We start from the raw sequence: 72,089 nt of genomic DNA on the forward strand, positions 1-72,089 counted from the left end.
TTCTACATGTTACTTGTACAATCCATTTAATCAAATCAAAATATAAGATGTTTTTATTCACCACTTAAAAATTCATCTTTTCAATTGGCATATATTTCCAAACCTAGAAATTTTTTTTTTTTTCTGAGACAGAGTCTTACCACGTCACCCTGGGTAGAGTGCTGTGGCATCACAGCTCACAGCAACCTCAAACTCTTGGGCTTACGTGACCCTCCTGCCTCAGCCTCGCTAGTAGCTGGGACTACAGGTGCCTGCCACAATGCCTGACTATTTTTTGGTTGTAGTTGTCATTGTCTTTTGGCAGGCCCAGGCTGGATTTGAACCCGCCAGCTCCAGTGTATTGGGCTGGTGCCCTAGCCGCTGAGCTATGGGCGCCGAGCCCAAACCTAGAGATTGTTTTGAACCTTGACTCCATCATCCCACATTATGGCTACCCCATCTCATTTCGTATCTTTTGCAAATGTGATAAGCCACATTTCTTAGGCAATGTTTAATAGAGAGACACAGAAATAGTATTGATATTGTGCAATGGGGAACCACTTTTCAGCTCTAATTCTAACATAAAGTAATTACTTCTGCCAAATATATTTTAGAATCACCTCTTCTACTACCACATCGAGACTGCTGATAGGGGCAGAGACCATGCAGAGGACAGCAAGGACATGAATCCTGCACTCAGGTTAGACAGACATGCTGCCTCACGCTGGCAGGGACTCCATTATCGGGTAAAGCCAGCAGGCAGGGTTTTGTAGAGCATATTGTAGATAAGAAAGCCTTTGACAGAAATCCTCTGATAAAGATGCAGTTTTAAGGGATGAGAAGCATATTTGTAAAGTCTCAAAACCAGGAAGTCACGGTTCTCAAATGAAGAGGTGACATCCCAGGGAGATAACTGGGAGGGCATGTCTTTTGAAACACACAGATGAGGCTCACCAGCAGGTCAGCTACTGGGGGGGGGGGCCTTGGCTTGGTCAGAAAGAGGTGGGGACAGCAGGCGAGTCTAGGATCCACTCTGTAGAGCTTTGATTTGGTTGTCTGGCAAGATATATACAGTTTCCATGAACATGATTTTCACAAATTTATCTATCTGTCTATCTATCTATCTATCTATCTATCTATCTATCTATCTATCTATCTATCTATCTATCTATCTATCTATCTATCTATCTTTTTGTTAGTAGCACTAACTGGCTATTACAACCGATATTCTGGTCCTCAGATGGGGAAGGAGCCTACAAGCAGCATATTCACAGAATGACTTTTTACTAAGGTGTGTTTCTGGTTTAGAGTATTCTGTGTTTCAGTCCGACTGAAGTCTTAATATTTATTAAGTATTATAAATTGGTCTGTCCTGGCTCAGAGTAATCCCTCTCTCTGTCCTAAGTGATCCCAAAACATCTGATTAACCGTTTGTTCTAATATTTAAGATTTCTTTAATTTTGATGATTAACATCAGGATGCCATTCTTCTCCCCTTTTCAACTTCAAGGAATATTTTCCAATCATTATACTCTGGTACCTCTTCTGTTCTGCTTTTGTTTTCCACATTTTTGGCAACAGTTTTGTAATTCCATTTGAGTTTTTGTAGTTCATTGGTGTGCTGTTCTTTTAAACACTTGAGTTCATTTAAAACAAATAGTTTATTTCTTATAGCCTCTTTACATAGCCACTTTGGTTTTTAGTTCTATTCCTAAACATTCTGTACATGTCTTTCAGAACGTCTTTCCATTTTCTTTCTTCCTTCCTTTCTTTTTCTCTTTCTTCCGTCTTTCTCTCTCTTTCATCCTTTCAATCTTTGTATTTCTTTTTCTCTTTCTCTTTCTTTCATTGTCTAGTGTTCACCACCGTAATTAATAAGTAAAAAATGCTCCATAACTACTTAATAGCGTGTCTTGTCACTCACAACACTACAAAAGCCACTGTCTTGGAGATGCTGGAGAAATGTCAGATATCTTTGGCTTGTCATCCCACCATCTGTTCTTCCCTTTAGATTCTTTTTGGAAACTTTGCCCAAGCACATAGATGATTCACTTTCTTTTCCAGAGTGTTGATGACATTTCCCCAAGTGTTAAACCTCATGCTTGTGGTTAATCAATTCGTGGATCATGTCCTCATTCCAGCCTGATGATTCTTGCTATAGAATCCATGTGCCCTTTGTGGGGGCTACAGTCTGAGGTCTTCAGAGTATTTCAAAAACTTCTGACATTGGCTCACTCATGGCCAGGGATTCAAATTGGCCAGTTTTTCTGTTAAAGGAAGAGGGCCTTCTGCATCAGAGCATTTGACTTTTATCTTTCATTGAGCTAACTGACTGTTGTCAGGACCACTTTAATAGTTAACTCCTTTTCAGGGATTTATGAGACGTTAGAGAAAAGTAGGCTAATGTTATGCTGAACACTCAGAAGGCCAAAATTCCCAACAAGCTTTCATCAACAAGTCATTCATTCTGAAAATTCTGATGAATGGAAAAACGCTAGGGAAAATTCAACACCGTCTGAATGAAATAATTAAATGCTGAAGTTGGAAGGGATTTTAGAAATAATTTAGCACATACCCTTTAGTTTACTTGTAGAAAAAAAATGAGACCCAGAAAAACTAAACGATATGCTCAAAGGAGTTCAAGTGACAATTAGAAGCCAGCACTTCTGACAACAATCCTCGGGGAGAGCTCCTGGGGTGGATTCTATCATCGTCCAGGCTTTCCTTGACAGAACAGTTTGCACGACTTGGAGAAATGGCAGGATAAAGTAGCATAGAACTAATTAGTGGGTTTTGGGTGCAATCTGGACTTTCATAAATGAAAAACCTTATGGGTTCCACAAACGAATTTTTGCGTGTTTCTTGTAAATGGTGAAGCTGGAGATTTTGTGGGGTTTGCCAGAGATGATCATTGATGTGGTTGAATGTGATTAGAGTAGAAAGTGTGGAAAATGGTGAAGCCAGTGAAGGAAGAATGTGGCAGAGTTCTAAGTGATTAGGGTAGAGATTAGCAAATTTACTTCCCCAGCAATAAGAGAGTGTTCCTTCATCTTCTACTTCTGATGAATTTATAGCCAAGGGGTAGAAAAGAATTTGTTGCTTCAAAGAACACCTTCTGTGGACATATCTGTATTTCTCAACAGAAGACTAATTGTAGACAGCATCTCTTGGTCATAGATTTTATCAAATATGGTTTCCTGAATTGGTGCTTCCCATTTTTTTATGTTCCTGTTGGCAGGTGTATGTGAGGGAAATGGTTCTTTGTGTGGCAGTGTAATTACATGCAGAATACGTCTACTTTTTTTTTTTTATCCATGCTCATTTGGCTCCATTCCTCAAAACTCATCTTGTAAAGAAGTGAGGGGTCTGATATTGAATTGTGTAATATTGAATCATTTCAGATTGGCTTTGTTTTCGTGCAGATTTGCTAGATTGCACACCCTTTTCAATCTATGTCGGTTGTCACACCTGCTTCTATTTTATTATTCTCCAGCAACCAAGACATGTGCCCTTCCGTTTTGTACACCTTACACTGCACAGACGCCAGGCCCCTGCGAGAGCAGCATGCGGCGACTTTCAGAAGTTTAATTCTTCCTTGAACATGCATAACAAGTCAGCAGCTTTCAAAGACTGTGCTTTGAAAAAAAAAAAAAAAGATTACTTTTAATGAAAAGAACTACACGTTTACCATCTATTACAAAAATTCAGGCACACAGAGCTTGGAGCAAAAAGACAGGACAGAATAAACCAGCATTGTGTTGAATCACAGAAATGTTAGGAGTACAAAAGACACAAAAGAGGCTATATTGAAGAAGGATATAAGGTCACAGAGGAGGGAAAAAAGTGAACTCCAGTGATAAGAGGAGGTGCAATGCAATTGTCTGTGTACCTGAGAGTAGGCTCCACAGAGGCCTAACACTCGGAATTGTTAACAATTGTCTCTTGAAGAGGAACACGAACACTTCAGAGTCTCTAACACTGGAAGACAGAAAATCAGAGAAATGTAAAGGAAGTCAATTTGTGCCACTGAATATCTTCTGAATAATTGTATGGATTGTGTTATAAAAAGAACCATTTCTTTTTTTTGTGGTTTTTGGCCAGGGCTGGGTTTGAACCCGCCACCTCCGGCATATGGGACCGGCGCCCTACTCCTTGAGCCACAGGCGTCGCCCAAAAAAAGAACCATTTCTTAACCTGGAAAATATATGGTTCAGAAGAAAATGAGCAAATCGGGTAGAGAATACGTTTTAAAAGATTGTTGCAAAGGGCTTAAGAAAAATAATTATTATCTCTGCATTCTGAGGTTTACAGCTGGCTTTTCCCTGTACCGTTTACACAGCAAGGACTAGTTTGTGTCCTTTTTGGAGCTGATCCATTCATGATAAGTACTCTATTTGTTGAATTATTTATGAATTCTCTGGGAACCATTTTATAACGATGCTGCTAAATATTAATAGTTAGATGAAGGCAACCTAATACAGGGAGTAAGGTTTTAACTTTGCACCCCAGATATTTAACGAATCCATCTGTAGATAGTTGAGGGTTGCCATAACCTACAGCTGTCTGGGTAAGCTGGGCGCCGTGTCGCCGAGCCCTGATCGGCCATGGAGGTTGCAGGTCAGTGAGGAAAACAGAAGAGGAGGAGTAAATAGCTAAGAGAAGGATGACATCTGGGGTAAGTTTCTGGGGGGTGATGTTTGACAGAGTCCCATACTCTGGTGGTGTTTGCCCATTCTGAAAGATTACACTCTAAGAACTCCCCTCCCAGCCAAAAGTTAACTGTGCATTTACCTCCGTGCTTCACAGAAACTCTTGTGCTGGGCGATGCATTCAAGCTTTCTCTCTCTGCTTTCCTAGGTATCTGCGAGGTGACATTTGTAGCCCTTTTTTAAAAAGATAAAACCCAGCAAAACGGCAGTTGCAGAACTTACCCTGGGGCTGCTGAGTTGGTGGTCAATTCCTATATGAATTTAATGTGAAGAAAATCTGTGGCCCCAGTTAGGCAAGTTGCCTGCTTCCTATTGTGGAGAAAGAAGCATGTAACCAGATACATTTTATTTTCTACTTCTCTTGACAAAAATCATGGTGCTTCATGTCTTACCTGTGTTACAATCTGCTCAGTTCCATTGCCTGAAAAACACCCATCCCTTCTGCCTTCTTCAGATGGTATCTGCTCTGGTTTATCCTTAAATGAGTGTTCATCAGGAAGTGGGGACAATTCCATAATTCAACGGAGTCCAGTTTCAATGGGATTCTAGTTGGCCCTGCTGGTGTGTGGGGACTGCGTAAACATCTTGCGTTTATCAGGGTTTGCTATCTAATTATTCATCTTTCCAGCATCATTTGTTTCTTTCTGATGAACTTTTGCATCAGCAGACATTTATGCTAACGTCTGCTGTATTTAAAGAAAAAACCCACAAAACCCGAACTAACCTTCACTTCTCCCCTTCCTCTCCTTCTTATCCTGTCTTTTCATAGAAAAACTCCCAGTTCACCCAGCACCATTTGTTAAATAGGGAATCTTTTCCCCACTGAATGTTTTTAATTGGCTTGTCAAAAATCAAATAGTGGTAAGTAGCTGGATTCATCTCTTGGTTCTCTATTCTGTTCCAGATATCTACTTCTCTGTTTTTGTGCCAATACCATGCTGTTTTGATCACTATCGATTTGTAGTAAAGTTTTTGATCTTTCTAAGTGTTATTTTAATGATACAGATCTAATCACGCATATGAATCTTTGTTGTATTGTAAACAGAAAGATACTAATGTGAATTGAATTTCATGCATTATACGTTTTATGTAAAAGAAGAAAATTGTACATTACAGATAAAAAAATTTTTATAATCACAATTCTCTACTGTAAATATGATCAGATAGTATAGATACAGATTGTAAAATTAGTCAATTATTTTCTATTATGATGCTTGTATTCTATTTAAAATCAACATTCATGGTACCAATATTCATATTAAAGTTTTTGAATAAAAAAAAAAAAAAAAGAAAAACTCCCAACTTCACACTGTCCTCCCAGCCTGAGCCAGCAGGGGGCGTCCTTCCTCACTTCCCAAAGTAGACTCCTCAGGGGTCAGGCCACTCCTCTGGTGCCAAATCCCCTGGTCACTCTTCTCCTTGTACCTGTCTTTGATGAAGCCCTTTTATCTCAAAATCTTTCTTTGCTTAACTGTCATAATACCACATTAAAATTTTTTTTTCTTCTGGCTTTATACAGGTATAATTGACAAATACAAACGTGCACATTTAAGGGCTATAATGTGATATTTTGTTACACGTATACATTTAGAAATGAGTAACATAAGCTGTAACATCCATCCCTTCATGTAGGTACCATTTTATTTTGGGGGTGAGACCTCTCAAGATCTACTTCCTTAGGAAATTTTAAGCCTCCAATATAGTATTATTAATCATGGTTACTGAGCTTTACGTTAGTTCTCCAGACTTTATTCATCCTGCGTAATTAAAGCTTTGTACCCTTTGACCGACAATTACATTCTTTTATGACTGGATTCTTTGGAACCCTGACATTGTGGGAGATCATCTGATTTAATCCCTTCCTGACTTTGTAGGTGAGAAAATGGATTCATCTACACTCCCTCGGGGGTAAAGGACTTACTAAAAAATATTCTGAACACACAAACCTTGCCTCCTCTTCAAAGCCTTCTCTAATTTAAACAGCATAGATGTTTATAAATAAAAATTACACCAAAATGGCAGTGTTAATTTTAAACTAAGAGCCGGAATTAGAAGCTTGCCAGAAATGGAGATTCAGTCTGGTTTGGTGGCAGATGCTCCAAATTAGAGGTCACCATTGGGCTCTGACCCGATCTGCACCTCAAGGGTCTGAGCTGCTCTGACTGTTGTCTAGAGCAGGGTTTCCATGCCTAGAAGCAGGTCTGAACCACCTGGGGAGCTTATAATATCATTTCCAGACTCTCTAGAGATTCTGATTTAGTAATTGTGAAATCTGAATTGTTTTCAAACTCATGGAGTAGATGGAGGTACTATTGATTGGGGAAACAGACCGTGAGCTCCAGGACGTAACCACCCCAGTTTGTAGGATTTCTTTTTATCCCATGGCAATTTCTTATTTTTAATGTGAGCCTTATGGAGGGATGATTCACATACATAGATTCATCCCTTGTAGGTATATAGTTTGGTCTTCTGGACAAACACATAATGCTCTGCATCCTTTGACAAAAATCAACCTGGGGAATATTTTCATTGGCCTAAAAGGGTCCCTCAGGCACCTTTGTAGTCAGCCCCACCACATCCTCCCCAACCTCTGCCAACCACTGATCTGGTGTTTTCTCTATAGATCTGCCTTTTCCAGAGCATCTCGTCAGTGGGTTGTGCCAGTGGATGTAGCCTCTTGTGTCTGAGTTTTTCCATTCAGTATAAGGCATTTGAGAACAGTTTTGGTCATACATACCAGGAGTTCATTACTACTTACTGCTGAAGGGGAAAAAAGTCTGTTGTGTGGACCGGCCATGATTTGTTTATCCACTCACCCACCAGCAGATGGACATTTGGTGGTAGCCAGTTTTGGTGATTATGAATAAATTCATCACATTTATATAGAGGTGTTTCATGAGGGCATATTTTTTTCATTTTTCTTGCATGGATACTGAAGATGATCTTCTGAACAACAGAAGTTTCAAATTGTATTAATTTCCGCTTCCCAGTTTTGTGCTTGTTGACATTCTATTAAGAAATCTTTGCCAGGTTCAAGGTCACAAAGATTCCCTCATATTTTTTTCTTATGTTTTAGAGTTGGTCTATGATCTGTGTCTGACTGATCTTTGCATTCAGTGTGAAATAAAGGTTGTGATTCATTTTTTCTTTTCTTCCCTCCTTCATCTCTTTCTTCCCTTTCTTCTCACTCTTTCTGTCACTGGTGCCTCGATCCCTGCTGTTGTGAACACATGCTCCTCATCACTGTTCTCTTTCCTCTGCCTCTGCTTTCTTCCCTTGTATCTTCTTTAGAGACCTTTCCCTGGAAGACACTGGAAGTAACATCCATTTACACGTTCACCTGTCTCAAGGGGTTAATTCCCATATCTGAAACCTCCATGTTGGTCTCATACCCACTGTTCTTTTCTTGGTTCTTTTCTCATCTCCTTTGTTTATTTCTAACATACCAACTCTGCATATATTTTGCTAGATTCATCCTTAAATATTTTAAATTTCATTGGTCTTATAAATGAAATGGTACCTTTTCAATTTCATTTAAAATTTTTTCCTTGCCAGTTAATAAACAGAAATGCAATTATTTGTGTTGACCTGGATTCTTACAACATTGCTAAACTGATATATTAAATCTAGTAACCTCTTGGTTTGGTACTTTCCCCCCCAAGCTTAAGGGAAAAGTATTGAGTATTTCATCATTTGTGATGACTCAACCAAAGGCCATTCCTAGGTTTCTTTCGACAGGCAAGGAACTTTACTTCTATTCCGATAGTACAGAAATTAACAAAAAATCTTAAGGAAATGTTCACTATTTTAAGAAAGATTTTTCTACATTTGTCGAAATAATCACATGGTTTTTCTCTCCTAATTGCTCATGATATATCGTACTCTGTATATGTTACTAAAATATATTTGCTTTTTAAAAATTTTTAGCTTTAATATTATGGATCCATAATGGTTGTATGTCTTTATAGGGTACAAGTGAGGTTTTGATACAGGCATTCAGTGGAAATTAAGCAAATAATGATAACTGGTGTATCCGTCACCTCAGGCATTTGTTATTTCTTTGTGTTAGGAGAATTCCAATTTCATTGTTTTAGTTACTTTAAAATATACCCTTATTGTTGATTAGAGTTACTTTGTTGTGGTATCAGACATTGTTTATTCTAGTTAGCTATTTAACTATATTTTTGTACTATTAACCATCCCCCACTTTGTTCTTTCTCCCCATTACTCTCCCCAGCTTCTGGTAACCATCATTCCATGCTCTGTACCATGAGATCAATTGTTGTTAATGTTTAGCTCCCGCACATAAGTGAGAACACATAAGACTTGTCTTTCCATCCTTCGCTTATTTTGCTAGAATACGTTTATTAATAATATTCTGTTTAGGATTTTTATTTTTTTATTAATTTATTTATTTTTATTGTTAAATCATAGCTGTGTACATTAGTGCAATCAAGGGGTACAATGTGCTGGTGGTTTCATATACAATCTGAAATATTCTCATCAAACTGTTCAACGTAGCCTTCAATGGCATTTTATGGGTGCCAGAAACTGAATACCCAGTTTAAGAGCTCTTGCTGGAAGTAAAATTGATCATTCCCAGAAAATGTACGAATTGCAGGGAAAATGGAAGTGTGTGGCCTGTCTAGGTACATTTGAGCAGTAACAGTGCCTTCAATTCAACTTTGAAATGTACCACATGGATAACATCTCCTAAAATGTGCATGGATTTTTTTGGCACCCTCTGTACGTTTTTGAGAATAAAAGTAAGATAAATAAGTTATAGAGCTCTTATTATCAGAGTGGAAAAAGCTTGTGTGCTCCTTAAGTGACACTTAGCTTTTCCTCATAATGAATTATGTCAAGAAAGAAATTTCTCCCTGTGAATTTTAGAGAACAGTAAGTTTTGCAGTAGACGATGTCCTCAACAACAACTTTACAGAAAATGTAATAATGGATTTCATACGACTATTCCTGTATCACAAATAGAAAGAATATAATACATAAACAAAAAACACGCACACCAGTTAATTAATGTCTGAATGGGACTACAATGATGTAGTTTAGTTCTAACCCCCAGGTCTGTGTATTGCATACACGTGAAATAATTGTGTGATTTAATAATTGAGCAGCATCCAGGAAGCCATGTGTGTTTTGCATTCCAGACAACTCCAATGACTTCTGCTCCCATGGAAGTATTTAATTTCTCAGTTTGCCTTCTGCTGTTTCTAACATTAGATTCCCTTTTCCTTTCAGCCCTCCTCTGTTATATCCCTTTTTTACAGTAGAGCCATTCACCCGTAATTATCTGGGATTAAGGAATTCCTCAGAAGGAGCAACATGGAGATTCCCTTGGAGGATGGACTCGGTCTGTCTAGGCTCTTCAACTCTGTGTCCTTTTGCTCCTCCAAGTTCCTTTCTCTTCTAATTGCTTTAGCTCTAGCCCGGCCACTTTATTGTACTTTAGGATTTCCGACCATTCATACATTGCTCTAATTTGCTCAGTAACCATTGCTGTTCCTGTTGTTTATGGCACCCTGTAAAATCCTGTGGTGCTTGATCTGCTTTAATCCAACTCCAGTTAACTGACCCACATTTTAGCCTTCTGTGGTTTGATTTTCCATAACTCATAGGATTTAGGGTTTCTTGAAGAAGTGGACAAGAGATGGCGTATGGAAGTATAATAAATACAATAAATTTTTCTAAACTGCAATTCTGTTGGCCCTTGATAGGAGCTGGACTGAATTGACTAAAACAATTTGAGAAAATTGGGAAAATGCAATCAGATGGTCAGAAGGAAGAAAGCATCTAACAACAGAGAGCTGCGTGATGCAGCGATCAGAGCAAGAATGGGAACTTGGGAGGTTTGGTAAAGTTGTGAGTTTCTAAATAGATGTTAGATTATAATTTGCTAATAGGAAAAATGTTAAACTGTACCTCAATCTGCTCTTGGGCTTCATTCTCCATATTGATGATTCTTCTTAATGCAAAAAGAAAGGTATTTAGCTAATTTAGCAATTACTTATGAAGTTGGTTTAGACTAGGCCAAATGTTTTTCTCCCAAGAAGGGCTCACTGGTTTCTGCTACAGTCTTGCTGAAAAACTGTTTCATGAGCCATTTTGTTGATCCAGATTACAAGCAGAATCTATTTCCTGGGATCATCATGGCTAGGGGAACCCTTTGCAAGCCAATCTTTTTCCTAAGTGCTCCAAATTACCAGTTAATTGCTCTAACCTGATGCAACTGGCTTATGCATCTTCCAGATACCAAGTCAGAAGGAAATAGTGCAGATAACTGCAAATTATCCCGTAGGTTTTGAGCCATTATATAGCTAATCATATATTGCACATCTTTAGCATTCACCCAAATATACTTGAATTGACAAAACTCACACCCTCCGAACAGCATTTTTTACTCATTAAGCAGAATCTATAGTGATGAATAAATCTAAATTACGAAGTCAATGTTGTAATTACTAAAGTACTTGGATATGTCTAATAAAATTTGGGTTTATTCAATTTATTTTGCACCATAATATATTTCATGAGGAGAACACACCTGTGTCATCAATCATAAAGAGAAATATTCACGTAGAACAATGGAGACAACTGGCGGTGACTTACTCATGGCCAAATGATTAGTTCAGTTTTAAAAAGACTATCCCATAAAAATAATATTTTAGTTTAATCAGTTAGGTCATATTCAAAATGCCTTTAGGTGCTTATTCAGACTTGAAAATGAATGCAAAACTGCCTTATTAAATAACAATATAACTATATAGCTCTAATGAAATTTTTTTAAAAAAATAAAGACTTTTGAATTATAATAGTCCACTCATGCAGAATAATTCATGCACAATACTGGAGTCCAATTGGGAACTGATTTAATAGTGATGTTAATGAAGTGCCAAGAAAAGAGTGAGTAATAGGGTAAAATTCCTTTGTAGCAATTTCCAGGAGAGGGATTTTTCTTTTCTTTTCTTCTTCTATTTTTTTTTTTTTTTTTGTAATAGAACTTAGAAATATCAATGGAGGCAATTTCTTTTGGGTGGGAAGGTTTAATTGAAAAGAGAGAGAAAAGGATGAAGAGAAATAAGGGTGAGTAATGGGGGGGAATCTCATTTTCTTTCTTCATGAATTAAAAATTTGCTCAGATAGTATAAAATGAAATGAGTAAATGTGAAAACAAAATGAACCCACTTTGTACATTTTCTAAGTTCAACAAAAGGCAAATAGAAACAATGAAAAGATTAAAGGTATTTTGTAAATTTGCCCAGTTTTAATGATCTTGGTTCCTTTGATGTTCCTTAAATTACATTTCTCAAGGTAACAACTTTGACACATCATACGATTTAAATCATCAGTAAAATAGAAATGCATTTTATTATTTCAGTTAAAAATATCATTTGCTAAAAGAATTATAATAAGAAAACATCATTCTAAGTGATTGAACTCACTCTGTGGAAGTAGTTGTTCTAATTCCATCCCTGTCTTTATTTTGGAATGCAGTTTGTACAGTGAGAGACATGGTGCTTCACCTGTTCTGGAGACAACACCGACCTACTTGACGCCTAGTTCCATCTGTACACTAGTTCCCCAATTTGTTAACTAAAGAACGTTTACAGAACCGAAGTCCCCAAACAAGAAGCAGGATGGTTTAACAAAGTGTACCGCTCACATATCTCAGACAATGTTAAGCTTGCTACTAACATTGTGTGGCTGCTGAGAGACTTGAAAAATGGTGTCGGGATTATTTTCACCCTGTATTCCAATTTAGAAATCGAGTCTGGAACACATTTCTCCTCTTCTGTGATTTGTTTAGGATGTTTCTTTTTGTGTCTGTCTGAGGATATTCAGTTGTAAACTTTTCCCATGACTATGAAGCATAGAACATTTTTTTAAAATAAAAATTCTTCTTTTATTTCTATAAAATTTGATCAGGGCTTGCCCCATTTAGGCATCCTTTTGTTTCTGCCATATCAATATGTATAAATTATCACTTCACTAACACGCCTTCTTTGGTACAAAGTCTTCAAGGGCCCTAAATTGCTTATTGAATGAAGTTTAGATACATAAGTTGGGTAAATTACATCCTCCAAAATTTATTCCTTTGCCCCTATTTGCAACTAATTTTCTACCTAGAAAAGCTACTCTGGGCAGACTCATTTGTTCCTCATGTTTAAAAAACAGAACAAAACAAAACAAAACAAACAAACAAAAAAAGTTACTTCTTTCCATGTCTTGCCTTACTCCCGTTGCTCTTCACTCCCTTCAGACCTTCTGTGGAATTTCTGCAGGTACTCGAGGTCTGGATCAAAGGCGACTTCCGTGAAGCCTTTCCTACTTCCCGCTAAGAAGCAATAACTGTCTTCTCTGAACTTCCATGACAATGTTTGCGTCTCTCAAAATTGTAGAAATCGGTACAACGTACATTGCATTTTTCTCTAAACTTGTCATAGTCACGTGTTGACCTGAATTATTGTGTAGAAAAGAAAAAGGACTCAGGAGCCAGGGTTCCTGGGTTCAAATATCAACTCTGCCAAGTTTTAGCTGTTTGAAGTGACTTGAACGCTTTGAGTTTCAGTTTCCTTATCTGTTTGAACTTGAAAGAGTTGATACAGCCAAAGAACATAGAACACTACCTTGCCCACAGCTCAAGGTTATATAAGTGCTCACTGTTCTATTATGTTATGGTTTTCCTATTATTGTGTTCTCAGAGGCAAGGACAATAAATTATTCTCGTGTGTAAACAATACGATCTCAAATAACATTTGCTGACTAATTGTGAAAGTCCTAAATTCTGAAAAGATTGTTTGGGTTTGTATTTTCTGTGTTGAGTTTTATTTTCCACGAAGCTGCCAATAGTTAAAATTATTTGATTGACTTATGCTTATTTGGTCATCCATAAAATATTTACTTAGCACTTGTTATGTGCAAATTATGGAACCCAGGGAAGGCAAAATACACACCCTTTGGTTCAGAATAATTTTGGTTGATAATAAGTTATGCAAGGAAAGTCAAAAGTGTAGCATTGTGCAAAGAACATGTAATTTTGACAAAGAAAGTTCCAAATGTCAGTCTTTGTTCTGTAACTTCTAAACTGTAATGTAAATTTGGGTAATACAGTTTCCTCAAGTAAAAACAAACAAACCTAATAATATCCGATCACGGTTTCTAACGCTGATAAACCTGACATGATGTTTCAAAAGAAACGTCTTGGTGGTGCCTGTGGCTCAAAGGAGTAGGACACCAGCCCCATATGCTGGAGGTGGTAGGCTCGAACAGAGCCCCGGCCAAAAACTGCAAAAAAAAAAAAAAAAAAAAAAGAAAAGAAAAGCCTCGCACAGTATTTGACACACAATAGCCACTCAGTAAACACTAGTTGTCTCCTCCACCAAAAAACAAGAAGAGTTTTTAAAAATAATAATTTCAGATAAAGGTTAAAAATGTTAACTGGATATTAAGATAAATTGTCAAGGCATACGTGAAGCCCCCATGAGTTCATTTGTTCATTCATTCAAAACACATCATTTATTTCTACTAAGTGCAAAAGATACTATACTAAGTGCTGTGGAGAAATGTAGAAATAAATAGGATAGGCTCCCACCTCTGCATGTCTTAGGATGTAATGGGTAAGTTCAGAAGTACTTAGAGATAATTATGGTGAATACTGGAAGTGTGTATTTAAGGAAATTCAGATAGCATGCTTTAGTTCTGAGGAGTGAGAGCACATTTCTGCCTTGAAGATTTTGAAGGTTTTATGGAGCATGGTGCAGGCTGAGCTTAAAAGGAAAATGAGGTTTGGATAGGTCGGGTTGCAAATGGTGTATTTCAGTATAGAAAAGAATAGCAAAAATATGGAAAAATGTATCACTTGTTCAGAGGATAATGAGAAAGCAAGTTTTATTGCAATAGAGAGTACACTTAGGAAACAGATGACCCATCTAGAATGGACGTTGGGGTGAGTTTCTAGGCTGGGGTAGAGAGGTGGTCAAGAGATTTGCATTGAATTTCGTAGATAAAAGGGAACTAAAGCTATTTGAGCAGGGAAGTAATGTAAGTGACATAACCAGAGCTGAACTTTCAAGGGCTTAAGCTGATGGTTTGGAATTTAAAACAGAAGTGTCTAGTGATGTGAACATCAGCTTTAGATAGACATAACAGAAATAAGATATTCTAAGTGTTATTCAGGGAAATGATCACGGGAATAAGAAAAAAAAGAACAACTGGAAAATATTGGTTACTCTCAATATTGTCCCCAGAACAAATAAAGGTATACAAAACGAAAGAAATTGACAATGGAACTAACCTTTTCTTCCAGCACATATATATCAGGCTTGGATATTATGAGGCAGTTGACATATTAATCTTTACTCTTTATAATATAGGTCAATATAGGTTATAGTTTCAGGTGGATAAGTAATTAACCTAAAGCTTATATAGTTCATCAGTAGAAGAATTAGAATTTGAGGCTAAGTATATTTGACTTGAATGCTGCAAACTTTTTCTGCCATGCCAACTAGGTCATACAGTGAAAGGCCTATTCATTGCTAGTTCCAGTCTGAAAATGGTAGCGTGCCTGTTTATATTTTCTTTTACAATTGAATACATGTTGAATCATAAAAATGTAGACTCTAGTTCTTTAAATAATAAATAAAAAATCAGTATTTGGATTATTATACATTAAAGTGAGGTTTTTGTTTCAAAGCAAAATATCCTTCAATGTATTCATGTTACAATGACCAGTAACTTCATGGCAAAGAAACAGATATGTGTAAATACACAACAGAAAAGAGAATGACAAAGAAGTATCAACACATTTTTGGAGGATGGAAAGCTGATAGTGAATTCAGACAGATAAAGCAGGAAAAGAAGCCACAGCCCATTTCGAGGCTCTACAGCTGAGGAATGAGCCTATATTCTCTAAAAATGTGTCAGAATGCAGTCTTGAAATTTGGAAAGTCTACTTATACTAAAATGCTGATTATGGCACTGGACTTAAAACAGAATTTATTGTAAATTTCTAAGCAAAACAAGCAGTTCCATACCCTTCTTGAATTATGTACTTATTGATAGTGCATCTATGAGGGTAAACTTTTTCATACTGGCAAGATTCCGAAAGTTGACTGCCCAGAAATCTTTTCTTAAGAGGTTACTTGAGGATGTGCCTCAATAAAATGAGGGCATAAACAAAAAGCCTGTAAAATTCAGGAAAAAGAGAGTCTAGCTGCCTGAAAGACTGTCTTTAGTCTAAATTACAGCAGGAAGTTGGAGAACTTGGCAGGGTCTGGGACTTAGAAGGATTTCAATATTGTAAATGATATGAGGAGAACTTTTTTAAAAAAAAGTTACAATAACAACAGATACAGTTCAATGGTGTTATATACAGAAAAACAAAAAATAAGAAGGAACCAACAGTGTAATAGTATCACTAATACAGATGAAGATAGATAATTATTGTAGAAGCTGGGTTATTGGGTGGAGTTGGTCAGATTGGGAATAGAGAAATGAAAATTTATGAATGAAATTTAATGTGCTTGATTCAGAAGTCATAAAACTATCAAAGAGCAAAGCCACAATGTTTACATTAAGAAATCTTTTTTTTTTTTTTTTTTAGATGAAATCTTACTCTGCTGCCCTGAATATGGTGCTGTGGAGTCCTCATATTTCACAGCAACCTCAAATTCTTGGGTTCAAGAGATCCTCTTGCCTCTACCTCTGGAGCAGCTGGGACCACAGGCACCGGCCACAACACCTGGCTAGTGTTTCCATATTTGGTAGAGATGGGGTTTTACTCTTACTCAGGCTGGTCTCGAACTCCTGAGCTCAGGCCAGCTATCAGCCTCGGCCTCCCAGAGTGCTGGGATTACAGGTGTGACAAAGTTTGTTTTCTCTCAGCTTCGACTCCCCATCTCTGGTGATAAGGATGTCTCCCTTCCTTCTGATACAGGGAAGATACTTTTCACAGGAGGTACTATATCTCCTGGTTTTAGGGGAAAAAGGAAGGTCACACTGCTTGTCTTGAATCGTTTGCTGTTTTTCAAGAATCTTTAAAAATAATCAATATGCCAAAGCGTATTCGGAATGTTGACACAATCAACTTTTTAAGGCAAATAAACTAACCCAATCCATATAAGTACACAGCCACCGCCCTTTTTATGCCAAAGGTGACCAGTAGTAATTCATTCCATATAATATACAACATACAATATGGATTTCCTTCATGTCGGAATTAAAGATACTTCACAGAGGAATTCCTTTCCCCCCCTCCCTTCCTTCCTTTTCTTTCTTTCTTGATAGAGTTGTACTCTGTTACTTTGGCTAGAGTGCCATGGCATCAGCCTAACTCATAGCAACTTCAAACTCTTGGATTCAAGCAGTCCTTCTGCCTCAACTGTCTGAGTAGCTGAGACTACAGGTGCCCACTGCCACACCAGGCTAGTTTTTCTATTTTTAGTAGGGATGGGGTTTTGTTCTTGCTCAGGCTGGCCTTGAAATCCTGAGCTCAAGGGATCCTCTTGCACCGGCGTCCCAGAGTGCTAGGATTCAGGTGTGGGCCACTATACCTGGGTGGGATTTTCTTTCATCTGGGAGCTCTGCTGCCTCACCTTAGGGCTTTCCCAGCCTGGCTGCTCATGTGACAGCTGCTGCACAACTGTTACTACCTGACTTGTAGAATTTGGCTTTGTAAGCCCTGCAGTATTGTCTGAAATTAGGGATTGAGAGCACTTCTAAAATTATCAAACCCTTACTTAATGCAACAGAAGGGTTAAAGATATTATTTCACTACCTGTATTTTTAACTTTAACCAAGCATATCCTCAGGATTAGAAGAAGTTTTGTAACGAATACTCAAGGAAGGTTTTAGGAAACACAAATGAATTTTTCCAGGTGCGTGAAATAGTCACTATTTTATTTGGAGGTATCAGAGTTATGCTGATGACTGGAGTGGTTTTGTGAATTTAGATTTTTGTATTTATTGGGGATAAAAAAAATCCTAGATGATGGAAAGCTGCATGGATAGAGAGAAGGGAGTATTTTTGAAGTATTTTTACTGAGTCAATACGTATTCTTCATGGCTGATGGACTATAGCTGTCTTCCTCTCCCAGCATTACCACTTCTCCTCCACTTATGCCAAAGAAACCTACACAGCCCCTGATCTTTGTTTGATCTGGTGTGTACATAACAGATATGGCACCAACACACCAAGGGGCAGGAATTTTGCATATGGGTGAAAACAATGATTGTATTTATACTTACAGTCTTCCTAAGGACTAGTTTGATTCAAACTAAGGGATTAGTATACATTAGTGGTTTTGTGGTGCAGAACTTCCCAAGATGTTTCTCAGTGACGCCCACCTCTGGGTATTCTTGCCTTTGTTTAACTCCCCTCCTTGAATGTGGCCTGGGACTAGAGACTTGTTTTTAATGAATAGATCACAGCAAAAGTCATGCTATGACACTTCTATGATTATGCTACAAAAATTTAGGATATATATTTCTGGCTTCTTTTTATTGTTTTCTTGGAATGCATTCTTTTATAAAGCAAGCTACCATGCTGGAAAGGCCTGCGCAGCAAGGAGCTGATGGTAGCCTTTGACCAATAGGCAGGGGGATAGCCGAGCTTTGCATCCAACAACCCAGGGGGGACCGAATCCTGCCAAGAACCTTGTGAGTAAGCTGGCAGGTGCTTCCTTCTCCACTTCAGATGAGACCATGATCCTACAGTCATGTGTGAGACCCTGAAACAGAGGATCCCTATAAGTCATGCCCATATTTTGACCCTTAGAAACAATGAATCAGTAAGTTTAAGTATGTAATTATTAAGCTACTGAATTGGAGGCAACATGTTACAAGATAACAGATGACTAATAAAGGATGTTTAATTCACATTTTAAATTTATAAAAAAGATTAGTCTTATGTCTATACTGTTTTCAATAACAGTTCAAACTTACAGGCTTGTTCCTCTTTGTACCCAAAGCCCTTTAATATATATATATATTTGCTGATTCTTTTGAAAATGTCTCCAGTCATTCTTTCCAAACCTTTAGCTTCCCCTTTCTTTAGGCTTACGATAGCCAAAGATATGTATGTATTAGATTTTTTTTTTTTGCTTTCAAATTCAAGAAGCAACTTCAAGTCATTTGGCATTTGTTAATATATTATTTCTTTAAATAAAGGGCTTTATAGTTAAATATAATTGAATATCATGGTATAAGTGAGGAGCTGAGTTAAAACTATAGCACAAAAATCCCCCAAAACATCAGTACAGTCACCATCCAACAAGCAAATCAGAGCCACATGCTGTTGTGTCCTGTAATGTCTGTGTGTGAGGTTCCATTCATTTATTTAGTTTTCTCTGTTACCTACGCCTGAGGATTAGAAAGCAGAGGCTGGGATGGAGAAGGGAATCTGCATTGTTGACAGCAGGGCTGAGACAGATTCCACTTCCTTTACAAAGAAAAAGTAATTGGAAAGTGAGGATTCAATTCTCAAAATTCTTGCACTGCCTCTTATTTTCTAAGGCACAGTTTTGTAGTTTGTATACAACAGCTACTCTTTTAAGAACGTGTAAAAAAAACAGTCTTTGTTTAGAATTTCACTCTAGTGCAATGCAGCTTCATAATTTCCCCCGATACTAAACAAAGGCTTCTGAGACTTTATAGGGCCCTTTCCATTTTCAACCTTACAGACTTTATGATGTTGGCATGTCTTCCAGAAATGCCGAGAATGTTCTGCACCAGAAACGCTGTATTCCCTTAGGAAGCACCATGTTGGACTGTGTTCTTTAAGTTTGAAAACGTTTGGTCTACATGATCCATACAAACACTGGTGTCTAAGAGCAAGAAAAGTACGTGTTTAGGGGCTAAGATGTCTTCTCTTCTTCACATTGAAATTTCAAAGTTTCTTTCAAGAGGTGTTTTGGTTTTCTGTTCTTCAAAATTTCATGTGCCTCTATATTTTAATTTTTTTCTTTATACCCATGTATCCCCAACATTAAAGAAAAAGAGGGATTATAAATGTGTAATTTGTAGTTTTGGGCATAGTGGGGTATAGTTCTTTTTCTGGAAAGCACTACTTTGAAATTGCTGGAAAAGAAACCATGGATCTCTGTAAATCTGTGCATGTGAACAAATAAGAGCAGAATGAAAACTGGGAATGAGGTTCACTCCTTTTCTCTCTCTAGTACCTTGGGACCTCATCAGTTCTCTAACCAACAGGAACCTGGTTACTAAAGAGAAAATAGACTTACTATCACTTAGAATCTTAGAATGAAGGCCTCTCTGTGATAGGATGAATATGCAAATCTGATTCTACAGGAAGATATTCATGTTTAATCAATGACACTTAATTACAGAGGACATAGTTCTCAATAAATATAGATGGTAATAGACATATCTTTGTTGTTCAACCTCAATAAATATGCTTTAGTAGTCAATTGGCACCTAATTAACAAATAATTAGAGCCTCAACGAACATAAATTTACATTTAGTTGCATTAGTTAATTCACTGTCTTCAATGTTTTCCTTTTAGTAGTCTTTTATATAGGAATTTTACTACAGTGATTCCTCTTGCCAAATGAAATGCCAGGAAGCTAAGAGTTATTAGAGCATCCTAATTGAAATTTGAAAACTAATTATAATAGAATGTGTGTTCCTATTTGGGAGCCGCTGAACTAAAAAATTCGAACAAAAATAAATCATTATATTTATACTGTAACTGTCATATATTCTTAAAATTAAATCCAAACATGAGACTTTTGATTTACAACATAACCAAAAATATATGCTGAAGCACTTTAAACTTCTTCAAAAAGTTGTGAAGATATTTTTGAAACTAAATAGAAATAAAATCTGCTTTTCCTGGGATAAACTAACAAGTAAAATAGCAAGTAGTAGAATTTTAACAACATTATATGGAAAATATGGCAACACTGGCCAATATCAGCAGTTTCATTCACAGGAATTTCGTGGGATTAAACTTTTGCAAAGAAAAATTTGGCAGGCAAGGTTGTCAAACTCTTTCCAGAAATCAACTGACAGAACACACACACACAGGCACAGTCAAGAAAATCCTGGTACCAGTGGTATGTCCCTAAACCTCAAGTTACAAATGTCCATTAACCAGAAGACACCACTGGAGAATCTGTGACTATCTGAGTATATGCTAAAAAATAAATATAGTTTTTAAAAAACAATACCTATGTTTATTTGACAGTGTAGGGAGGTACCCCCTGGGGTTTGCTCATTTTGAAGATGCTCAACATTAGGGTAAAATAGGGTGGGAAATGAGGGATCATTGCACTCTTTGCATTGAATGCCAAATGAGGGATCATTGCACTCTTTTTACACATAATGTCCAAAGTCACATGGCCAAAGACCCACACCTCAAGCCTCTGCCTCTGAGAACAGCCATTCCCGATTTACCCAGAAATCCACAGTATGCCCCTGTCCTTTTCTCTGCCCATGCTGCAGGAAGCATTCATTCAATCCAGTCAACAGATATTTATGGCATACGATCCCTGTTACAGGAACTATTCAGTGAATAGAACCCACAGAAATCCCTGACCTCCTGGAGGCCACATTCTTCTGGGGGTGGTGGAGGAGCGATGTGTGTAAAGGAGAACCCTGCCCACGTTAATCCTGCTCTAACACTGCATCTCATTTATTTAATCATCCGTTCACCCAGCAAATGCCAGACATCAGGGTTATGGTGGGACTCTTCGGTTGGAGAGATAGACAAGAAACTTTTGAAATGGATATAAGCAATGAAATGAGGTCCCTCCCTTACTCTGAAAATGGCATAATCTCAGAGATTTTGGATCCCTACCTCCATGTGTTGATAAGTTTGTGACTTCCACAAACTTTCCAAAACTTATCAGGCAGGTAAAATGATCTAAAGTCAGTCTTTGCAGCTAATGATATTCTAATTTGTCTCTGAAGATTTTTCAGTTCAAAATGAAATGCTGTTTAAATTCAGGAGTGTAGGCTTGGTGCTCGTAGCTCAGTGGTTAGGACACTGGCCACATACACCTGGGCTCGCGGGTTTCACCTGGGCCTGCTAAAAACAACAATGACAATGACAACAACAAAAAAATAGCCAGGCTTTGTGGTGAGCACTTGTAGTCCCAGCTACTTGGGAGGCTGAGGCAAGAGAATTGCTTAAGCCCGAGAGTTTGAGGTTGCTGTGAGCTGTGACCCCAGGGCACTCTTCCAAGGGCGACATAGTGAGACTCTGTCTCAAAAAAAAAGAAAGAAAGAAAGAAAAGAAAAAGAAATAAAAATAGTAAATAAATACATTCAGGACTGTAGAGCTGTAGTGAGACCAGTTGCTTGAGATATCAGCTGGTAAGAGAGATGAAAGACACAGCTTTATGTGGTAGCCTGGACTCTTAGCTTCTGCCGGGGCTGTGCGTGTATAGCCTGTGGGCAAGAGAGTGAGCAGTCTCAGCAGAGAAGCCAGAGGTGTTGCACCAGGCCTAGAGAGTGAGGCAGAGGAGGGAGAACAATCTCAACCCAGAGAATTAAGTCAGCAGACCTCAGGGATGGGAACAACTGGCAAATGGTCAAGACTTACTGCTGCCTCTGCCCCACAACTGCCATGTCAGAAGTGGCTGGTGACACTGTGTCCTCCCTCTCCCTACAGTCCAACCCCAGTGGAACTGCCTGAGAGGAGAGAGGAGGGACAGGTGCAGGGTAAGACAAGAGGGAATTAATCCATGTTTTCTCCTCTGAGCACTGACCTTATATCTGCAGGCTTCCTGCAGGATATAAGGATAGAGGTGTGTGTGTGTAAGCTTCAAGCTTAAACCAGGTTCAAAGTTTTTGCTATTATAAGGTACTAGATGTTTAAACCACTAACCAAAGAACCTTGATTTTTTTTTTTTCTTTTGAGACAGATTCTCACTTTGTCACCCTTGATAGAGTGCCCTGAGGTCCTAGTTCTTGGCAACCTCAAACCCTCGGGTTCAAGCGATCCTGTTGCCTCAGCCTCCCAAGCACATGGGACTAGAGGCTCCTGATACAATGCCTGGCTATTTTTAGAGACAAGGTCTTGCTGTTGCTCAGGCTGGTCCTGAACTCCTGAGCTCAAACAATCCACCCGCCCCAACCTCCCCGAGTTTTATAATGTGTCTTTCCCTGGCTGGGTACCCACTTCTAGCAGACAAGGGATAATCTGACTCCATTCCCAACACAAAGTTGCAGTTAGCTGATCTCAGTACACAGGTTTCTCCTAGAAAAAAAGTGGCTGCATTTAGCCAAATGACACCCCAGGGGCCTGGAATGGTGACTGCACTTTCTGAAATATCCACTATCTACACTGGCGGTGTCTGGTTGATGCTGACTATGTACACATGGCTTTGGGAACTAAACTACTGACACATTGGTGTGTATTTATTAATGATCAATACTGATCAGCAAAATCAATCATGCATTAAAATGTATTGATTTAAAAATGGCCAAGTAAGGATACTATGGGACTCGGTTTCTGTCTGTGTATATAGATGTGACCAGAGCCTCTCTTATAATGCCCAGAATAGGCCGCAGGTATGTCAGATGACAGATCTTCTCTGCAAATGTCTTAAATAGTATCCTGACTTTAGATTAGTATAGTATTTATGTAAATTAAAGGGACAGCGTGAAACTGGAACAGTTACGGTATTTTTAAAGCTGTGTTCTTGTTGGGGACACATCTACGTGAGCACCCTTTTTTCTGTCGTGTGAAACAGCAGAAGAAGAATGTGGAAATAGTGCTAGAGGGAACTGCCACAGAAGTTCACTCACACATTCCTGCATCCTCTGGCACAGCGCTGCATGACTTTGAGCTGACCTTGAAATTTATGGTCTGGCACAAATAGTCCTTAAAGTGGGAACAGCTTGTGCAATGCTTTGATAGCACACGGTACCCAGCAATGTGTTAGCAGTGAAAAGAAATAAAAATATCCAATTTAGTTTTAATTCTGGAGTGGAGAATGGACTGTGATTTTAGAAGTACTCACAAAGTTGAATGCCAATTCTACGGGAACAGGACAATGTTTGTGATCTTCTAAGTGTACTTAATTTGGAGACTAGTAACAGGCTGTTCTGATTGAGCTCTGAACAGCTGGCTGGCACGCGCGAGCTGCGCTGCCCTTCAGCAGGTCTCTCCTCGCAAATTTATGTATTGGCTCCTTTTCCTCAGCTCTGCAGAGCAAAGGGAAGAAAGCTTATGCCTGTATGATATATAAACGAGGCGCCACACCCTTTCAATGGCAGCATTTCCTCCTTACACGAAGAGTCATAAAATGTAAACTGGACTCAAGGTAGTACAAGTTAATCTTTATCTTACAAATTCCTGAAAATGTCTAGGCCATTATACAGCTTAATATTCGGGTTATACGGATTTTTTCCATAGTGTGTAATAATGTAGATGGAAATTTTAGTAAGTAAATGATCCACATTATGTACAGTAATGGAGCTTTCTGGTTATCGATATGACATGAATAATACTGACCTGTTGGAGAGAAGATGTGACTGGATGACTGACCACACGCGAGCAGAATCTGTGAGCGGAGTCCCTGGTGGAGGCAGCCGTGGCTCATTACTCACACAAGGATAGTGACCGATCCCAGCAGTGACGGGTTCAGGCTGACTCCGTGGAAGGGAATGGATGTATACTGCATCTTCCCAATGCCAGTGCTGAAAGAGGAGAACAAACTGCCCAGGAAGCCGGAAGAGGTCACGAGGCCTGGATGGGAAGAGCATAAGGATGGCTTGAATCACATAAGGGTCTACCTCTGGGGATAATCCATGAATTACTATTATTCGTGTCTCTGAATAATTTCTAGCCACCTTAGATCTAGAAATTCCTTCTGCTTCTTCCTTCTCTATGGTTCAGCTTGGATCCTTGGATTTTTAAAGATATTTCTCAAAGATATTGAAAAATTTACCAGCAGAATAATAATGAGGGCAGAAAAGCGAAAGGAAATGCTTTATTGTTTACCATCTTCAATTCTTAGGGAACCGTGTTTCTCTGTAAACAATCTGAGATGTTTGTCTGATTCAGAATTTCTAAAGCTTGTGTCATTTGCCTGACTTCCCAAGAATCAGTCTATAAATCAGAAGACAAATTCACAGAATTTGTCCCTAGAACTATCTTTTGAGAGAGCATCAGGCCAGTCTAATGTCGAGCACCAGCCAGGTGTGAGTCCTGATGTTGGCAGCTGTCTCATTTTGCAGATGAGAAGACTGAGGTGTACTGTCTTCGAATGCCAAGGCCTAAACTGTGCCACTGATATGTGGAAGAACCTGAACAAGATGAGCATCCCCTTGTTTCAAGTACAGTTTGAAACCCACCAGTTTGTTTTTCTTATAGATCATTGGAATTCTTAATAGCAGAATAGACTTTATTAACTCTCAAAGATAAGTGGCTTGAAGCTTCACTGCAGTAATGGTGTACTGTTCCGTTCTACTATTACTCCACTCCTTATCAAAGCTGATAAAAAATGAAAAATACAGAAATGCTAACAGTAGATGAACTGTCGCCTTCAGGAAAGTTTGTGACACTGGGAAAGCGTATAGAAGGATTTGGAAAAGACCCAGTATGTGCCATGAATTACAGTTTAGATTTATAAAGAAATTAAAGATTTTAATGTAGCTTAGTAAAGAGAATATTATCCAATTAATGTAAAACTACTATAAATTCGCTGTTCTACAATTGGATCTAAAACTAAGTTAAGCTATGATGTTATTTTAAAATATAGTAAAATGTTTATGATGAGCTATTCTTTGAATAAACATCTTATTAATTTCTTTTCCAAGTTATTTCTGTTCCTATTTTAACCCAAGAATATTTCTGCCTTTTTTTTTTTTTTTTTTTTTTTTTATTGTTGGGGATTCATTGAGGGTACAATAAGCCAGTTACACTGATTGCAATTGTTAGGTAAAGTCCCTCTTGCAATCATGTCTTGCCCCCATAAAGTGTGACACACACTAAGGCCCCACCCTCCTCCCTCCATCCCTCTTTCTGCTTCCCCCCCCATAAACTTAATTGTCATTAATTGTCCTCATATCAAGATTGAGTACATAGGATTCATGCTTCTCCATTCTTGTGATGCTTTACTAAGAATAATGTCTTCCACTTCCATCCAGGTTAATACGAAGGATGTAAAGTCTCCATTTTTTTTAATAGCTGAATAGTATTCCATGGTATACATATACCACAGCTTGTTAATCCATTCCTGGGTTGGTGGGCATTTAGGCTGTTTCCACATTTTGGCAATGGTAAATTGAGCTGCCATAAACAGTCTAGTACAAGTATCCTTATGATAAAAGGATTTTTTTCCTTCTGGGTAGATGCCCAGTAATGGGATTGCAGGATCGAATGGGAGGTCTAGGTTGAGTGCTTTGAGGTTTCTCCATACTTCCTTCCAGAAAGGTTGTACTAGTTTGCAGTCCCACCAGCAGTGTAAAAGTGTTCCCTTCTCTCCACATCCACGCCAGCATCTGCAGTTTTGAGATTTTGTGATGTGGGCCATTCTCACTGGGGTTAGATGATATCTCAGGGTTGTTTTGATTTGCATTTCTCTAATATATAGAGATGATGAACATTTTTTCATATGTTTGTTAGCCATTCGTCTGTCATCTTTAGAGAAAGTTCTATTCATGTCTCTTGCCCATTGATATAAGGGATTGTTGGCTTTTTTCATGTGGATTAATTTGAGTTCTCTATAGATCCTGGTTATCAAGCTTTTGTCTGATTGAAAATATGCAAATATCCTTTCCCATTGTGTAGGTTGTCTCTTTGCTTTGGTTATTGTGTCCTTAGCTGTACAGAAGCTTTTCAGTTTAATGAAGTCCCATTTGTTTATTTTTGATGTTGTTGCAATTGCCATGGCAGTCTTCTTCATGAAGTCTTCCCCCAGGCCAATATCTTCCAGTGTTTTTCCTATGCTTTCTTGGAGGATTTTTATTGTTTCATGCCTTAAATTTAAGTCCTTTATCCATCTTGAATCAATTTTTGTGAGTGGGGAAAGGTGTGGGTCCAGTTTCAGTCTTTTACATGTAGACATCCAGTTCTCCCAACACCATTTATTGAATAGGGAGTCTTTCCCCCAAGGTAAGTTCTTGTTTGGTTTATCAAAGATTAGGTGGTTGTAAGATGTTAGTTTCATTTCTTGGTGTTCAATTCGATTCCAAGTGTCTATGTCTCTGTTTTTGTGCCAGTACCATGCTGTCTTGACCACTATGGCTTTGTAGTACAGACTAAAATCTGGTATACTGACGCCCCCAGCTTTATTTTTGTTACTAAGAACTGCCTTAGCTATACGGGGTTTTTTCCGGTTCCATACAAAACGCAGAATCATTTTTTCCAAATCTTGAAAGTACGATGTAGATACTTTGATAGGAATGGCATTGAATAGGTAGATAGCTTTGGGAAGTATAGACATTTTAACAATGTTGATTCTTCCCATCCATGAGCATGGTATGTTCTTCCATTTGTTAATATCCTCTGCTATTTCCTTTCTGAGGATTTCATAGTTTTCTTTATAGAGGTCCTTCACCTCCTTCGTTAGGTATATTCCTAGGTATTTCATTTTCTTTGAAACTATGGTGAAGGGAGTTGTGTCCTTAATTAGCTTCTCATCTTGACTGTTATTGGTGTATACAAAAGCTACTGACTTGTGGACATTAATTTTATATCCTGAAACATTACTGTATTTTTTGATGACTTCTAGGAGTCTTGTGGTTGAGTCTTTGGGGTTCTCTAAGTATAAGATCATGTCGTCAGCAAAGAGGGAGAGTTTGACCTCCTCTGCTCCCATTTGGATTCCCTTTATTTCCTTGTCTTGCCTAATTGTATTGGCTAGAACTTCCAGCACTACGTTGAATAGTAAAGGTGACAGAGGACAACCTTGTCTGGTTCCAGTTCTAAGAGGAAAAGCTTTCAGTTTTACTCCATTCAGTAAAATATTGGCTGTGGGTTTGTCATAGATAGCTTCAATCAGTTTTAGAAATGTGCCACCTATGCCTATACTCTTCAGAGTTCTAATTAGAAAAGGATGCTGGATTTTATCAAATGCTTTTTCTGCATCTATTGAGAGGATCATGTGATCTTTATTTTTGCCTCTGTTAATATGGTGGATAACGTTTATAGACTTGCGTATGTTAAACCAGCCTTGCATCCCTGGGATGAAGCCTACTTGATCATGATGAATGACTTTTTTGATGATAAGCTGTAGTCTATTGGCGAGGATTTTGTTGAGAATTTTTGCGTCTATGTTCATGAGTGAGATTGGTCTGAAATTCTCCTTTTTGTTTGGGTCTTTTCCTGGTTTTGGTATCAGGGTGATGTTTGCTTCATAGAATGTGTTGGGGAAGATTCCTTCTTCCTCAGTTTTTTGGAATAATTTCTGCAGTACAGGAATAAGCTCTTCCTTGAAGGTTTGATAGAATTCTGGAGTGAAGCCATCTGGACCAGGGCATTTTTTAGTTGGAAGCTTTTTTATTGTTTCTTTGATCTCAGTGCTTGAAATTGGTCTGTTCAGGAGGTCTATTTCTTCCTGGCTAAGTCTAGGGAGAGGGTGTGATTCCAAATATTTCTCCATTTCCTTCACATTGTCAAATTTCTGGGCATAGAGTTTCTGGTAGTATTCAGAGATGATCTCTTGTATCTCTGTGGGATCAGTTGTTATTTCCCCTTTATCGTTTCTGATTGAGGTTATTAGAGATTTTACTTTTCTATTTCTAGTTAGTCTGGCTAATGGTTTATCTATTTTATTTATTTTTTCAAAAAACCAACTCCTTGTTTCATTAATTTTCTGAATGATTCTTTTGTTTTCAATTTCATTGATCTCTGATTTGATTTTGGATATTTCTTTTCTTCTACTGAGTTTAGGCTTAGATTGTTCTTCTTTTTCCAATTCCATAAGATCTCTTGTGAGATTGTTGATGCGCTCTCTTTCTGTTTTTCGAATGTAGGCATCTAAAGCGATGAATTTTCCTCTCAAAACTGCTTTTGCAGTATCCCACAGGTTTTGGTAGCTTGTGTCTTCATTGTTGTTATGCTCAAGGAAGTTAATGATTTCCTGTTTTATTTCTTCCTTCACCCATCTGTTATTCAACAGAAGATTGTTTAATTTCCATGCCTTTGGGTGGGCTTGAGCATTTTTGTTAGAGTTGAGTTCCACCTTTAGTGCCTTATGGTCTGAAAAGATACAAGGTAAAATTTCAATTCTTCTGATTCTGTTGATATTTGTTTTGTGTCCCAGGATATGATCAATTTTGGAGAATGTTCCATGGGGTGATGAGAAGAATGTATATTCTTTATCTTTGGGGTGGAGTGTTCTATATGCATCTATCAAGCATAGTTGTTCTAGGGTCTCATTTAAATCTCTTACATCTTTGTTTAATTTCTGTTTAGAGGATCTGTCCAGCTCTGTAAGAGGTGTGTTAAAGTCCCCTGTTATGATGGTATTATCAGATATCATATTGCTCAGACTGAGTAAGGTCTGCTTCAAGAATCTGGGAGCATTTAAATTGGGTGCATAAATATTTAGAATTGAAATGTCTTCTTGTTGTAGTTTTCCCTTGACCAATATAAAGTGACCATCTTTGTCTTTTTTGACTTTAGTTGCTTTAAATCCACATGTATCTGAAAATAAGATTGCAACTCCTCTTTTCTTCTGAATTCCGTTTGCCTGAAAAATTGTCTTCCAACCCTTGACTCGGAGCTTTAATTTGTCTTTTGAGGCCAGGTGTGTTTCTTGCAGACAGCAAATGGATGGCTTGTGTTTTTTAATCCAGTCAGCCAATCTATGTCTCTTCAGTGGGGAATTCAAGCCATTAACATTTATTGAGATAATTGATAAGTGTGGTAGTATTCTATTCGTCTTATTTGGTGAGAGTCCATTGCTTAATTTTATCTTTTGCATCAGTGTGGAGGTTAGGTTTTGTCCTTTGATTTCTGATTTCTTACTTTGCTGCTGATCCATTGTGGTGGTCAGTGTGCAGAACAGGTTGAAGTATTTCCTGTAGAGCTGGTCTTGTTGTGGCGAATTTCCTCAATGTTTGTATATCCGTAAATGATTTGATTTCTCCGTCAATTCTGAAGCTTAGCTTAGCAGGGTACAGAATTCTGGGCTGAAAATTGTTCTGTTTAAGTAGATTAAAGGTAGATGACCATTGTCTTCTTGCTTGGAAAGTTTCATTAGAGAAGTCTGCGGTCACTCTGATGGATTTGCCCCTGTAGGTCAACTGGCGCTTACTCCTGGCAGCTTGCAGAATCTTTTCTTTTGTCTTGACTTTGGACAGGTTCATCACAATGTGTCTTGGAGAAGCTCGGTTAGAGTTGAGGCGACCTGGGGTCCGATATCCCTCTGAAAGCAGTGTGTCAGACTCTTTGGTGATGTTTGGGAAATTTTCTTTTATAATATTCTCTAGTATGGCTTCCATTCCTCTGGGGCATTCTTCTTCCCCTTCTGGAATTCCTATAACTCGTATGTTGGAACGCTTCATAAAGTCCCATAATTCTGACAGTGAACGTTCTGCTTTCTCTCTCTTCTTTTCTGCCTCTTTTACTGTCTGAGTTATCTCAAGAACTTTGTCTTCTACCTCTGAAATTCTTTCTTCTGCATGGTCTAACCTGTTGCTGATACTTTCCATTGTATCTTTAAGTTCCCTAATTGACTGTTTCAGTTCCTTCAGGTCTGCTATATCCTTTTTATATTCTTCATATCGTTCATCTCTTATTTGATTCTGTTTTTGGATTTCCTTTTGGTTATTTTCCACTTTATTAGCAATTTCCTTCATTGTTTCCATCATTTCTTTCATTGTTTTCAACATGTGTATTCTAAATTCCCTTTCTGTCATTCCTAACATTTCTATACTGGTGGAATCATCTGCAGTAGCTACCTCATGGTCCCTTGGTGGGGTTGTTCTAGACTGGTTCTTCATGTTGCCTGGAGTTTTCTGCTGATTCTTCCTCATGAGTGATTTCTTTTATCTGTTTCCTTGCCCTAATTTTCCTTTCACTTCCTCTTGCTCTTTAAGTTCTTGTGCCTGTGGACTAAGGGTTATAGGACCAGAAGGGTGAGAAGGTTGAAGAGCAAAAAAAGGGGATGAAAGAAAGGAGGACCGAGTGATAAGAAAAAAAGAAAGATAGAGAAAGGAGAGGGGCTGGGTATAAGGAATATTGACAAAAAGAAGAGAGGCACAGAAAGAGGGAGACAGGGCAATATAGGTGTACAGTAGGGTACTTTGACACAACCTTAAAAAACCCCACCTTCTGGGGGTGCCCAGTTGCGTGGTTCCCTTGAGGTCAGCAGCTCTTTGCTAACCTGATCAGACACAGTACCCCACCTCCACCAAGTAGAGAGGAAAGACAAAAATGCTTTAAATCAAACCAAAAGAAGCAAACAGAAAACTTTACGGGGATAAAATTGGGTGAAAAACCAAATTATATCGGTAGAAACACTAGCAAAAATGAAGTTGAAGTTATTAAAAAAGGCAGCAATGGGAAATTATAATTAAACTAGGAAAATTGAGAAAGAAAAAGGGATCTGTGTGGAAAAGATTGAAATTAAAAAAACAAAAGAACATCAGCAACGTCAAAATAAACAAACAAAAAAAACAACCAAACCAAAAAAAAAAAAGAAGAAAAAAATACACAACCAAAAACAAAGCAGTTTGTATATGTTATTGAATATTGTCTGGGCAACACGTGGTCTTCTGGGGTATGAGATGTTAGTCACAGTTCTGATACGACTGGAGGCTGCTGATTTCTCAAACCCCAGCAGGTAGACACCCTAAATCTCTCTTCAGCCTACTTAAAAGGCACTTTGAACTTGTAAACTTGCTGAGCAGAAGCTTTCCCAGCTTTCTCGCTGGAATCGCTGGTGAAGTGGCTATGCACTTACTCAGTGTGCCAAAACCGATCTCACTCTGCCCCTGAGGGTTAGGGCTGCAAGACGGCTCAGACCCCACCCTTAGGCTACTTGGTTGCTGGGTTACCAGCTCCCACCCGTTTCTAGCTCTGCGACCCTGAGGGCAGAGCTTGCCGGGGCAGATCACTGACAATGGATCCGTGTGACCCACCGCCAAACACTATCAGCTCCGTCTGGCTCAGTGGCTCAGACTGGGGCCCTAGACAACGGCCAAAGTTCTCCGCACTCCCGCTCAGGCCTTCCCCAAGGCAGTTCAACTCAGTGCCAAGTCCAAGGACATCAAAACAGTTCACAGGTAAGGCCTTTCTGGTTTGCAGTCTCGCTGCTACTGAACTTACAGTTGTGGGCGGGTTTAGATGGATTGAACACACGCGACCACTTGCCGGCTTTCCACTGTTTTAGTCCTCCTCTTGGGGTCCAGAAGTCTCTCGCTGACTCCCTGTATTTTCATAGGAGTGATGATAGGCAGTTCCCACCAGCCAGAGATGCCTGGAGTCCTATCTCCCCAGACTCACGGTGCCCAGATGCAAGGAAGCTGTTACTCGGCTGCCATCTTGCTCCGCCTCAATATTTCTGCCTTTTTAAGAGCTTGTCATTGCAGTTGTTTGGTCTATATACTAAACCTTTTCTTTAAATCTTCTAGTCTGTTGTTTACATATGGCCTTAAGTTTCCCTCTGCTTGTCAGGACTGTCCAACCTTTTAGCTTCTCTGTGCCAAGCTGGAAAAAGAAGAGTTGTCTTGGACCACACATATAAATACATGAACACTAGTGAAAGCTGACGAGAAAAATAAAAATGTTTGTGTATGATCTTTGTGTGATCTGCCACTACAGATAAGCAAAATAGTCCTCACATAAGCCACATGCAGCCCCTGGTCTCTACCTTCCAGGTAACCTTACTGCAGGCGTATTGAAGCATAGAAAAAATGCAAGTTTAAATATTATTATGAAAATTTAAGATTGGCATAAAGAAGAAACAAGTATATCGATGTGTCCAAAGTCTCTGTCGTGCTCATCAAAACATTTTGGCATATTCTTTGAAGGAGTGCAAGAAAAGTAAATGGAAACAAAAGTAAGCCCAGTGAAGTAAAAATATGTCAAATATGAACTTGAGTTTTTTTCTGGGAAAGGAGAGTTATCAGTCTCACTCTTTCATATTTTCCCACACTTGTACACGTTTTCCCACAAGGGTGGGCTGTCGAAAGGAACATTAAGGGCAGTCATGTGTCACTTAATTATGGGAACATGTTCTGAGAAAAGAGTTGTTAGGTGATTTCGTCCTTGTATGGAGATTAGAGAGTGTGTTTATACAAATCTAGATGGTACAGCCTAGTACACACTTAGGCGGTAGGGTAGAGCCAATGGCCCCCAGGCTATAAATCTGTACAGCGTGTTCCTGTGCTAAACCTGCAGGCAATTGTAGCACAGTGGTGAGTATTTCTACATCTAAACATAAAAAGTTACAATAAAAATGTGGTATAGAAGATTAAAAATAGTCCATCTCTGTAGGCACTTACTGTGAATGGGGTTGCAGGGCCGGACTTTCTTCTTGGTAAGCCAATGAATAAGTGGTAAGTGAACTGAAGGCCAAGTACATTACTACTGTAGCCTTTATAAACATGTGCACCAAGGCTACATTAAAGTTATAAAAAAAAATAAAGTAATTGCACTGCAATGTCACGATGGCTATGATCCCACCAGGGGCTAGGAATTTTTCAGCTTCCTTACAACCTTATGGGACCACTGTCCTACACTCAGTCCATCTTTTACTGAAACTTAATTCTGAGGCACATGACCATACTCTCTAAACCCCATTTGCCTCTTTTTTTTTCTCCAGGACAAAGGGGTGATTATCCTAGTTGTTAGCACGTGATATGTACTGGACAGTATTTTGTATAGTAGGTAGGTCATTATATCAGTGTATGTGTCTCCCTAGTTCTAAAGAGCTATTGTTCTGAGTAACTTTTATCCTAGATGTTCACAGTGCTAAGTAACAAACTCCTGTGCGGGTGCACATCCATGGGCCAAGGGTCTGAAACTTGCTCACTGGAACAGAACAGAAGCTAGTTTCAGAGCAGCACAAACGAGGCAGTGTTCTAGACACCATCCTAAATGTGTTACAGAATGTGTTGAAACTAAGAGTATTACAAAAAATGAAGTCATTTCATCCTTCTAACAACCCAGCGAGGTAGATATACTATCACCTCTATTTTATGGATGAAGAAATTGAGTTAAAGTGATTTGTTTGGGTTTGGGATTTTAGAGGGATGCCAGGCTGGGAAAGGCAGCTGACGGGCTTGGTGAAAACTCTAACCCAGAGAGATAGATGAGATGTTCAAAATTAGTAAAGACAATCATTCAAAGACTCTAGTGATGGATCCAGGGGCTTACAACAGATTACAAGGCATTCACTCATCAACATGGACGGGAACAGCAAGAAGCCCAGCGTTGATGTAGAGGTTGCCCTCTTGCCCCCAATCCCAGCTCTTGTCAAGGAGCAGCCACTCCAGTGGGGCTTTGAAGATGATGATTATCTAAATGTCCCCGACCTTCCAGGTCCTGCTCTGTAAGGAGAGTCCACATGACAGCTGGGGAGGAATGCAGCCCCTTGTTTCCCTGTAGCTCTGTGTCACTCTTCCAGGTGTACCCCAGATGTGTGGATGTTTAGAGTCTAGCTCCTGACTGTGGCAGATGACTCCAAGCTGTGACATCATTCCTTCCCCCACTCCCCCAGCTCCTGCCTTGATGTACAAACAGATTGCCTAGAAAAACAACTGAGCAAGCCCCAAAGAACAGCAGCACTTCACCCTGCTAAGTTTGACTATTGAACTAAAGTAAGTGGCTCAACTGGTAATTCTGGTATTTAGATAAAGTCCACCTCAATCACACGTAGATTGAATTGGCTTCTTCATAGCATCCCCAGTACTATTCAGCCCCCTCCCCGTGGGCTATCTTATTAGTCACAATCATGAGGGAAGATCACATTTATTGACTTCTCATCCTAACATTTATACGTTCCTTATTTTAATGTCAGACCACCATTAAAGCATTCAGACTAAAGCGAATAAAATAGTTATATATTAACTCACACAAGTACATAAGAGCTTCATAAAATAAAACAAGAAGGGGAAACACTGGTTAGGCTTAAGGTATCCAATTTTCTCTCATAATGAAGACAATATTTCGAATTAAAAAGCCTGATTGTGCCACTTGATAGAGAATGAACTGATCTCTGTCTGATTAATTCAGAGTTTATTTGGTTATAACATTCACTGCGGCATTGGAACAGAATTACATGTTTGCTTTTTTATTTGATGTAAATTTATTTAATGTGTATAAGTTATCTCAGCCACTCCAGTAATTTTCCCCAGTCACTTGTAACTTTAGGTGAACCATAAGTCACAAACTTTTTCGTGGTATAACAATTAACAGATATGTTTAAATAGGGATAAAATTCTCATATAAATAAAATGAATACATGTATTAAATTTGTTTTAGATTCCTAATGCAGATGTTCACAAACAAACATCCACGTAGAATCTATACCCCAGTTTATTTAAGATGAACGTATTTATAATAATAAAGTCATTAACTGTGTTTGTTTAGTGGGCCTTTGGAGTTAGAAGTGAAAGTGACTAAAAGCAGCTGATTAAAGATTAAACTAAATGGTATAAGGAAGGGCACATGGCCTTCAGCTTGTTCACACATCATAGAAACTGTTTTGCAGACAGATATCAGGTGGTAAAATACGAGTAACTGAAATACAAGTATTAATAGAAAGCAAGAGGCTTCAGAGAAGTCAATGATTCATAACTGGGAGACACACAAATAACGCTCAAGTTAAAAATATGCACAAAAGGAATTGAGATATTGGAGAATAAAGTGAGACAATTCTTTAAAAAGTTAAGAGTTCCTATGGGACCCCAGCAATTCTCTTTCTGGGATGTTCTTCAAAAGAACTGAAGACAAGTGTTCAATACAAAACGTGCACACATACAAATGTGCATACGGAGTGGGAGGTGTGGAATCTGTCACACAATAGGCTTACTTGCAGAATCTGGCTGATGTAATTATTTTGAAACTCTGGAGCCTGTTGAAAGCTTGAAACTTCCACAGGAAGTCTTGGACAGCATGTTTTAGTTAATTTCAGTCAATTCCGGCAATTACTATAATAGCAGCTGCCCATCTCCCATCTCCAGGCCCCAGCAGACAGCTCTGAATATGTTCCTGGAGCAGCCTCTACACCTCTTATAAGAGCCAGGGTGGACAAAAAGGATACCCTACAAATATTGTTTACCTGTCCTCTGATCACTGATGGCTGCTTCTAATCACAGAGGTATAGAAGAAGAGGTTCATAGCCATCCTGGGTGCTTTTCCCTTCATCAGTGCAAGCCCCTCCCACTCTGGCTGAAGTAACTTCTAGAATATTTAAAGGGCCAGCATCCTATTCCCTTCATTTTTCTTCTCCCCAGACATTAAAAGCCTAGAATATTCAAAAACAAGTAAACAAAGAGGAAAAACTGGGAAGTGAACAGTATACCCAGGGAAAGGTGCAAAACCAGAAAATACCTAAGAAAACCTTAAATCTATACTTCAGGCTGATCCCTGCTACAGATACGACCTGCAACAATCAATAAAAATAACCAAAAGCAATAGGTAAAAAACAAGAAAACACAAAAGACTCTGGGAAATGGAGATAATCTAATTTCCAGAGGTGCCATTTTATAGATTCAAAGATGTAGTTTCCAACATCAACAAAATCATAAGGTATACCAAGAAACAGGAACGCACAACCCTTTCAAAAACTTCTGGAAAAGAACTAATGACAGATCAGCTAGACTAAGATGTTAAACAACTATCTTAAAGTTGCTCTGATAATTAAGGGAAGATGTGGAGAAAGTAAAAAAAAAAAAAAATAGCATATGAATAAAAACTGACAAAACTGAAGAAAGATTTAGGCTGTTCTGCATTGATACTTGGAGAATTCAATAGCTCACTCTCAATGGATAGAATAACCAACCAGACTAAGATAAGTAGGGAAATAGAGGACCTAAACCAACTATCTCTAATGGACCTATATGGAACACCCTTCCTAAAACAGAATACGTATTCTTTTCAAGTACATTTGGGACATTTTCCCATCCCAAGGACATGTGGGATAAATGATATGTTAGGCTGCAAATTAAATCTCAATAGATAAGTATCATACAAAGTATTTGCTCTGAGCACAATGGGATGAAGTTAGAAATTAGTGTCAAAGATAAAAACGAAAAATTTACCAAATTATGGAAATTAAGTAACATACTCTCAAACAACCAATGGATCAAAGAGAACTTACGAGAGAGATTAGAGAGTACTTAGAAGCAAATGAAAATAAAATTATGACACACCAAAACTATAAGACACAGTGAAAACAGAACTAAAGGGGAAATTTATATCTATAAACACTTACATTAAAAAATAAAAAAGATCTGGGCATGATGGCATGTGCCTATGGTCCTAGCTACTTGAAAGGCTGAGGCAGGAGGATCATGCGAGCCCAGTAACTTGAGGCTATAGTTTCTATCATCGTACCTGTGAATAAGCACTCCATTTCAGCATAGGCAGCGTAGCTAGATCCCATCTCCTCTTCAAAACCCCAAAGCAAACAAAACAAAATAACCCCCGCTAAACCCTAAAACCTGAACAAGGAAGATGTAAAAACAACCTAACTTTATAATTTAAAGAAATAAAGAAAGAAGAAAAAAATCCAAAGTTAGCTGAAAGAAGAAAATAATACAGATAAGAGGCAAGGTAAACCAAAATAGAGAATAGAAATATGATAGAGAAAATCAAAACCTAAAGGTTTTCTGAAAAGATCAAGAAAATTGGCAAAGCTTTTGTAGATGGGTTAAGGAAAAAAAGGAGAAATCAGAAATGAAAGTGGGGCGACCACCACAAATTCTACAGAAGTAAAAAAGATTATAAGAGAGTACTATGAGCAATTATATGCCCACAAATTGGGTAACCCGGATTCAGAGAACGAATTCTTAGAAACACACAACCTACTGAGACTAAATTACAAAGAAACAAAAATTATGTATATACCTATAACTAGTAAGGAGATTGAAATAGAAATTAAATATCTCACAAAAATAAAAGCCCTGGATCTGATGGCTTCATATTTAAATGGAGTTAGCACCAATCTTATTCAAACATTTTCTTTCTTTTTTTTATTTTTTTATTGTTGGGGATTCATTGAGGGTACAATAAGCCAGTTACACTGATTGCAATTGTTAGGTAAAGTCCCTCTTGCAATCATGTCTTGCTCCCATGAAGTGTGACACACACTAAGGCCCCACCCCCCTCCCTCCATCTTTCTTTCTGCTTCCCCCCCATAACCTTAATTGTCATTAATTGTCCTCATATCAAGATTGAATACATAGGATTCATGCTTCTCCATTCTTGTGATGCTTTACTAAGAATAATGTCTTCCACTTCCATCCAGGTTAATACGAAGGATGTAAAGTCTCCATTTTTTTTAATGGCTGAATAGTATTCCATGGTATACATATACCACAGCTTGTTAATCCATTCCTGGGTTGGTGGGCATTTAGGCTGTTTCCACATTTTGGCGATTGTAAATTGAGCTGCAATAAACAGTCTAGTACAAGTGTCCTTATGATAAAAGGATTTTTTTCCTTCTGGGTAGATGCCCAGTAATGGGATTACAGGATCAAATGGGAGGTCTAGCTTGAGTGCTTTGAGGTTTCTCCATATTTCCTTCCAGAAAGGTTGTACTAGTTTGCAGTCCCACCAGCAGTGTAAAAGTGTTCCCTTCTCTCCACATCCACGCCAGCATCTGCAGTTTTGAGATTTTGAGATGTGGGCCATTCTCACTGGGGTTAGATGATATCTCAGAGTTGTTTTGATTTGCATTTCTCTAATATATAGAGATGATGAACATTTTTTCATGTGTTTGTTAGCCATTCGTCTGTCATCTTTAGAGAAAGTTCTATTCATGTCTCTTGCCCATTGATATAAGGGATTGTTGGCTTTTTTCATGTGGATTAATTTGAGTTCTCTATAGATCCTAGTTATCAAGCTTTTGTCTGATTGAAAATATGCAAATATCCTTTCCCATTGTGTAGGTTGTCTCTTTGCTTTGGTTATTGTCTCCTTAGCTGTACAGAAGCTTTTCAGTTTAATGAAGTCCCATTTGTTTATTTTTGTTGTTGTTGCAATTGCCATGGCAGTCTTCTTCATGAAGTCTTCCCCCAGGCCAATATCTTCCAGTGTTTTTCCTATGCTTTCTTGGCGGGTTTTTATTGTTTCATGCCTTAAATTTAAGTCCTTTATCCATCCTGAATCAATTTTTGTGAGTGGGGAAAGGTGTGGGTCCAGTTTCAGTCTTTTACATGTAGACATCCAGTTCTCCCAACACCATTTATTGAATAGGGAGTCTTTCCCCCAAGGTAAGTTCTTGTTTGGTTTATCAAAGATTAGGTGGTTGTAAGATGTTAGTTTCATTTCTTGGTTTTCAATTCAATTCCAAGTGTCTATGTCTCTGTTTTTGTGCCAGTACCATGCTGTCTTGAGCACTATGGCTTTGTAGTACAGACTAAAATCTGGTATGCTGATGCCCCCAGCTTTATTTTTATTACTAAGAACTGCCTTAGCTATACGGGTTTTTTTCCGGTTCCATACAAAACGCAGAATCATTTTTTCCAAATCTTGAAAGTACGATGTAGGTACTTTGATAGGAATGGCATTGAATAGGTAGAGTGCTTTGGGAAGTATAGACATTTTAACAATGTTGATTCTTCCCATCCATGAGCATGGTATGTTCTTCCATTTGTTAATATCCTCTGCTATTTCCTTTCTGAGGAGTTCATAGTTTTCTTTATAGAGATCCTTCACCTCCTTCGTTAGGTATATTCCTAGGTATTTCATTTTCTTTGAAACTATGGTGAAGGGAGTTGTGTCCTTAATTAGCTTCTCATCTTGACTGTTATTGGTGTATACAAAGGCTACTGACTTGTGGACATTGATTTTATATCCTGAAACATTACTGTATTTTTTGATGAATTCTAGGAGTCTTGTGTTTGAGTCTTTGGGGTTCTCTAAGTATAAGATCATGTCGTCAGCAAAGAGGGAGAGTTTGACCTCCTCTGCTCCCATTTGGATTCCCTTTATTTCCTTGTCTTGCCTAATTGTATTGGCTAGAACTTCCAGCAGTATGTTGAATAGTAAAGGTGACAGAGGACAACCTTGTCTGGTTCCAGTTCTAAGAGGAAAAGCTTTCAGTTTTACTCCATTCAGTAAAATATTGGCTGTGGGTTTGTCATAGACAGCTTCAATCAGTTTTAGAAATGTGCCACCTATGCCTATACTCTTCAGTGTTCTAATTAGAAAAGGATGCTGGATTTTATCAAATGCTTTTTCTGCATCTATTGAGAGGATCATGTGATCTTTATTTTTGCCTCTGTTAATATGGTGGATAACGTTTATAGACTTGCGTATGTTAAACCAGCCTTGCATCCCTGGGATGACACCTACTTGATCATGATGAATGACTCTTTTGATGATAAGCTGTAATCTATTGGCTAGGATTTTGTTGAGAATTTTTGCATCTATATTCATGAGTGAGATTGGTCTGAAATTCTCCTTTTTGTTTGGGTCTTTTCCTGGTTTTGGTATCAGGGTGATGTTTGCTTCATAGAATGTGTTGGGGAAGATTCCTTCTTCCTCAGTTTTTTGGAATAATTTCTGCAGTACAGGAATAAGCTCTTCCTTGAAGGTTTGATAGAATTCTGGAGTGAAGCCATCTGGACCAGGGCATTTTTTGGTTGGAAGCTTTTTTATTGTTTCTTTGATCTCAGTGCTTGAAATTGGTCTGTTCAGGAGGTCTATTTCTTCCTGGCTAAGTCTAGGGAGAGGGTGTGATTCCAAATATTGATCCATTTCCTTCACATTGTCAAATTTCTGGGCATAGAGTTTCTGGTAGTATTCAGAGATGATCTCTTGTATCTCTGTGGGATCAGTTGTTATTTCCCCTTTATCGTTTCTGATTGAGGTTACTAGAGATTTTACTTTTCTGTTCCTCGTTAGTCTGGCCAATGGTTTATCTATTTTTTTTATTTTTTCAAAAAACCAACTCCTTGTTTCATTAATTTTCTGAATGATTCTTTTGTTTTCAATTTTATTGATCTCTGATTTGATTTTGGATATTTCTTTTCTTCTACTGAGTTTAGGCTTAGATTGTTCTTCTTTTTCCAATTCCATAAGATCTCTTGTGAGATTGTTGATGCGCTCTGTTTCTGTTTTTCGAATGTAGGCATCTAAAGCGATGAACTTTCCTCTCAAAACTGCTTTTGCAGTATCCCACAGGTTTTGGTAGCTTGTGTCTTCATTTTTGTTATGCTCAAGGAAGTTAATGATTTCCTGTTTTATTTCTTCCTTCACCCATCTGTTATTCAACAGAAGATTGTTTAATTTCCATGCCTTTGGGTGGGGTTGAGCATTTTTGTTAGAGTTGAGTTCCACCTGTAGTGCCTTATGGTCTGAAAAGATACAAGGTAAAATTTCAATTCTTTTGATTCTGTTGATATTTGTTTTGTGTCCCAGGATATGATCAATTTTGGAGAATGTTCCATGGGGTGATGAGAAGAATGTATATTCTTTATCTTTGGGGTGGAGTGTTCTATATGCGTCTATCAAGCACAGTTGTTCTAGGGTCTCATTTAAATCTCTTATATCTTTGTTTAATTTCTGTTTAGAGGATCTGTCCAGCTCTGTAAGAGGAGTGTTAAAGTCCCCTGTTATGATGGTATTATGAGATATCATATTGCTCAGACTGAGTAAGGTCTGCTTCAAGAATCTGGGAGCATTTAAATTGGGTGCATAAATATTTAGAATTGAAATGTCTTCTTGTTGTATTTTTCCCTTGACCAATAGAAAGTGACCATCTTTGTCTTTTTTGACTTTAGTTGCTTTAAATCCACATGTATCTGAAAATAAGATTGCAACTCCTCTTTTCTTCTGAATTCCATTTGTCTGAAAAATTGTCTTCCAACCCTTGACTCGGAGCTTTAATTTGTCTTTTGAAGCCAGGTGTGTTTCTTGCAGACAGCAAATGGATGGCTCGTGTTTTTTAATCCAGTCAGCCAATCTATGTCTCTTCAGTGGGGAATTCAAGCCATTAACATTTATTGAGATAATTGATAAGTGTGGTAGTATTCTATTCGTCTTATTTGGTGAGAGTCCATTGCTTAGTTTTATCTTTTGCATCAGTGTGGAGGTTAGGTTCTGTGCTTTGATTTCTGAGTTCTTACTTTGCTGCTGATCCATTGTGGTAGTCAGTGTGCAGAACAGGTTGAAATATTTCCTGTAGAGCTGGTCTTGTTGTGGCAAATTTCCTCAATGTTTGTATATCCGTAAATGATTTGATTTCTCCGTCAATTTTTAAGCTTAGCTTAGCAGGGTACAGAATTCTGGGCTGAAAATTGTTTTGTTTGAGTAAATTAAAGGTAGATGACCATTGTCTTCTTGCTTGGAAAGTTTCATTAGAGAAGTCTGCGGTCACTCTGATCGATTTGCCCCTGTAGGTCAACTGGTGCTTACTCCTGGCAGCTTGCAGAATCTTTTCTTTTGTCTTGACTTTGGACAAGTTCATCACAATGTGTCTTGGAGAAGCTCGGTTAGAGTTGAGGCGACCTGGGGTCCGATATCCCTCTGAAATCAGTGTGTCAGAATCTTTGGTGATGTTTGGGAAATTTTCTTTTATAATATTCTCTAGTATGGCTTCCATTCCTCTGGGGCATTCTTCTTCCCCTTCTGGAATTCCTATAAGTCGTATGTTGGAACGCTTCATAAAGTCCCATAATTCTGACAGTGAACGTTCTGCTTTCTCTCTCTTCTTTTCTGCCTCTTTTACTGTCTGAGTTATCTCAAGAACTTTGTCTTCTACCTCTGAAATTCTTTCTTCGGCATGGTCTAACCTGTTGCTGATACTTTCCATTGCATCTTTAAGTTCCCTAATTGACTGTTTCAGTTCCTTCAGGTCTGCTATATCCTTTTTATATTCTTCATATCATTCATCTCTTATTTGATTCTGTTTTTTAATTTCCTTTTGGTTATTTTCCACTTTATTAGCAATTTCCTTCATTGTTTCCATCATTTCTTTCATTGTTTTCAACATGTGTATTCTAAATTCCCTTTCTGTCATTCCTAACATTTCTTTACAGGCGGAATCATCTGCAGTAGCTACCTCATGGTCCCTTGGTGGGGTTGTTCTAGACTGGTTCTTCATGTTGCCTGGAGTTTTCTGCTGATTCTTCCTCATGAGTGATTTCTTTTATCTGTTTCCTTGCCCTAATTTTCCTTTCACTTCCTCTTGCTCTTTAAGTTCTTTTGCCTGTGGAAGTTGTGGGCGGGTTTAGACGGATTGAACACACGCGACCACTTGCCGATTTTCCACTGTTTTAGTCCTCCTCTTGGGGTCCAGAAGTCTCTCGCTGACTCCCTGTATCCTCATAGGAGTGGTGATAGGCAGATCCCACCAGCCAGAGATGCCTGGAGTCCTATCTCCCCAGACTCATGGTGCCAGATGCAAGGAAGCTGTTCCTTGGCCGCCATCTTGCTCCGCCTCCTTGCCCTCTGAAGTCCCGGAAAGTTGGGAAAGGTCTTATTCAAACATTTTCAAAAAATTGAAGAGGAAAAACCACTTCCTAACTCATTTTATGAATCCTAGATTCCCCTGACACCAAAACCAGGCAAAAAGAAACTATTAAAGAAAACTGTAGGCCAAATGCCCCTTATGAACATTGATGCAAAATCCTCAGTAAAATACTAGCAAACAAATCCAACAGCCCATTGAAAGGATAATATACCATGGCCAAGTGGGATTTTTTCCTGGATTGCAAGATAGCTTAACATAGGAAAATTAATCAGTGTAATATACCACATTAATAGAATGAAGGAAGAAAAACGGAAAATCTTTCAGATTGATGCAGAAAAAGCATTTGACGAAATTCAGCACCCTTTCATGATATAAAAACACTCACAAAACCAGGACTAAGCAAAGTACCAAAGATAATGAAATCCCGCAGTCAACATTATACTCAATGGAAAAAGACTGTTCTTCTAAGATCAAGAACAAAAAACAAGGATATCCTCACTACTTTTATTCAATATAGGACTAGAAGTTCTAGACTGAGAAATTCAGCATGACAAAGAAATAAAAGACATCTAAATTGGAAAAGAAGAGTACAATTATCTCTGTTTACAGATAATATAATCTCATATGTAGAAAATCCCCAGGTTCCATAAAAAATTGTTAGCACTAATAAATTCAGCAAAGGAGCAATACACAAAATCAACACTAAAAAATCAGTGGTGTTGCTATACTAACAATGATCAATCTGAAAGTAGAATTATGAAAACAACTCCATTTACAGTGGAATCAAAAAGAATATAACACTTGGGAATTAATTTAAACAAGGAGGTAAAAGACTCGCATAACGAAATTTATAAGCATCTGCTGAAAAAAGTTAAATAAGAAATCAATAAAAGGATGCACATCTCATGTCCATGTATTGAAAGACTTTATGTTAAGATGTCAATACTACTCAAAATAAGCTACAGTGCAATACAATTCCTATCAAAAACCCAATGACATTCTTTTGAAACACAGAAAACCCATTCTTAAATTCATGTGGGATCTTAAAGAACTCTGAATAGCCAACAGAATCTTTAAAAAGAAGAAAAAACTGTATAGATTCACATTTCCTAATTTTGACACTTACTACAAAGCTATAATAATCAAAACAGTGTGGTACTAACATAGTGACTAACAGACAGAGATCAGCGGAATAGAATAGAGAGCCTCAAATTCAACTCTTAAATATAGTCAAATGATTTTTTGACCAAGGTGCTGGAGACCATTCAAAAGGGAAAGGATAGTCTTTTCAACAAATGTTGCTGGGAAAACTGGACATACACATGCAAGAGAATGAAGATGAATGCTTACCTAGCACCATATTTTTTTTTTTGCACCATATATTTTTTAAAAATCTCTCAAAATGTATTGAAGAACTAAACATAAGTCTAAACCTGTAAAACTATTTGAAGAATCATGGGAAAAATTCATGACACTGGACTTGACAGTGATTTATTGAATCCAACACCATAGATAGAAGCAACAAAATGAAAAATAGACAACTCTTGAGCTTCATAAAAAGTTTTAAAATGTTTTGTATCAAAAGATAATATCAACAGAGAAAAATGTCAAACCATGGTATGGGAAACAATGTGCAAATCATATATGTGATGTTAATATTCAGTATAAAAATATTCCATATAAAAGAATATATAGAGAACTCCTAAAACTCCACAACAAAGCAAACAGTCCAATTCAAAACAAGCAAAGGACTTGAATAGACATTTCTCCAAAGAAGGTAAATTAAAACTCCTTTCTTCTGTTAGGGGGAAAGTAACATGATAACAGGTACCATGAAAAACAGTGTGGTAGTTCCTCAAAACATTAAAAAATAGAATTACTATATAAATATAGGAACTCTACTTTTGGTTATATACCCCAAAGAATTGAAAGCAGGAATACAAAGAGTTGTTTTTTATTTTTTTTAACCATGCTTAAAGCAGCATTATTTACAATAGTTAAAATGTGGAAGCAACCCAAGTGTCTGTGAATGAACAGATGGATAAGCCCAGTATAGTATGTACATATGATGGGATATTATTCAACCTTAGAAAGGAAGGAAATTCTGAATATGCTACAACATAGATGAACCTTGAAAACGTTATGTTAAATAAAATTTCAGCCATAGACATACACATACTGTATCAGTCTACAAAGATGAAGTACTGAAGTAATCAAAATTTTGAAGTCAGAGGGTAGAATGGTAGTTGCCACAGGCTGGTGAAGAGAGGAGGAATGCAGAGTTACTGTTTAATGAGTATAGAGTGTCAGTTTTATTAGATCAGGAGTGTCTTGGAAATAGATGATGGTGATGGTAACAACATTATGAAAGTATTTAATACTATTTAATTGTGTAGTTAATGATTAAGATGGGAAAGTTTTATGCTACAGAGATTGTGCCAAAATACAAAATATTGGGAAAATACTTATCTTAATCCATAAATGGTTATTATAGCCTTATTTATAATAACCCCAAGTTGATTCAATCCAAATATCTATCAAGAGATAAATGGATAAACAAAAGGGCTATATCCAGATAAGGAAATATTATTTAGTCATAAAGAGTAAAGAAATGCTGATACATGTCACAATATGGATAAACCTTGAAAACATGGTGTTAAGTGAAAGAAGGCAGACGTGAACGGTCACATGGTGTATGATTCCATTTGTTTAGAAAGTTCAGTATAAACACATCCACGAAGAAAGAATGCAGATGGGTGGTTTCCAGGCATTAGGAGGGGAGAATGGAGAAAGCTTAATGGTTATGAGGTCCTTTCCATGCTGATGAAAATGTTTTGTAATTAGAAAGTGGTGATGGTTATACAACATTTTAAAAGTCCTGGAAGTCACTGAATTGGACATTTAAAAATAATTAAAATAATGAGTTTATTTCAATAATAAATATGAATAAACATTAGCTATACTAAGAAATCTCCACCTAATAATAAATAGAACCTAGTGAATAAGAAAGAATATTTTTTTGGAAGCTGGACTGCCTAATGATTTTTGTTTTGTTTGTTTTTGTTGTATAAAAATCCTTTTTTAAAAAGGTAAATGCAGTAATCCCAGAACATTTAAAAACTAAGTTTATGCATGATTAACAGACTATGTAGTTGAACCAGTTAAGATGTACATTTCATAGTTTTTAAGTACATTTACTGAGTTGTGCAATCATCACCTTCCTCTACCTCCACCCTCTAACCCTGTATCAAACATTAATCAACTTACTAGTTCTGTAGATTTGTATATTTTGGACACTTTATTTGAATGCAAGCATATAGTCTCACATGACTGACTTCTTTTATTAACCATAATTTTATAAGGATAATATTTCATTGGATGGATATGTCAAAATTTGTTTATCTGTTCATCAATTAATAGCCATTTTGGCCATTTTATTTTGTTATAAATCACGCTGCTATGAACACGCTCATATGGGAATTTGCATAAATCTATGCTTTCATTTCTTTGGGTATATATTAAGGAGCAGAATTGCCAAGTCATAAAAGGTTTGACAATTAAGTTAACAAACTCATCCTAGAAAAAGTGCTACATACCTCGTTGGGGAATATCATTATGGTCACCTTTGAGGTACTCTCCTTGACCATCTGGTAACCATAGTGATTGGCCATTTGTATATAGTCTTTGAAGAAATGCCTATTCAGATCCCTTGTCTATTTTTAATTTTTCTTTAGTCTTTTTATTGTTCAGTTGTAAGATTTCTTTATACCTTCTGGATAAAAGTCACCAACAGATGTATCATTTGTAAATGTTTTTCTCATTTTCTGGATTGACTTTTCACTTTCCTGGTGTGTCTTTTGAAGCACAGAAGCTCTTAGTTTTGATGAAGTCCAACTTAATTTGTTTCTTTTATGGCTTATGCTTTTGGTACTTTTCTATGTTAGCATAAGATCATGAATATTTACTCATATCTTCTGCTAAGATAGTTTTATATTGTTTTATATTAAATTTTATATTAAGTCTATGAGTCATTTTTAATTTATTTTGCGGTATAGTGTGAGGCAGGGAGCTTGTTTTTTTGCCATATGTTTACCCAGTTGTCTCAGCACAAGTGGTGTTGAAAATTAATTGATCATAAATGTTAGGGTAGAAGGTTAGTTATAGATTTGAGATTTCATTTTCTTTTTCTCGTAAGTGTTAATAGATATATGTTTCCCTTTAAACCCTGCTTTAGTTTCATGCCATACATTTTGGGATGTTGAGTTTAATTTCTCCTGTGGTATCTTTTTTCACTCCTTATTTCAGGTTGTATTGTTTAATTTCCACATATTTTGTGAATTTTCCAAATGTTCTTCTTTTGTTGATTTCTAATTTAATAGTGTTTCAGTTGTAGAACATAATTTGCATGATGGCAATCCTTTGAAATTCACTGAAGCTTATCTATGAGCTAGCATATGGTGCATCCTGGAGACTGCACTGTGCACTTGAGAAGGTGGGTATCGTGGTGCTGTAGGGTAGAGAGTTCTAGTCAGGTTGTTGCATCTACTTGAGTTACACTGTCATTAAGTCTTCAATTTCCTTTATGATCTTCTGTCTAGTTGTTTTGCGCATTATTGAAAGTGGTGTATTGAACTGTCTCACTATTGTTCAACTGTTTGTTTTTCTCTTTAGTTCAGTCAGTTTTTGCCTCATGTATTTTGAATGACTTTTTAATTATTACAGAATGTCCTTCTTTGTATCTATAACATCTTTATAGGTTTATTTTGTCTGCTATCCGTATGGTCACTCTTGGTTTCTCACAATTGCTACTTGCATGATATGTTTCTTCCATTCTTTTACTTTCTACTAACTTGTATTTTTATATTGAAACTTTATGCCTATGGAGACCATATAGTTGGTTCTTGTTCGTTTTACTCAATCTAACAATCTCTATCTTTTGATTAAATTGTTTAATTCCTTCTTGTTTCATGTTACTATTAATAGGTTTAGACTTAAATCCACTATTTTTTTGTTTCTCTATACGTCATGCTGTTTTGCTTCTCTCATCTTCCTTTACTGCTTCTTTTTATACATGCATTTAGTCAGTATTTTCTAGTGTGGCATTTTAATTCTATTCACGATTTTTAACTTGTTTTTGTTACTTTCTTTGTGATTCTCCTGGGTAGGAAAAAACTCTTTTTGTTTCTTTACATGTCTTGTAATGTTTTTGTTAAAGGCCCATACATTTTAGATAACGTATTGCAGCAACTTTGGATGCTGAACCCCCTGAGGCTTGCTCATATTATTGTTTGTTTCTTCATTTGTCAATTAAGTTTGTATTCCCAGCAGTGTGCAACCTGTGATGTGGTTCCACAGAGCATTCTGTCCTGGGCATGTGCAAAGTCTGCCTGACCACAGGGGTAATAGTAGTGTTAGCTGGGTCCTCTCATCTCTTTGATCTCCCAGTTAAGTGTCTCACTGCTCTGCTCCTGTTGGTATCACATTCAGTTCTTAATCCACATTGATTGCTCTTTTATTTTTGACAACGTCCTGGAACATAAAATACTTCATAACTTGATCCAATAAAAGTAAGAGCCTTTTTAAGGGGTTGAATGTTTTCTGTTTTTGATCCTCCTCTGGTCCTAGGGTACTTTTTCATGGTCTGTTCCCCGAGTTGCTCTGTTAAACCTCTAACTGGCCTGCTGTTTCTATTGCTAATAGAAGTATCATGGAGCTACTTGTCTCTTTGTACCTGCTCACCATCAAGACCTCTAGTACTACTCTGGGTTCTTTTTTTATTTTTATTTTCTCTGTGATATGGTCTTGCTTTGTCATCCTGGCTAGAATGTAGTAGAATCATCAGAGCTCTCTGCAGCTTCCAACGCCTGGGCTCTCCTGCCTCAGTCTCCTGAGTAGCTGGAACTACAGGCACACGCTTGCCCAGCTAATTTTTCTATTTTTTTGCAGAGACAGGGTCTTAGTCTTGCTCAGGCTGGTCTTGAACTCCTGGCCTCACTCCATCCTCTAACTTCGGCCTCCTAGGATTACAGGTGTGAGACACCTGTGCCTGGCCCCCTAGTATTTTTTTTGACAATGTCTTTTGGCATGGACTTCCTCAGTATTTGTCCCAGATAAATTTAGTCCATTTAGAGAAAGCTGCAAAACTCCTTGTATGTATGGCCTAGATCTTCCTCTGAGGAAAATCTTTACATACCATTACAACAGAGTTGTGTGTAGGAATAGTAATCCATTTCTCTTGGAGCAGTGGATTTTCTCCTGAATGGAGCACTTGGTAAGAATAGTGGCCCTTGGTCATCTGAAAGTGGAACTTGCATTTTATGATCAGCCTAAAGAGGGGTCTAGTTGGGCCTGGTATTTTTAGCCTTCCATGCCTGTGGTTGGGGATTCACCGCAAGTAAGGGCTGGGTAGTAGAAAGGGCTGCCAGTCTTCCCTGGAAGGTCTCCTTGCAGGGGTATCCAACCTTTTAAAATCTCTGCTGCCATGGACAGAATAAGAGTTATCTTATTCTGAATACACAAACACTAACGAAAGCTGATTAGCAAAAAAGAAAAGGTCTGTACTTAACTTTTTGTTATATACAAAGATATCCACAGATACCCAAAAAATGTCCTCACAAAATCAGCATGCAGCCCTCAGGCTCCAGGATGGACACCCCTGGAAGAGAGCTTTTGCAACAAGGAGCTATGGAGGGTGAGGAGGTCAGCTGCCTCTCCTGATTTGAAGCTGTAGCCTCAAATAGAGAGCTGGAGGCAATGGGAGACCCATCCTCTGGCTGCTCTTGCTCAGAGTAGATCTGCATTTTACTGACTTGGAAGGTGGGAGTAGGTTAAGATTCAAATGCAAAAGAGTCCTTGTTTCCAATTTGCTATATGCCTTTAGGACAATTTCAAGAGACTTTAAGTGGTTGATTCATTTTTCATTGTTTTCACCAGTTAAATGATTTTTTTGTTACTACGTTCTTCACATCACCATCTTGGAAGCCACCATGTGTCTCTATTCTCGACTAACAAAAAGAAATAGCAAACCAGTACAATTTCTGATTTGTGGTTTCTCACAGGAAGTTTTTAAGCAATTACGTTTTCAGTCTTGCAATGATGTTAAATATGGTTTTTAAAAATATGCAAATAAATATACCTGTGTGATTTACTATAAATAAAAGTTGAGTGACAAATTGTTGTTCACATTCTTTCCTGAAATAGACAAAATATTCATTAATATTAATATATGGCAAGTGTCTGAGAATTCCAAACATACAAGGAGAAATTTGACAAAAGGTTTTCCCAACACACAGCATGTTCCTAGGTAAGAGTGTTTAGAATTGATGAATGTATCAGCTGTCCCAAAATTAAACTGCATGCTCATTCAATATCATGACAGGATTTTAATAGATCTTGATAAGCTAATTCTAAAATTTATCTAAAAGCCAATGTGTGAGAATAGCCAATAAAACTCCAAAAAAGGGGAGTAAATAGACAGGTTTTGTACCATCGTACAGAGAAATATAGTGAAAAGCCACTGAATTAAAATGACATTAATTCAGAGGGAGCTACAGCAATGCAACTGAATACGGGTGATAGGGAAAACATTTCAAATTCCTAGGGAAAGGACAATTTTATAAATGATGCTGGGGAAACTGATTATCCATGTGACAAAAAATGGGAACCTTAATGTATACTGTATATAAAATAAAGTCTAAACAGAAAAAAGAATAAATACAAACACTTCAAATTATAAACATATTGAGAAAAACTGGGAGAATAATTTTATAACCTCAGGGAAAATGAAGACCTTTGATAACAATGCCTAAATGCGAGATCATACATAAAATACTGATATGGTTGAATGCCCATACATTAAAATTTTCTGTGTGACAAATTCTGCATAATCTCACTTAAAATCAAAGCGACAGAAAACAGTAAGAAAATATTTTCTACTTAGATAAAATACACAGAGAATGTATTAAAGATTACATACATACACGTATCATTGGGGAAAAAAAACACTGTATAATAAGGGAAAGGACTAAAAGATGAGGAGGAGTAATCTAATAACCATAAGAAGAAGAAATGATCTGGTAAATGTAGAAGAAGATTCACCTGTCCATTGTTAAACAGGGGAAAGCAAGATAAAAACCACACATTATTATCTTTCTATTTTATCAAAAAATTAAAAAGTCAGATGATTCCCAATAATGAAGTAGGTAATCACACTGCAGTCTCAGCTGACATCTGCCTTCCTTGGAGGGACTTCCCTCTGCACCCTGTGTGACACTCGGCTCTGCTCTACACATTTTCTGTATGTCATCTGTCACCAGAAATTACAGATTTATTCATGCGATTACTTGTTCAACATCTCTGTCCCCATTGGAACTATAAGCTTCAAGAGGTCAGAACCTCTGCTTGGTTCTCCACTGACCAAAAGTAAACACAGTGCCTGGTGTAGGTAAATCTGCACATCGACTGAATAAATAAACAAAGGAATACCTGGATGCACATTGACAGACACCTGCAGATAGTTACATTTGATATTCGCATCTTGTCAGATTAATGAGTTTTATTCTAAGGTTCTCCATTAAATCTAATGTCTTCCTAGAAGATTTCCTAGACGAAGATTTCTTACACAACCTAAAAAAAGACCAATGATATATTTTGTTTAGATTATTTTCTTTATATTTTTATCAGAATCTAAGCATTTATAATCATACCAATACAAAATGTCATTTATTGGGCTGTGGGAACTGATTTTGGTACTATTTTATTGTGTCCTGGGAAAAAATTATCTCTGCAAAATCCTTAGCTGTGAAGTGTTTTCTCAATTGTACTGATAAAGTTACCACTCTACAAACATATAATTAATAGAGAGGGACTTGTATTCAGATTGCCCCATGCCTCTTCCATCTGCTACAGGGCTTTCCAATAAACACATAAATTTGGATCTTATCTCTAGGTAGGGCAAGCCCCACCATGAACATGAAAATTTATTTTCGCTTATATATTGTAACACATTTTGTTCATGTTTGTGATTTGCCCAGCATGCCTATGTGCTATGTTTCTTAGAGGCTACAAAGAAGTCTATACAATGTATCCAAACGTTGACTGACGTTGGTGATGTAGATTTTCCAGTTGCAAGTGTGTAACCACCAAATCATGAAGTGATGATTAATTAATGTGCTTACTTGTAACATGTGTGTGCATCAATCTTCTCTCATGCCCATTTCTTGCTTCAGTCACTGCTATGGTGCCAATTTCTGCAAAGATATTGAAGTGCTTTGGTCGATATCATTTCACCCTTCCTATCCTTTTCTGGGGTTCCTATGACACAAAGATACTGGGCATGCATGAATCACTCTAAACACTTCAGCCTGATCAACTCAACAGGATGTCTCCATTGACTACCTAGCCAATGGGTAAGTGCTGGAAGTTTCAGTCACCCGGAAGTACTTCTGTGACTTCACCAACCCTCCAAAAGGTCCCTGTGCAATTGAACACCAGGGGCCCCTAGCAATGGCCAGAAGAATTTATGTCCTTTTATTGTCATTCCCTTCTTCCATGTTTCACTACCTATACCTTCCTCTTGATCCTAGGGATCATGTCTCAAATACACCACCTGCAGGAAGGCTTTTTACTTTAGATTCTGACAAAAAATACAGCCGTGAGGACAGGCCGGTTGAAGGGTTTTTGACTGCTGGAGGATGTGCTTGAAAGTGCAGAATGCTAGCGCTTGGAACATAACATAATTTTGTTATGTTCCAAGCTTCTAATAAAAAAATGCCTGTGTTTAGTGTGGATTTAAAAGGTTTTCTTTTGGCTTTTATCTTTTATTTCAAAATAGATATTATTTTCTTAACACAACTCTGAACTTTTTGTTTTGTTTTGTTTTTACTTTACATGGATTACTAATCTCATATACAAAATCCCTGATGATAAAGGTATGGAAAACAGATAAAGTACAAGATTCTAGCCATTAAAGTGACTGAATGGCTTTAAATATCAGGATCAGGAAAGTAAGAAACCACCACATGTTTTTCAGGAGTAGAGTATTTTGTTAATAGCTACATTTAATCAATCTGCTTATGATGTTGGAAGTGAATTGATTTCAAGACATTGTCTTGTCCAGACATCATATAATTTGAAAGGGTGGGCTTTCTAGTTTCTGGTTTATTTTCTGATGTAATTGTACACAATATACAATCTAATGTAATTACCCAACTTCAAGACACTATAAATATTTATCCAAATGTCTAATTTTCCTTCTATTGGGGCATATATTTTGTTTCACATAACTTGCATTTGTCAGTTATGTTCATATTTTAATTTTTTATGAAATTAAACTTACGAAGAGATTCTCTTTGTATAATATATAATTGGTTAACTTCCAGAGAGGCCCAAGATAACAGTATTTATAATAATTATAGTTTCATGATAAGAATGATGGTTCTGTGTACATAGCATATGGCTTACTTTCCACATTTAAGTTTGGGCTTAAAATTCAAAAGTCAAATGATATTAGAAACTTCAATAAGTAAACATTATTCTATCGTAATTCTTAATAGATCCTTTTATTTTAAGACTTAAATGCTAGGATGCTAAGCCTGGTATGCTGAATATTGTATTCTGTACTCCATTTAGACTTTGATTTGGATTTAAAATTCCAAATCACTTCCATCATTTCCATCCTTGTGAGTGTGTGCCTGTGGGGATATTAAAATAGAGAAAGAGCTACTTGGAGAGATGAAATGATTGAATTTGATGCCTAAGGCCAGAAACCTCATTTTGCTTATGTTAATATGTAGAACTTTCTGCACTCCAATCCATGGCTAGTAAATGCTTTTTCTTGATTTTGTAAAATTCAGCATTGTATATTCTGGTTGAAAACCTTATTTCTTTTGTTGCAAATAGTGCTAGCAACCACTCTCAATCTAGATTCTATTAGCATGGCTCAATTATAAAATGGTTACACATGATTATAGAAAATCAAAACCTATGTGTTTCTTTAATTCCACTTTAAGATCGCAGATTAAAGTTTTGTAATCTTACGTAAATCAGTAATTAACTTAGCACAAAGTTAGAATGCAGAGATGAAATCATAAAACCTAGGAGACATTTTGAAAGAAGAATTTTAATAAGTATCTACTAAAATGTAACCCATTCCTAAGAAGCACAGATACCCTCAGTATCCTGTCATGGCAGGTGATATTAAGAAGACAACATTTGTCTCTATTACTTTTAAATTAACTAGGTAATTTATCCATTTCAAGAAATATTCACTGCATATCAGCTTGTGTGGCCTTCTATGATGAACAAGAGTACAGTGTCTCAGGCCTAGGAACATTCAGAGCATATGGTGAGGCTGGGAGGGGAGAAGAAACGTTCACGTATACAGTGAACTCTGTGATGAATACGCTTTGGAAAAATTATGAAAATATATAAGACAAAAGACCTCTTGGGCCAATAATAAACAAATCTTTCCAAAAGGAGAAGACACATTTGAGCTATCTCTTAGACCACGGAAAAGAGTCCATTGGTGGAAAATTGGGATCAGAGCATTAAAGACACAGGAAGGAAAAGGAGTGTGTGCAGACTAAGAGTCTGCCACCTTTTCCAGAAAACGCAAGTGGAGGGAACACATCCTAACTCATTTTATAAAACCGGCATTACCTGTAACAGCACAACCAGATAATGACTTTACAAAAAGGAAAATGACAGACCAACATCCCTTATGAATATAAATGGAAAAATCTTCAGCAAAATATTAGCAAAGATTGTGTTTTATACAATGAAGAAAATGTATGAAACACAAGAAGAGATTTATTCTGTGTATGCAAGGCTGGTTCAAAGTTAAAAAATTAGCTAGTATGGACCACTGTGTCAATAGGCAATCTTATGATAATACTGGTTGATGAAAAAAAGCATGTGATAAAATTGAACACCCGTTTATGATAAAACTATCAGCAAATTAAGGATAGAGAGAAACATCACCAGACCGTTAAAGGACATCTACAAAAACTCTTGAGCTATCCTCACACTTCATGGTGAGAAACTGGATGCCTTTCTCCTAAGAGCAGACACAAGACCAGGATGTTGCTTCTTTTCGCCCCTTTCTAATATTGCACCAGAGGTGCTAGGGAGGGCAATGACACAAGAAAAGCAAAGAAAATTACACAGATTGGAAAGGAAGATAATAAAACTGTCTCTGTTCACAGATGATAGGACTGTTTAGAAAATCACAAATAATCAACAAAAAGTACACTGCAGGAACTAAGAGACATTTACAACCAGGTTGCAGGATATGAAATTAAAATACAAAAATCAATCGCTTTCCTTTATTTCAATAAACAATTAGAATTTGAAATGAAAAACAATACCATTTCCATTAACAACACAGTTATTATATACCTAGGCATAAATCTAAAAAATAGATACAGGATCTCTCTGTAGAAAACTAGGAACTCTGATGAAAGAAATGAGAGAAGACATTCATGAACAAGAGATAGTCCATATTCATGCTTTGAAAAACCCAATATTGGGCAGGGCGTGATGGCTCACGCCTGTAATACTAGCACTGTGGGGGAGGCCAAGGCAAGTGGATCCCTTGAGCTCAGATGTTGGAGAACAGTCTGAGCTGGAGTGAGACCTTATCTCTAAGTAAACAGAAAAAATTAGCAAGGTGTTGTGGTAGGCACCTGTAGTTCCAGCTTCTTGGGAGGTGGAGGCAGAAGGATTGCTTGAGCCCAGGAGTTTGAGGCTGCTGTGAGCTGGGCTGATGCCAGGGCAACAGAGTAAGACTCTGTCTCAAAAAAAAAAAAAAAAAAGAAAGAAAGAAAAAAGAAAAGGAAAGCTCAATATTGTTAAGATGTCAATTCTATTGCTTTGTTGAAATACCAATCAAATCATATGAATATTTATCATATAATCCAGCAATCATCCTTCTAATTATTTATCCAACTGATTTAAAGACTTTTATCTACATAAGACTGTCTAGAAATATTTATAATGGCTTTATTCATAATTACCAAACATTGAAAACAACCAAAATGTCCCTTAATAAGTGAAAAGATAAACGAACTAAACATCAGGTGTTTGATGGGGTATTGTTGAGTCATAAAAGCAAACAAGAAGCTGAGCCATGACGAAATGCAGCGGAACCTTGAAGACAGACTTCCAAGTGAGAAAATCCAGTAGGGAAGACAAGATACCATAGGATTCCAATTACGTGACACTCTGGAAAAGGCAGCCCGTGGAGGCAGCACGCAGCTCAGCAGTGACCAGGAGTAAAGGAAAAGGGAAAGGAACGAGTTGCGAAGCACAGAGGCTGTTCAGGGCAGGACCTAGGAATTCTTAGAGAAATGGCTGATTCTGGGACTGGTATTAGAAATCTGCAAGATGAGTATGGAGCATCTTGTAGTGCCAAAAGTAAGGAAGTGCTCAGAAATATTTGACTATAGATGGGCATTTGTCAAAGGTGCCCAGAGCCAACTAAAGCCAACTCCAATGGCGAAAGCTGAAACAATCTAGGTAACAAAATTCATAAAGTATTATTAGAATGTAACTTGCAGTATAAAATAAATATGCATAACTCTATAAAGATATAAATACATAATTGAATAAGTTAGTAAATAAGGGAGAAGAAACAAATCTCTCATACATAAAAACTGCAAAAAAAGTAGATATTTCATCTTAAATGAGGGGATAATAATGATTTTCTTGTAAAAATTACAGTCTGGAAAGGAGAAAAGGGAGAGATAACTTTACAGTGGAGAACTGGAAACATATGACTTCTGAGGGGCAATGCTGAGCAACATCACAGTCATAAATCATATTAGTGCCTCTTCCCTTGATACGAGATGAGGAAGCGACATTTTAAATCTGCAATCTTCCCCCTCCTACAAACCAATAACCCCCAAATCATCATGAGGAAAAATTCTGACAAATTCTAACAGAGAGACATCCTATAATACACCTGACCAATATTCTTCAAACTGTCAAGATGATAAAAAAGGGGAAAGTCTGTCTTCTTCATGAAGTCTTTCCCCAGGCCAATATCTTCCAGTGTTTTTCCTATGCTTTCTTGGAGGATTTTCATTGTTTCATGCCTTAAATTTAAGTCCTTTATCCATCTTGAATCAATTTTTGTGAGTGGGGAAAGGTGTGGGTCCAGTTTCAGTCTTTTACATGTAGACATCCAGTTCTCCCAACACCATTTATTGAATAGGGAGTCTTTCCCCCAAGATATGTTCTTGTTTGGTTTATCGAAGATTAGGTGGTTGTAAGATGTTAGTTTCATTTCTTGGTTTTCAATTCGATTCCAAGTGTCTATGTCTCTGTTTTTGTGCCAGTACCATGCTGTCTTGAGCACTATGGCTTTGTAGTACAGACTAAAATCTGGTATGCTGATGCCCCCAGCTTTATTTTTGTTACAGAGAACTGCCTTAGCTATACGGGGTTTTTTCCGGTTCCATACAAAACGCAGAATCATTTTTTCCAAATCTTGAAAGTACGATGTTGGTATTTTGATAGGAATGGCATTGAATAGGTAGATTGCTTTGGGAAGTATAGACATCTTAACAATGTTGATTATTCCCATCCATGAGCATGGTATGTTCTTCCATTTGTTAATATCCTCTGCTATTTCCTTTCTGAGGATTTCATAGTTTTCTTTATAGAGGTCCTTCACCTCCTTCGTTAGGTATATTCCAGGTATTTCATTTTCTTTGAAACTATGGTGAAGGGAGTTGTGTCTTTAATTAGCTTCTCATCTTGACTGTTACTGGTGTATACAAAGGCTACTGACTTGTGGACATTGATTTTATATCCTGAAACATTACTGTATTTTTTGATGACTTCTAGGAGTCTTGTGGTTGAGTCTTTGGGGTTCTCTAAGTATAAGATCATGTCGTCAGCAAAGAGGGAGAGTTTGACCTCCTCTGCTCCCATGTGCATTCCCTTTATTTCCTTGTCTTGCCTAATTGTATTGGCTAGAACTTCCAGCACTATGTTGAATAGTAAAGGTGACAAAGGACAACCTGGTCTGGTTCCAGTTCTAAGAGAAAAGCTTTCAGTTTTACTCCATTCAGTAAAATATTGGCTGTGGGTTTGTCATAGATAGCTTCAATCAGTTTTAGAAATGTGCCACCTATGCCTATACTCTTCAGTGTTCTAATTAGAAAAGATGCTGGATTTTATCAAATGCTTTTTCTGCATCTATTAGAGAGGATCATGTGATCTTTATTTTTGCCTCTGTTAATATGGTGGATAACGTTTATGGACTTGCGTATGTTAAACCAGCCTTGCATCCCTAGGATGAAGCCTACTTGATCATGATGAATGACTTTTTTGATGATAAGCTGTAATCTGTTGGCTAGGATTTTGTTGAGAATTTTTGCATTTATATTCATGAGTGAGATTGGTCTGAAATTCTCCTTTTTGTTTGGGTCTTTTCCTGGTTTTGGTATCAGGTTGATGTTTGCTTCATAGAATGTGTTGAGGAAGATTCCTTCTTCCTCAATTTTTTGGAATAGTTTCTGCAGTACAGGAATAAGCTCTTCCTTGAAGGTTTGATAGAATTCTGGAGTGAAGCCATCTGGACCAGGGCATTTTTTGGTTGGAAGATTTTTTATTGTTTCTTTGATCTCAGTGCTTGAAATTGGTCTGTTCAGGAGCTCTATTTCTTCCTGGCTGAGTCTGGGGAGAGGGTGTGATTCCAAATATTGATCTATTTCCTTCACATTGTCAAATTTCTGGGCATAGAGTTTCTGGTAGTATTCAGAGATGATCTCTTGTATCTCTGTGGGATCAGTTGTTATTTCCCCTTTATCATTTCTGATTGAGGTTACTAGAGATTTTACTTTTCTATTCCTCATTAGTCTGGCCAATGGTTTATCTATTTTATTTATTTTTTCAAAAAACCAACTCCTTGTTTCATTAATTTTCTGAATGATTCTTTGTTTTCAATTTCATTGATCTCTGATTTGATTTTGGATATTTCTTTTCTTCTACTGAGTTTAGGCTTAGATTGTTCTTCTTTTTCCAATTCCATAAGATCTCTTGTGAGATTGTTGATGCGCTCTCTTTCTGTTTTTCGAATGTAGGCATCTAAAGCGATGAATTTTCCTCTCAAAACTGCTTTTGCAGTATCCCACAGGTTTTGGTAGCTTGTGTCTTCATTGTTGTTATGCTCAAGGAAGTTGATGATTTCCTGTTTTATTTCTTCCTGCAGCCATCTGTTATTCAACAGAAGATTGTTTAATTTCCATGCCTTTGGGTGCGGTTGAGCATTTTTGTTAGAGTTGAGTTGCACCTTTAGTGCCTTATGGTCTGAGAAGATACAAGGTAAAATTTCAATTCTTTTGATTCTGTTGATATTTGTTTTGTGTCCCAGGATATGATCAATTTTGGAGAATGTTCCATGGGGTGATGAGAAGAATGTATATTCTTTATCTTTGGGGTGGAGTGTTTTATATGCGTCTATCAAGCACAGTTGTTCTAGGGTCTCATTTAAATCTCTTATATCTTTGTTTAATTTCTGTTTAGAGGATCTGTCCAGCTCTGTAAGAGGAGTGTTAAAGTCCCCTGTTATTATGGTATTATCAGATATCATATTGCTCAGACTGAGTAAGGTCTGTTTCAAGAATCTGGGAGCATTTAAATTGGGTGCATAAATATTTAGAATTGAAATGTCTTCTTGTTGTATTTTTCCCTTGACCAATATAAAGTGACCATCTTTGTCTTTTTTGACTTTAGTTGCTTTAAATCCACATGTATCTGAAAATAAGTTTGCAACTCCTCTTTTTTTCTGAATTCCATTTGCCTGAAAAATTGTCTTCCAACCCTTGACTTGGAGCTTTAATTTGTCTTTTGAAGCCAGGTGTGTTTCTTGCAGACAGCAAATGAATGGCTTGTGTTTTTTAATACAGTCAGCCAATCTATGTCTCTTCAGTGGGGAATTCGAGCCATTAACATTTATTGAGATAATTGATAAGTGTGGTAGTATTCTATTCGTCTTATTTTGCGAGAGTCCATTGCTTAGTTTTATCTTTTGCATTAGTGTGGAGGGGAAAGACTTCATGAAGAAGACTGCCATGGCAATTGCAACAACAAAAATAAATAAATGGGACTTCATTAAACTGAAAAGCTTCTGTACAGCTAAGGAGACAATAACCAAAGCAAAAAGACAACCTACACAATGGGAAAGGATATTTGCATATTTTCAATCAGACAAAAGCTTGATAACTAGGATCTATAGAGAACTCAAATTAATCCACATGAAAAAAGCCAACAATCCCATATATCAATGGGCAAGAGACATGAATAGAACTTTCTCTAAAGATGACAGATGAATGGCTAACAAACACATGAAAAAATGTTCATCATCTCTATATATTATAGAAATGCAAATCAAAACAACCCTGAGATATCATCTTACCCCAGTGAGAATGGCCCACATCACAAAATCTCAAAACTATAGATGCTGGCGTGGATGTGGAGAGAAGGGAACACTTTTACACTGCTGGTGGGACTGCAAACTAGTACAACCTTTCTGGAAGGAAGTATGGAGAAACCTCAAAGCACTCAAGCTAGACGTCCCATTTGATCCTGCAATCCCATTACTGGGCATCTTCCCAGAAGGAAAGAAATCCTTTTATCATAAGGACACTTGTACTAGACTGTTTATTGCAGCTCAATTTACAATCCCCAAAATGTGGAAACAGCCTAAATGCCCACCAACCCAGGAATGGATTAACAAGCTGTGATATATGTATACCATGGAATACTATTCAGCCATTAAAAAAATGGAGACTTTACATCCTTCGTATTAACCTGGATGGAAGTGGAAGACATCATTCTTAGTAAAGCATCACAAGAATGGAGAAGCATGAATCCTATGTACTCAATTTTGATATGAGGACAATTAATGACAATTAAGGTTATGGGGGGGGAAGCAGAAAGAGGGATGGAGGGAGGAGGGTGTGGCCTTAGTGTGTGTCACACTTTATGGGGGCAAGACATGATTGCAAGAGGGACTTTACCTAACAATTGCAATCAGTGTAACTGGCTTATTGTACCCTCAATGAATCCCCAACAATAAAAATAAATAAATAAATAAATAAATAAATGAAAATTGATTACATTTGCTAAAAAAAAAAGGGGGGGAAGTCTGAGAAAATGGTACCGTCATAAGGAGGCTGAAACATGAGAAGTATGATGTGGGATCCTCCATGGGCTCCTGGAATAAAAGGGTAAACTAGGCAAAAATTAAGGAAATCTTATAAGTTATGGACTGTAGTTAATAATAATGTATAAATATTGGTTTGTTCATTGTAATCAATTTCACACACTAAGGTAAAATGCCACTCCTACTTAATGGGGGGAAATGTAGTTTAGGGGTGGGGAAGTAGTTTATGGGAAATCTGTACTATTTGTTTGATTTTTTTTGTGAATCTATAGCTTCTAAAAATAAAGTGCATTAGTAAAATTTTATAGGTCAATGTTCCTCGTTAATATGTGAAAAGAATCCTTAACATATTTTACAAATGAATCCCATAATAACCCAAAATACGTAATACATATAACAATGAATAAAATACACGGAACATAATAACCTAAAATATGTACTACATCGTGGCCAAGTAACATTTACCCAGGAACTCCAGACTGATTTTATATTCACAATTGCAGTAATTCACCACATTAATAAATACAGAGACAACATATGATCACCTCACTACTATAAAGAAAGCATTTTTCAAAATTCAGGACCTATTCATAATAATAACTCTTATTAATCTAGTAATAGAAATAAAATTCCTCAACATGATACAGTACTGATGTAATACTTAATGCTTTATCCCTGAGAATAGGAACAGGAACAGCTCGTCCATGATCAGTGCAACATTTTAGCTTGCACGAAAATGCTAGAAAAAGATGCAAAGTCATAGATGTTTAGGGATAAAATTAAACTGGCTGTATTTGCAGAAAACATCATTTTTCAAGAATCTATCACAAAAATACTAGAGTTAGTAAGTATGTGTAGTAAGATCTCAGAATACAAGACTAATATTATGAGTACACCTTGTATTTCATATACTTAGAACAAACCTTTGAAAATTGAAATTCAAAGTTACTATTCACAGTAGCATCAAAAGTGTAAAATATTTCCAGAGTAAGTTAACAATTTATGTGAAAAGACCTGTATAGTGAAAACTATAAAATATTGCTGGGTTATCAATGATGACATTAATAAATGGAGATATAGGCCCTTATATGGAAAGATTCAATATTGTTAAGATGTCAATATGTCCCTGCTTCATTTCTTTCTTTTTTTTTTGAGGAAACTGAAAAATTGATTCTAAAATTCATACTGGGATGCAAAGTACCTCAAATTGCCAAAACAACTTTTAAAAAGAGAAAATTCATAAGGCTCATAAAACGTAAATTTTATACTCATTATAAAGCTACAGTAGTTGATACAATATGACATTGTGATCCTGTTAGATGATACATCAGTGGAAGTAAATAGAAAGCTTATAAATAGATCCACCTATGGACAATTGAGTTTTGACAATGGTGCAAAGGTAATTACATATGGAAGCATAAACTTTTCGGCAAATATGTGAAATATTCAATTTACATATGCAGAAGAAAAAATAAATTCAACTCTTACTTCACATACAAAAATTAATTTAAACTGTTGTGTAAATTTAAATGTCAGAGCTGATAAAGTAAAACTTCTAAAAGCAAATGGAGAAGAACATCTTAATGACCTTGAATGAGGTAAAGATTAAGGAGGACATAATAAGCAAAACTTATAAAAGAACACAACTGGTAAGTAGAACTTAATCAAAATTAAGGACTTTGCACTTCAAAGATGCCATTAAGAAAATAAAAACCATGCACAGAAATATTTCCAAAACATATTTTTGACAAAAGATTTGTTTTCATAATATATACCTACATATAAAACCAATTCAATAATAAGAAAACTTGATAATAGCAACAAAAAATTGGGAAAATTTTTGAACTCATACTTTTCTAGAAAAAAATCGGAATGCCAAAGAAGCACATGAAAAGATGCTTGACTATGTTAACTAGTGTGATGAAAATGTGTCAAATGGTCTATGAACCAAGTGTATGGTGCCCCATGATCATACTAATGTACACAGCTATGATTTAATAAAAAAAAAAAAGAAAAGATGCTTGACATGGTTAGACATTACAGAAATGCACATTAAAACACAATGAAATGCCTCTATAGACCTCTTGGAATGGCAATAATTTTTTAAAAACTATAACAGTCAAACAAACACCATCAACAAACCCTTCCAAACTGACAATACCAACTGACAGAAGTGATCAGGAGAAACTGGAATTTTTATATGTTGTTGGTGAAAATGGAAACTAGTAGTCCCTATGACAAGTATTTTGACAGTTTCTCACAAAGTAAAACATACACTTGCCAATTCTGCCTACAGGTGTTTACCCCAAAGAAATGAAACTATATCTCCACATAAAGACTTATACACAAATGATCATAACAGCTTTATTCATAACAGCCGGGAAAAAGAAAAAACTTAGATATTCATCAGCTAGTTAAAAACAATGTAGTGCATCCACAGATTGGACTATTATTCAGAAATAAAAAGGAAAAGGTACCAGTACCTTCAACCATATGAATACATCTCTAAAGCATTATGTCATGATGCTTGGTTCTATTTATGTAATATTCTATAGCTCTAAATAGAATATCAGCCCAGCAGCTGCCAGGGGTTGGCAGGGGAGTGGATGAAAAGGGCCCAAGCGGCATTTTTTTTTTTTTCGCACTTTTTGGCCTGGGCTGGGTTTGAACCCACCACCTCTGGCATATGGGGTCTGCACCCTACTCCATTGAGCCACAGGCGCCACCCGACCAAGGGGCATTTTTTTTGAGCAAAGAAATTCTCCATGTCATGATGATGGTGGAGAATATACAATAGTATATATTTGTCAAAACTCATCAAACTCTAAACCTAAAAAGTAAGTTTTATAATATTAGGTTTTACCTCAACAAAGCTGATTTAATGACTCATTTAGACTGAAAGTATGTAAAATTCTTCGAAACATAAATCATAGCAATATTTATACATAATAATTCTCGTGAGTTTTGATTTTTTGCTTACCTGCTGTGACCCCCCTTCAAGAAAAGGTTCTGTGAAGGATTTTTATTTATTTATTTAATTATTTTTTATTATTAAATCATAGCTGTGTACATTAATGTGATCATGGGGCACCATACACTGGTTTTATAGATGGTTTGACACATTTCATCACACTGGTTAACATAACTTTCCTGGTATTTTCTTAGTTATTGTGTTAAGACATTTATATTCTACATTTACTAAGTTTCACATGTACCCTTGTAAGATGCAGTTCTCTTCCTCCCACCAATCACCATCCCTTTGCCCATCCTCCTGCTCCCTTCCCTCCCTCCCCCCCTTCCCCATATTCTTAGGTTATAACTGGGTTATAGCTTTCATATGAAAGCCATAAATTAGTTTCATAGTAGGGCTGAGTACATTGGATACTTTTTCTTCCATTCTTGAGATACTTTACTAAGAAGAATATGCTCCAGCTTCATCCATGTAAACATGAAAGAGGTGAAGTCTCCATCTTTCTTTAAGGCTGCATAATATTCCATGGTGTACATATACCACGATTTATTAATCCATTCGTGGGTCGATGGGCACTTGGGCTTTTTGCATGACTTAGCAATTATGAATGGGCTGCAATAAACATTCTGGTACAAATATCTTTGTTATGATGCAATTTTTGGTCTTCTGGGTACATACCTAGTAGAGGAATTTTAGGATTGAATGGCAGATCTATTTTTAGATCTCTAAGTGTTCTCCAAACATCTTTCCAAAAGGAATGTATTGATTTGCATTCCCACCAGCAGTGTAGAAGTGTTCCCTTTTCTCCACATCCACACCAACATCTCTGGTCTTGGGATTTTGTGATATGGGCTAATCTTACTGGAGTTAGATGATATCTCAAGGTAGTTTTGATTTGCATTTCTCTGATGATTAAGGATGATGAGCATTTTTCCATATGTCTGTAGGCCATGTGCCTGTCTTTTTTAGAGAAGTTTCGCTTCAAGTCCCTTGCCCAGCCTGTGATGGGATCACTTATTCTTTTCTTGCTTAAACATTTGAGTTCTTTGTGGATTCTGGTTATTAAACCTTTGTCGGAGACATAACCTGCAAATATCTTCTCCCATTCTGAGGGATGTCTGCTTGCTTTACTTACTGTGTTCCTGGCTGTGCAGAAGCTTTCAGTTTGATCAGGTCCCAGTAGTGTATTTTTGAAGCTGCTTCAATTGCCCTGGGTGGGGGGTCCTTCTCATAATATACTCACCCAGACGGATTTCTTCAAGGGTTTTTCCTGCACTCTCTTCTAGTATTTTTATAGTTTCATGTCTTAAGTTTAAATCTTTAATCCAGTGAGAGTCTATCTTAGCTAATGGTGAAAGGTGCGGGTCCAGTTTCAGTCTTTTACAGGTTGCCAGCCAGTTCACCCAGCACCATTTGTTAAGTAGGGAATCTTTTCCCCACTGAATGTTTTTAATCGGCTTGTCAAAGATTAAATAACAGTGAGTAGCTGGATTCATCTCTTGGTTCTCTATTCTGTCCCAGACATCTACTTCTCTGTTTTTGTGCCAGTACCACGCTGTTTTGATCACTATTGATTTATAGTACAGTCTGAGGTCTGGTAGTGTGATTCCTTCTGCTTTGTTTTTATTTCTGAGTAATGTCTTGGCTATTTGAGTTTTTTTCTGATTCCATATAAAACAAAGTATTATTTTTACAAGATCTTTAAAGTATAACAGTGGAGTTTTAATAGGGATTGCATTAAAATTATATATTGCTTTGGGTAGTATAGACATTTTAACAATGTTGATTCTTCCCACCCATGAGCATGGTATGTTTTTCCATTTGTTAACCTTTTCAGCTATTTTTTTCTTAGAGTTTCATAGTTCTCTTTGTAGAGATATTTTATGTCCTTTGTTAGATAAACTCCAATATATTTCATCTTCTTTGGCACTACCGTGAATGGAATAGAGTCCTTAACTGTTTTTTCAGCTTGACTATTGTTGGTATATATAAAGGCTACTAATTTATGAATGTTGATTTTGTAACCTGAGATGCTGCTGTATTCCTTGATCACTTGTAAGGGTTTTGTAGTAGAGTCCCTGGTGTTTTCCAGATATACAATCATATTATAGGCAAAGAGCGAAAGTTTGATCTCTTCTGACCCTATATGGATACCCTTGATCACCTTTTCTTCCCTAATTGTGATGGCTAAAATGTCCATTACAATGTTAAGGAGCAGTAGAGACAATGGACAGCCTTAGCTGGTTCCTGCTTTAATTGGAAATGATTTCAGTTTAACTCCATTCAATACAATATTGGCTGTGGATTTGCGTAGATGGCCTCTATCAGTTTAAGAAACGTCCCTTTTGTATCAAAGTGTTCTGATCATGAAGGGATGCTGGATATTATCAAAAGCTTTTTCTGCATCAATTGAGAGAATCACGTGGTCTTTGTTTTTGAATTTGTTTATGTGCTGAATTATACTTACAGATTTATGTATATTGAACCAGCCTTGAGACCCTGGGATAAAACTGACTTGGTCATGATGTATAATTTTTTTGAGTTGTTGCTGGATTCTGTTTGTTAGGATCTTGTTGAATATTTTTGAATCTATATTTATTAGTGATATTGGTCTATAATTTTCTTTTCTTGTTGGGTCTTTTCCTTGTTTGGGGATGAGGGTGTTGTTTGCTTCATAGAACGTGTTGGGTAGTCTTCCTTCTTTTTCCACTTTTTGAAACAGGTTGAGTAATATAGATACTAATTCCTCTTTAAAGGTTTGGTAGAATTCTGACGTGAAACCATCTGGTCCCGGGCTTTTCTTTTTAGGGAGATTTTGTACAGTTGATGCTATTGCAGAAGTTGATATTGGCCTATTCAACATTTTCACTTGATTCTGGCTAAGTCTTGTAAAGTGACGTGCTTCCAAGTAATAGTCAATTTCCTTCAGGTTTTCATATTTCTAAGAATAAAGTTGCTTGTAATATTCATTAAGGATTTTAAATTTGGCAATTTCCTTCTTAATCTCATCTCTGACCCAGCTATCATTCAGCATAAGGTTATTTAACTTCCATGTTTTTGTATGTGTATGCAGATTCCTGTTGTTACTGAGCTCAACTTTTATTCCATGGTGGTCCGAGAAGATGCAAGGAATAATTTCTATTCCTTTAAATTTAGTGAGGTTAGACTTGTGACCTAAGATGTGATTGATTTTGGAGTATGTTCCATGGGCTGATAAGAAGTATGTGTATTCAGTTTTGTGGGATGAAATGTTCTGTAGATGTCTGCTAAATCCAAATGTTGGATGGTTAGGTTTAAATCTAAAATTTCTTTGCTCAGCTTCTTATTGGAGGATCAATCCAACACTGCCAAAGGAGTGTTGAAATATCCAACTTTATATAGCTGGAGGAAATCATGTCTGTTAGAGTTTCTCTTATAAATTGAGCTGCATTCTGGTTGGGTGCATAAATGTTAATAATTGAAATCTCATCATATTGAGTATTACCCTTAACAAATATGAAGTTACCATTCTTATCCTTCCTTACTTTTTTGGTTTAAAGCCTATTGTGTCTGCAAATAGAATTACAACACCTGCTTTTTTTCTGATTACCATTTGCCTGAAATATGGATGACCATCCTTTCACCCTGAGTCTCTATTTATCTTTTAAGGTAAGATGTGACACTTGTATTAGCAAATCCAGTCAGCTAAACCATGCCTCTTTAGAGGACAGTTTAAGCCGTTCACATTAATGGAAAATATTGATAAGTCTGGTAAAATCTGGGGTATCAAGTTTTTCGAAAGTCCAGTGGACATTTTTAATCCTTTTGCCACTGTGGAAGTTGGAGCTTGATCAATAGTTTCTGAGTGAGTTTACTTTTGTGGTAGAGGATTGGGCTGGGCATTATGAAGGATAGGATTGAGAATATCCTGAAAAACTAGTTTGGTTATGGCAAATTTCTTCAATATATGAATGTCATTAAAGTATTTAATTTTTCCATCATAAAAGAAACTCAGTTTAGCTGGATACAGGATCTGGGGTTGAAAGTTATTTTGCTTTAGGAGATTAAAAGTTGATGACCACCCTCTTCTGGCTTGAAAAGTTTCAGCAGAGAGATCTGCAGTCATTCTAATATTCTTCCCTTTGTAGGTAATGGATTTCTTGCATCTGGCTGCTTTCAGAATTTTCTTGCATATTAACTTTAATGAAGTTAATTATGATATGCCTGGGGGATGTCTTATTCAGATTGAATAGTGCCGTGGTTCTGAAACTGTCTATCTTAATTTCAGAATCTCTTGGCATGTCTGGAAAATTCTCTTTCATAATTTCATGGAGAAGGGCCTCTGCGCCTTGTGAGGCCACTTCATCACTTTCAGGGATTCCAATGAGGCAGATATAGCTTTCTTCAAATTATCCCAGAGCCCTCTAAGAGAATGATCCATTTGCCTCTCCATTTTTTTTCCTCTTTCAGAGTTTTGGAGCGTTCAAAAGCTTTGTTCTCAATGTCAGAAATACTTTCTTCTGCTTGCTCCCCTCTGTTACTGTGGGATTCTACTGTATTTTTCAGATCTTTGCCGGCTGCAAATTCTTGCTTCAGTGCGTCAAAATCTTTCGTGGTTTTGTCTTTAAATTTGTTAAATTCTTGAGACAACTTTTGAATTTGTCCTCGAATTTCTAATTCCCACTTTTGAATTGCTCCTCGAATTTCTAATCCCAAATTTTCCTCCATTCTCTTAATCTTGTTTACAATCCAAATTCTGAATTCTATTTCTGACATCTTGGCCAGCTGTTTATGAATGGGATCTTCAGTTACATCTGCCATATCTTTCCTTAGGGGGGTTGATCTATTTTGGTTATTCATGTTACCAGAGTTTTTCCGCTGATTTTGCCCCATGATTATTTTATACCGTTTGATTTTTCCCCTGGATCTTTGTCAAGGACCTGTGCAGTGTTATGGGCTGAGAAACTGGGGACATGTTTGGTGTGGTGGAGCTAAGTGGTTCTGTCGTGTTTTCAACTGGTCTCTGTCCAACCCTACTGAAACAGTTACTCTGGGTTGAAGTCTCAGGTGTGGAGAAATACCAGCAATTAAGTCACCCTGCCCTGACAGGCAACAATTAGAAAAGGAAAATCAAACCTTCCTACAACCACATATCCAGGTCACCACTTGCATAGTCCTAGGGCGATTGGTTCAGTTCAAAAGGTCCAAATCAATTGTCTCAGTCAGCACCTGTCTCAGGTAAGAGAGTTTAAAAGTTCTCTGGCAACTGGATTGCAGGGGTCTGGTGGCAACTCAGATATGACTAGCTCTGGTGCTCCGTGAAGTCAGGAGGACCCATCCAACAAATAGATTAGTCTGGGAAGGTTGATGCCTCCTTCCCCACCTTGCCCCTCTGTCACACCCAGTCATTGATAGCCTGGCAGGGCTGTGACCCTGTTGCCTCTACTGAAGAGATATTTCAGGGGTTTGTACCTGCCTGAATTACAAGGAAATCTATATCTGCTCATCCAGGCTGCTGTGCTCTGCCTCTATCCAGCAGGGAGAGGTAAGGCCTGACAACCTTGGGCGCTTGATGGAGGCTGGGGGGTGTTCACTCAGTTCCACCCCTCCTCTAATTGATGTTACTGACAGAACAGAACAGAATAACTTTGCGGGAATTTGTCTGTCCCTGGTAAATTCCCCTGCAGAAGAGAAGCTATTTTGAGTTCCCAGAGCCTGCGCCTCAGGCCCTGTCTTTGCTCCTGCAGGTTTGTATCCAGTTAGCTGACAGTTCTAGCCTCCTGCCTTCCTTTGTCTGTAGGATGACGATCCCCTGAGGGCCAGGTGCATCTTAGGCTCAGTAAGCCACCCTCTGGGTCAGCCCTGCCCTGGGAATTTCCCGGCTCTGCGTGTGAGTTTTCTAGTCCCCACACTCCACCCAGGCTGGTACCACCTCAGGCAAACCCTTTACTCACAGGGTCTGCATTTCCATCCTAGATCTGTTCCATGGTGGTTGCCAGCTGAGAAGATGCCCAGCCTCCTCTGGTTGCCCAGGGAGACAGGGCATGTGGCTTTGGAATATCCAGAAGTGATCCCTATTGTTGCAAAAAATGGGTGCTGTTCTGCGCCTTGGGGCACCGCTGCTCCGGTATTGTTCCCTCTCAGCCAACCGTCCTCTCCTCACTCCCGTTCTGCAGAATTGGCACTGACCAGCTGCAGTCTAGGCCCTGTCCACACCCCTTGAGAAATCACCCAAGAATCTGGACTCCTGGGATACAGACCTCCAGACCTCAGAGTGAGGGTGGAGGGATGTGCTGGGATCTCAGAATTGTGAGTAGAGAATATATCCAGTTTTATACAGTTTTATGCCTGGCAGGGGAATGCCGTGGCACCCTAGTAGGGGAGGTAGGTCCAGTTTTTAGAGGGTCTCTCCCATGGCGTGTAGTGGGAGGACCTTTGAACTCTGCTTGTTTGTTTGTAGGGCACTCAGAGACAGTCTCATGGGGGGAGGGGACTCCTGTCTTCTTGGTGATGGATTTTTGTACCTTTTGTTTGTATCCTTGGGGTTGCAGCTCGCCTCAGCGGGGTTGATGTGCATTCTTCAACCGTTTCTCTTGGTGCAGCTCTAATCCACTTGCTGTCCTTTAACTCTCCTTCTGGATGGGAGCCTCTGTGGAAAGCTGGCTTCAGTCAGCCATCTTGTCTTTGCCCCCTTCTTTGTAGTTTTTAAAAGTTTTCTTTCCTTTTTTTTTTTTTTTTTGCTTGGGATTCATGGAAGGTATAAAGAATTAGGTTACGCTGACTGCATTTGTTAGGTAAAGTCCCTCTTATAATTGTGTCCTGCCCCCAAGAGGTGCTCCATACACCATGGCACCCCATCCTCCTCCCTGCTCCCCTCTCCTAACTTGCTCATTCCCCCACTCCCCCATGTATTAGCTTATCTACTGCCTTCATACTACAATTGAGTACATTGGATTCTTGCTTTTCCATTCTTGTGATGCTTTACTAAGAAGAATGTGTTACAACTTTATCCAGGTTAATACAAAAGATGTAAAGTCTCCCATCTTTTTTAGTGGCTAAGTAGTATTCCATGGTAAAATACACCACAGGTTGTTAATCCATTCTGGGATTGGTGGGCATTTAGGTTGTTTCCAGGCAATTATAAATTGAGCTGAGATAAATAGTCCAGTGCAAATGTCCTTATGATAAAAGGATTTTTTTTTGGTCTGGGTAGATGTCTAGTAATGGGATTGCAGGATCAAATGGGAGGTCTAATTTGAGTTCTTTGAGGATTCTCCATTCTTCCTTCCAAAAAGGTTGTATGAGTTTGCAGTCCCACCAGGAGTGTGAAAGTGTTCCCTTCTCTCAACATCTATACCAGCATCTGCAGTTTTGAGACTTTGAGATGTGTGGCATTCTTACTGGGGTTAGGTGATATCTCAGGGTGTTTTTTTTTTTTTTTTGTGCAGTTTTTGGCCAGGCCAGGTTTGAAACTGCCTCCTCCAGTATATGGGGCCAGTGCCCTACTCCTTTGAGCCCCAGGCACTGCCCTCATGGTGCTTTTGATTTGCTTTTCTCTGTTGATTAGGGAAGATGAGCATTTTTTCATATGTTTGTTAGTCATTTGTCTGTCTTTTTTTAGAGAAGATTGTAAAGGATTGCTGGGTCTTTTTGCCCAGTGATGTAAAGGATTGCTGGGTCTTTTTTTTTGTTGTTGA

Source organism: Nycticebus coucang, chromosome 13, assembly GCF_027406575.1.
Source record: "Nycticebus coucang isolate mNycCou1 chromosome 13, mNycCou1.pri, whole genome shotgun sequence".
NCBI lineage: Eukaryota > Metazoa > Chordata > Mammalia > Primates > Lorisidae > Nycticebus > Nycticebus coucang.